The sequence below is a fragment of the Clupea harengus genome, chromosome 21 (genome assembly GCF_900700415.2).
Source record: "Clupea harengus chromosome 21, Ch_v2.0.2, whole genome shotgun sequence".
Lineage (NCBI taxonomy): Eukaryota > Metazoa > Chordata > Actinopteri > Clupeiformes > Clupeidae > Clupea > Clupea harengus.
In genome coordinates this window covers 8,334,927-8,406,822 of record NC_045172.1, presented here as the reverse complement: position 1 = coordinate 8,406,822, position 71,896 = coordinate 8,334,927, and the positions used below count along the sequence as shown (strand labels likewise).

At 42.9% G+C, this 71,896-nt stretch overlaps 3 protein-coding genes across 4 annotated transcripts; 2 read left to right on the top strand and 1 right to left on the bottom strand.

The window, feature by feature from the left end:
• Positions 1-35,110: 35,110 nt before the first annotated feature.
• lancl1 (LanC antibiotic synthetase component C-like 1 (bacterial)) lies at positions 35,111-52,434 on the top strand. 2 transcript variants are annotated; one of them, XM_031558748.2, is made up of 10 exons: positions 35,111-35,201; positions 38,306-38,405; positions 38,698-38,815; positions 39,787-39,991; positions 40,513-40,660; positions 40,964-41,110; positions 42,170-42,352; positions 47,535-47,711; positions 48,723-48,795; positions 50,295-52,434. In XM_031558748.2, the coding sequence occupies exons 2-10, from the start codon at positions 38,328-38,330 to the stop codon at positions 50,369-50,371; spliced, it is 1,206 nt and encodes a 401-aa protein (XP_031414608.1). In that variant the 5' UTR covers positions 35,111-35,201; positions 38,306-38,327; the 3' UTR covers positions 50,372-52,434. The 2 variants fall into 2 exon arrangements, with proteins under 2 accessions (XP_031414608.1, XP_012678866.1); XM_012823412.3 differs by lacking the exon at positions 35,111-35,201 and adding an exon at positions 37,563-37,917.
• A 1,840-nt stretch (positions 52,435-54,274) lies between these two features.
• Positions 54,275-58,539, top strand: mylz3 (myosin, light polypeptide 3, skeletal muscle). The gene is made up of 6 exons (XM_031558827.1): positions 54,275-54,375; positions 54,813-54,903; positions 56,887-57,030; positions 57,385-57,555; positions 57,680-57,757; positions 58,023-58,539. Exons 1-6 carry the CDS (start codon positions 54,304-54,306, stop codon positions 58,049-58,051), a joined length of 585 nt encoding a protein of 194 aa, XP_031414687.1. The 5' UTR covers positions 54,275-54,303; the 3' UTR covers positions 58,052-58,539.
• A 4,287-nt stretch (positions 58,540-62,826) lies between these two features.
• cnppd1 (cyclin Pas1/PHO80 domain containing 1) lies at positions 62,827-68,929 on the bottom strand. The gene is made up of 8 exons (XM_012823437.3): positions 68,698-68,929; positions 67,882-67,984; positions 67,489-67,570; positions 67,167-67,287; positions 66,575-66,703; positions 65,819-65,880; positions 65,008-65,125; positions 62,827-64,890 (listed from the first exon to the last, which is right to left on the bottom strand). The coding sequence occupies exons 1-8, from the start codon at positions 68,758-68,760 to the stop codon at positions 64,270-64,272; spliced, it is 1,299 nt and encodes a 432-aa protein (XP_012678891.1). The 5' UTR covers positions 68,761-68,929; the 3' UTR covers positions 62,827-64,269.
• Between the last annotated feature and the right edge of the window lie 2,967 nt (positions 68,930-71,896).

Genomic DNA, 71,896 nt, shown 5'->3' with positions numbered 1-71,896 from the left:
ACCATTTCTTCTTTGTGTCATGACAGCCTTTGTGTGGTTTTTAATTTTTAATTTAATTTTAATTTTTCATTTATTTACGCTGATGTCTTTTTTTAATGTCAGTACATTTCAATGTTAACTTTCTGTCTCTGTTTTGGCATGAAAGGGGGGTGGCAAGAAATACATGACTTGTACAGATCCAGTGGGCAACACACCTCTGAACATCTCTGAAAACAAGAAGGAGAGAAAATCTGACAGAAGTCATGCAGTTCAAACCACCATACCTGGCCAAACTGGACACTTAAAGATGATTGAGTACTGGCAATGGTCATGTACTGGATGTGTGCATAATACTCAACTATCTCATATGAGAAAATTACTATTCTTCAATGTTATGTCTCTTTATTATGACGATGTAGCTTTATGAGTGGTTTTACTAGCCAGGCTTGCAAATTACATATGCTCCACTAGTTGTTCTCAAGACAACTTTATCAACAGTGCAGCTGCGGAACCCATTCACAAGTGAGCCAGCACTACAATTTCCCACCACCCACATCCATTGTTCAGCTCATGCCTCCAGCAAGATGGGCTCTTCACACTCCAGCTTTGGGCACCAGATCCTCCTCTGTGAGCATTGTGATGTCTGTACCATGTAATTCCACTCTCGTCCCTCTTACACTTTAGGGATTCAGGGAGAGGAGGAGGAAGGTGGAGAGGGTGGTGGTGGTTGAGAGGATGAGGGGTGGGGGTGGGGGTGGTTGTGAGCCCTGACAGGAAATCCTGAATCAGTTCCGCACAGATTAGCCTGCCCCTTCACGCCAGAGCGTGGCCAATGTCACACAGGAGGCAAAGTAATTCTTTCTAATAGCAAGACAACCCCGGGACCCGTTGGCTGTAATGACTACACCGTGCGTGCCAGGGGCAAGCAGTCGTGACCGGCTTGCCAAAAAGGCTGGAAAAGTGGGAGGGTGGCACTAGCGAAATGGAGTCACATCCCTGCCACACTGTCAGACTCTTTGTTGTTTCTGTTTTGTTGGTTAGCCTTACTGTGTACTGCCTTTGTGCTAATTCTCCCCTCATCTTTGTGTCTCAGCTGTGCCTCTGTGTGTTGTAATGTGATAGAGATGTGTGGATGTTTGTGGAGATGTCCTGCTCATGCTCATATGCCTTCCAGTAGGTGGTACAACAGCATAGCAAAGCACGTCAGCAAGCGACAAACAGACAAACCTGAGATCTAGCAATGCTAGGAAACCAAGGTGAGAAGGTTTATATAAATGATAGCGTCACCATAGTGTACCACATTTGGCAGGGTTTATATAAATGATAGCGTCACCATAGGGTACTACATTTGGCAGGGTTTAAAATCTTCGTCAGGCCTGGATCCATTCTCAGTCTGCCCCTCTCAAGAAATAGGACTACTGACCCAGAATATTAGAAAGATATCTGTGTTTGCACAAAGACATTTTTAAGGCATACATGTATAGTCCTCTAATATCTTGACAATGACTATGGTTAAATACCGTTAGAGAACTGTTATTTGTTTATATTGTTACAAACCTATTTGTCAGATGTAACTTAGATCAGTATTCCTTTACTGTCTTCAATTTGTGTGTGTGTAGTGACTGCTGTCTATTACTTGGCCGTTAACTGGAATCTGTCACAGAGGATGAAAGAGGTTAATCGGCCAAGTGTCCCACTGACTGCAACGCATGATGGCAGCACTACAAAGCCCTCAAATCATGCAGCAAATAGCAATTGTATCCAATGATTGTCAGCTCATAACATGTCTTCAAAGGCTCTGCAGATCAAATGGCTGATAAAGTGTGCCACACAAACAAACTATTTCTTCATTCAGTTTTGTGCCAAAGTAAATTGAGCCTGGAAAAGCTCCAGGGCACCATCTGACTTCAGAGACTGACTGTACTTGCATATCCAATCTACCGTTTACCTAATTCTTCCTACTGTCTAGTCGCATGCTATTTAGTGCGTCATATATCTCATTTTCTCTTTTTTTTCTTGTGTTTGTTGTGTGTACACCATGTTTGACCCCCATCAATACTAGCAACCGCTCAACTATAATAATATGATAAATAGAAAATCTTGGCTTTGCCTCAGAAACACAGTTTGGTTAATTTGGCTCTTAAACATAGGGGTTCCCTACTCTTCATTTTACTCCGTATAAAATTAAATGTCTTATTGAAATAAAAGTTAGTAATTTTGCAATTATTACAAACCTCTCAAGGTAAAAGTTGAGGTTAAACATAGCCCCTCTAAAACACGCTGTTAGCATCTGACTTTCACATGGTGTTCGTAACTATGGAGTGGAGCATCACCAGTGCCTCCACACCGCTCGTCCTGTTGTCAAGACTCTTTCCAATTACAGCTAAATTCAGCAGAGCTGGCGACATACACTCTCTCACACCCTTTTCCCCAGCATGCATCACGCTTTCACTTGGACTCCCGTGTGCCTGTTATTATCTGCTTGATACAATTTCAGTTGGACAGAGAGTAATCAATATCTGATGTGGTAAAAGCCTAAATTGTGTTTATTATCACAATGGTGAAAACAAATGTACTTTTCCAGACCAGAACTGCGAGGTGGCAAGGCCTAATAGAGTGAAAGGTACGATAAGACACGCACATGGACGAGTGTACACCAGGGTGCATAATAGATATCTTACACCCAGGCAAGACCCAGCTGAAGTATTTTTTAAGTTTTTGTGTACTTAAATATTAAAGAAATATAATAACGATGAGATCCATAATGTTTTTTCATTGGTTTACCAATGTCATCTTTCTATGTGTACTCTAAATCTATTACTACTGTGCATCATATGTAAAAATGTGAAATGAAGAGGGAAATATCATATATTTTGTTTCAATATAGATCATTTCACTGCTACCAGCATTTCTTTTGGAATTTCAGAATGACACTTCAGACCCTACAGCCTATTACACAGCACATAACTATAAAATGCATGGCTTAACAAGGGCGGCTTGAGAATCATTTATCAAGTCGCATGTTGTATCATTACATTGTTACTCGCATGTACTTGTGTGTTTTTGTATGTACTCACCATGATTCCCATAGAAATCCACTTTTTATTTTATTTGGATTATACTGGATTTTCTTCTAACAGGTTGAATATCATATGCAACCCTCGGTCTAACGCAACATGACATAGTTTGTTTTTAACACCCCATGAGAAGAATTTCCTCTCCAAATATCAACTTGGAGAACCTGCAAGGCTGACGCTTTTATTTCAATTACTGTGCTCTGTGTAATATTAGAGGGCTGAGCATCCAGAGCTGAGAGGGAAGATATAAGGGAATTATGGTAATGCAGACATTCTCAGCGAGGAATTCACAGCCTCAAGCAAGGAAATTACACTGCGACAAAATAATTAAAATCTGTGTCTAATTTAAATACTCGCCCCAGTTCTCCAAAATATCCGTGAAAGCCGTGAGCCTGGAAAACACCACTTCCATAGGTTTTGCATTTACCTGAGGGTGTCTCTGATAATGTGCAACAAATTTGCCTGAAAGTTGAACAATTTTCTAACAAAGACACTTTGTTCTTGAGCATCAGTGCTTTCCTCAGTTAGAGGTATGACATTCACACCTTTCATAATTTCTTCGCAGCAATTTCATAATTGTTTTTTTTTCTCTACCTGATGAAGGTACTTATGTAAATTTGAATAGCCAGGAGGCTTGGGCCTTTGCGTAATTTAAGAAATCACGAATGTGACACACAAGAAAGCAATTTTTTCACTCATATCAAACCTTTCTTCTCTGTGGTTCATGAATAAACCATCTCTGATTGTACATTTTTCAAGGATTTTCATTGATTAGAAAATAATGACCCTGAGCTATGCATACACAAAGCATCCTAAATATCAAACGTTTGTTTAAAGACATATGGACTTTGGTTTATGATGGTAACCTCACTGTGTTTTAGATTGTTAGTCTAGTCAAGTCCATCTTCCTTCAATGTGTGGTTGTCCTTATCACACCTTCCAAATTACGTTTTACACTTGACATGTTCCATACATTTCAGGATCCACACACACCCAGGACTCTGTACCTTAACTGATCAATTTGACAGCCAAGCAAATATGAGGCACTAATGGAGAGTCACTGTCATTCATTTACATTTACATTTAGTCATTTAGCAGACGCTTTTGTCCAAAGCGACGTACAAGGGAGAGAATATTCAAGCTACGAGCAATAGAACCTGGTGTAACAATAAATAAATACCACTTTACATAAGAAATATAACAAAATGAAATAAAAAAAGAAAGAAGGAAGTGCAGAAATGTAACTGCTGTAATTGCAAGTTACGCACTAGTCGAAGTGCCAGTTAGGACGGGAAGTGCTCTCTGAAGAGTTGGGTCTTCAAAAGCTTCTTAAAGGTAGAGAGGGACGCCCCTGCTCTGGTAGTGCTGGGCAGCTCATTCCACCAACGTGGAACTACAAATGAGAATAGTCTGGACTGCCGTGCTTGCACAGACGGCAGTGCCAAACGACGCTCACTAGAAGAGCGCAGCATCCTGGGTGTAACATTTGCCCTTACAAGAGCATTTAGGTAGGTGGGAGCAGAACCATCAAGCACTCTGTAGGCAAGCATAAGTGACTTGAACTTAATGCGAGCAGCTACAGGCAGCCAGTTGAGGTCAATGAGTAGCGGGGTGACGTGTGCCCTCTTCGGTTGGTTGAACACCAGACGCGCCGCCACGTTCTGGATCATTTGTAGTGGTTTCACCACGCAAGCCGGCAGGCCCGTTAGGAGGGCGTTGCAGTAATCAAGGCGGGAATTCACCAAGGTTTGCACCAGTAGCTGGGTGGCATACTGGGTTAGGTACGGCCTGATTTTGCGGATGTTGAATAGCGCAAAGCGGCAGGACCTAGAGACAGAGGCAATGTGGTCCGTGAAAGTCAGTTGGTCATCAATAATGACCCCGAGGTTTCTTGCTGTTTTGGATGGAACAAGAGACAAGGAGTCAATATTGATGCTGATGTTGTGATGGATGGCCTGTTTGGCTGGAAAGACCATCAGTTCCGTTTTGGCCAGGTTCAGCTGAAGGTGGTGGTTTTTCATCCATGTGGATATATCAGCAAGACAGTCCGAGATCCGCGCCGAGACAGTGGTGTCCTCAGGAGGGAAAGACAGAAACAGCATAGCAATGATAGGAAAAACCATGCGAGCGGATGATAGGGCCCAGCGAAGTGGTGTAAATGGCAAAGAGAAGTGGTCCCATCACCGAGCCTTGGGGCACCCCTGTGGTAAGGTGGTGAGGTACAGACAGCTGACCTTGCCATGACACATTGAACGAGCGCCCAGTGAGGTACGATTCAAACCAGGAGTGCGCCTTGCCAGAAATGCCCATACTTGACAGTATGGACAGAAGGATGCGGTGGTTGACTGTATCAAACGCAGCTGATAAATCAAGCAGGACGAGAGCTGAGGATTGAGCTGCTGCTCTAGCTGTTTTCAAGGCCTCTGTCACAGACAACAGGGCTGTTTTGGTGGAGTGACCACTTTTGAATCCAGACTGGTTTGGATCGAGGAGATTGTTCCTTGATAGGAACTCTGTGACCTGTTTGGAAGCTGCCCTCTCAATGGTTTTTGATAGGAGCGTGAGAAGTGAGACCGGTCGATAGTTTTCCACCTGAGTGGGATCGAGAGACGGCTTCTTGAGCAGCGGTGTTACCCGAGCCACTTTAAATGAAGAAGGAAATGTTCCAGAATTAAATGAAGCATTAATCACCTGTGTTATTGCCAGTAAGACGGCAGGCGATATGGCTTGAAGGATATTGGATGGGATGGGGTCCAGCGGGCATATAGTTGGACTGCTACCTTTTAGGATTTTGGAGACCTCACTCTCGCTGAGAGGGGTGAAAGAAGGAAATGATAAGCCATTGACGGTTGCGCCCTTAGGGGGGGGAGACAGTTGGTCGAACTGTTTCCCGATGGCTGCCACTTTCTGTGTGAAAAAGGAAGCAAAGTTATCAGCAGTGAGGTTAGTAGCTGGGGGGGAGGAGGAGGGTAGAGCAGAGTTTTGAAGGTGGAGAATAGTTTCCGAGCGTCAGTTGCACCGTTGATCTTGTCGTTGAAAAAAGTCTTCTTAGCAGCAGTGATGCTGGATGAGAAGGAGGCCAGCAGTGTCTGGTAGCTTGCAAGATCGTCCAGTGCTGCAGATTTGTGCCACTTTCTCTCAGCCACTCTGAGATTGGAGCGCTGCGTTCGGAGGGTATCACTCAGCCACGAATGAGACTGGGTAGAACGAGCGGGTCTGGTGGAAAGTGGACACAAAGTGTCCAAGCATGAGCTCAGAGTGGAGCAGAGTGATTCTGTGGCATCATCGACACCTAGTGAGGAGAAAGTGGATAAAGGTGGAAGAGCAGAAGAAACCAGAGAGGAAAAGTGGGTGGGAGAGAGGTTGCGGAGGTTGCGCCGGAACGAGACCATCGGAGGGGGGACAGAGGGTTGCTCAATGAGCCGAACATCGAAGCGAATGAAGAAGTGGTCCGAGCGATGCAGAGGGGTTACCGTTAGGTTGTCAGTGGTGCAGTTCCGAGCAAGGATGAGGTCAAGCTCTTTTCCTGCTTTGTGAGTTGGAGGAGTGGGGACCTGTTGTAGGTCGAACGAGTGAACCAGGGTTCGAAAGTCAGCTGAGTTGGGATTGTCTAGGTGGATGTTCATGTCGCCAAGGATGAGTGTTGGACACTCCTGCTCAGGGATGGATGACAGCAGGGTGTCCAGCTCATGGACGAAATCACCCTGTTGTCCTGGTGGACGGTAGATAACAATCACATAAGTTTTAACAGGAGCAGTTACCATAACTGCATGATATTCAAAGGAGGCATACCTGTTTGAAGGCAGCAGTGGAGTGAATTTCCAGTTGTCTGAAATCAGCAGCCCCGTCCCACCTCCACGACCAGATGGTCGGGGGGTATGGGAGAAGGCATAGTTGGTGGAGAGTGCTGCCGGGATAGCAGTGTTTTCAGGTTTGATCCATGTCTCTGTGAGAGCTAAGAGCCCTAGGGAGAGGTGGTTGGCATAACCTGAGATGAAATCAGCTTTTTTGACTGCAGACTGACAGTTCCACAGGCCAACAGAGAAAGAGGTTACAGCAGAAGAGGTTTGTTGAAGTGAGCGGAGGTTACCCAGGTTGCGCTGCCGTCTGCTGCGCTGTGATCTTTTTTGACAACCAGTGACAACAGAGATGCTACTGTGACACATGGCTATGGCAGAATCAAAGTGAAAAAGTTTACCTTGTTTGTGAGCCTTGTTTCGGTGGACTTGTGCAGATAGACTTGCACGTCTTTACCCAAAAAGGTCTTCACAAGGGCTGACACTTCCGCTGACGCTTCAGCAACAGCCCTATGGAAGTAGCATGCTCACTGATTGCACCCGGCTGAAGGCCCTCCCAGTTTCTGCCTTGCCAAAGTGCCTTGATTGCTGTGGGAGTGTCTTTCAACTGCAACCCAGCAATTAGTAGCCTTTCTTGATTTGAGTGAAACCAACTGAAGCCAATGGTGGTGGCAAGTTGGAACAGTTTCAGAGTAGCCTTCAAATACTTAAAATACAATCTAAGAGTAAAGCAGTACAGTTATATATAATTACACACACAGTCTAGTAGCCCTGTAGCTCCTCATTCATAGTGTCCTTCTCGTGAAACAGCCTTGGGTTCCATCTTTGTGTGCTCCATTCAGTTCCCTCCCTCAGCAGCTTCCCATTTCAAAGCCAGGGCCATTTGATAAAACCAACTTCTTTAGAACTTCCAGTGGCCCGCATTTCCAGTCCAAGGCCTCTAAATCATTAAACCATCCGCTCAATAACATCAGCTTAACATGATAAATCATGGTGTGATGCATAAAAAACGTGTGTGTGTGAGTGCGTGCGTGCGTGCAAGAGAGATTGTGTGGGTGTGTGTGTGAGAGAGAGATTGTGTGTGCATGTGTGTGTGCGTGTGTGTGTGCGTGTGTAACGGTGCGGCTGCCCGTTACCACAGCGGTAATGCATTCCACGGTGAAAACAAACACACTAGACAACACAGCTACGAGCACACAGTTTATTTACACACGAACACAACACGCAGATTTCCCCGCGATTAGGACGGCATCCGTGAAGACACACACCGCAGACATACGGTGATTGAAGAGCAGTCCCTTCGGCGCGTGGCAGGCGTTGTACGGGGCTGGACAGTAACGGAGTGCGTTCTCTGCGGTGGATCATTGACTTCCTTAGGCAGGACACAAAGGGACGACCCGATCGGAAGTCAGGAAGGACCTTTCAACTCTAGGGCCGTCAGACGTGCCCACGCCAAGGGAGTGGGATAAGAGGGGTGTGTGTAATGTGTGATAACTATTGCGCTAAATAGTGTGCTATGTATTTATATAATATGATTGTCTATGGGGTAACCCGGCTATGTATGTGATTGAGAGTAAGTCGGAATATGGATATGGTTTAGTAATTGATTTCCGTGATATGTGCAATGGTTCAGGCCGGCTAAATAAAATGCCAGCGCAGAACAGGTGTCGAGAGATGAGTCTGAGGGGAAACAACTTCCCACCCCTTTTGACGTCGAAGGTAACTGGTTTAGTTTGGAGAGCGACCAAGTGCTAAAGTTGACTCACGATTGTTGAGAGTTACTATGCAGGTTTGGAGCTGAATTGTTAGGGACCTATTTATTTGTTAAGAATTATTGTGTGGAGTTTTTGTTTCTTTTGTTTTTCTCCATTCTGGCGTGTTTGCCTATACTACCGGACATTAAACATTGGCCATTGGTCTACAAACCATCCGAGACACTGCCTCCACTTCTTTTCCATCGCCGCGAGGCCGTCCCGGCTACAGCGTGTGTGTGTGTGACAGTGTGCACGTGTGTGCGCATGTGTGTGTGTGCGTGCATGTGTGTGTGTGTGAGAGAGAGATTGTGTGTGTGTGTGTGTGTGCCTGTGTGCATGTGTGTGTGTGTGTGTGAGAGAGATTGTGTGTGTGTGTGTGTGTGTGTGTGTGTGTGCCTGTGTGCATGTGTGTGTGTGAGAGAGAGAGAGAGAGAGAGATTGTTTGTGTGTATCCTTACAGCAGTGGCTCCCAAAGTGTGTGGGGTGGCGGAGTCATGGCCAGGGGGGCACTACTGTTCAAATTAAGTGTGGCAGTGCTCTTACAGCATAGTACCGGTAATTAATCTGTTTGGTGATGAGTTTATAGCCTACTTTGTACTTATGTTATATGGTCATGGCCCACTGTTTAGCCTATATGTCTGAGGGGACAGCTAGCCTAATTATTAATACAACAGACATGTGCCTAACATGAACCTATCCAAAGATATATAGCCCCATAGAACCAGATCTCTGATCAAATAAAATAAATGCTTAACTGATAAGGTTAGTTAAGCCTTTGTATTCCTCTCGGAACATAGGCCATTGATGAATTGTTTCCACCCTCGTCTGTCCAGAGCCATCCTCTCCAGCTGTTTCCACGTCAGCCCCTTCTTCTTGAATTCCTGCTCTGTGCTCCTTCTCCAGGTGTTTTTGGGTCGTCCTCTACCCCGTTTGCCTTGTGGGTTCCATGTCAGTGCCTGTTTTGTTATTGCTGTTGTGTTTCTTCGTAGTGTGTGTCCAATCCAGCTCCATTTTCTCCTTAACAGCTGTATATCTACTGTTTCTTGTTTTGTGCATTCCCATAGGTTGATGTTGCTTATTGTGTTTGGCCAGAAGACTCCAAGGATGCGTCTTAGACAGTGGTTTATGAAGGTTTGTAGTTTGTTTGTGATGTTGGTGGTAGTTCTCCAGGTTTCGGAGCCATAGAGCAGCACGGTTTTGATGTTGGAGTTGAAGATTTGAAGCTTCGTCTTGAGGGAGATGTTTTTACTTTTCCAAATTTTGTTTAAGATGTTAAATGCTGTTCTTGCTTTCCCAATTCTTGTCTTCACGTCATCCTCTGTCCCACCATCAACAGCTATCACACTTCCCAGGTAGGTGAATTTGTCGACATCTTCCAGCGTCTGGTCCCCGATGGTTATTGGGTCCGTGTTCTTGGTGTTTATCCGCATTACTTTGGTTTTTGGACCATTTATTTTGAGTCCAAGTCCAGCTGCTGTTTTTTCTAGCAGTTCGGATTTGTCCTGCATCTGTTGGTGGCTATGGGAGAGTAGTGCGATGTCATCCGCAAAGTCGAGGTCCTCCAGATGTTCTGTTAGACTCCACTGGATGCCAGTCTTTTTATTGTGGGTTGATTGTACCATGATCCAGTCAATGCACAGAAGGAAGAGGAAAGGGGAAAGCAGGCAGCCCTGTTTCACGCCAGTGAGTACTTTGAATTTTTCTTGTGCGCATCCCTGGAAGAGTACGTTGCATTGCATGTCCCAGTACATGTTCTTGATGATGTTGGTATACTTTGTGGGGATTCCATAGTGTGCCATGAGTTTCCATAGCATTTCACGGTCTACACTGTCAAATGCCTTTGCAAAGTCTATGAAATTGACATGAACAGGTGTTCGCCATTCTATAGACTGCTCAATGATGATCCTGAGGCTAGCAATTTGGTCGGTGCACGATCTTTTGTTCCTGAAACCAGCTTGGTTTTCTCTCAGTTCATCATCAACCCCCTTACGAAGTCTCTCCAAGATGATGCGGCTGAACACTTTGCCTGGTGTTGATAGCAACATGATCCCTCGGTAGCTGTTGCAATCCCTGAGGTTTCCTTTCTTTGGTATGACAGCAATGAGCCCGTCCTTCCAGTCTGTTGGTATGTTTCCTTCTTCCAACCATATGGTCTTTATTAGCTGGTGGAGCATGGTGGTTGAGGTGTCGAGATCTGCTTGTAGAGCCTCTGATGGGATGTCATCTGGCCCTGCTGCTTTGCCACGTCGCAATTTCTTGATGGCCTTCCTCACCTCAGATCTTGTTGGGGGGCCACAGTTGATGTCCAGCGTGTGTGTGGCTGGTGGGATCGCTACCTTTTGGGCAGGGGGCTGTCTGTTGAGCAGCTCCTTAAAGTGTTCTGTCCACCTTCGATGTTGTTCTTCTTTGGTGGTGAGAAGTCGTCCCTGTTTATCCCTGATCTGGGTGTTTGTCTGTCTAAACTTACCAGCTAGTTTCTTGGTGGTCATGTAGAGTTCTTTGATGTTGTTTTTTCCAGCTGCTTCCTCTGCTTCCCGTGCCAAATTCTCAATGTAATTCCGCTTGTCACATTTTGCACCTTTCTTCACTTCTTTATTTGCTGTTTCATATTCTTTGTGAGCTGCTGCCTTTTTTGCTCGGGTTTTGCTTTTGTTTAGTGTGTCTTTTTTTGTCCTCCTTTCTTCAATTTTCTTCAGTGTGTTTGTTGACAACCAAGGTTTATGGTTTGTTGCTTTTCTCCCCACTACTTCTAGGCACGCCTCTTTCCATATGTTTTTCAGGTTGCTCCAGTGCTCTTCCACTGATTTGTGTTGTTCTTCTTGCAGGGCTTGGAACCTGTTCTGTAAGGTGGTTTGGTACAGTTCAGTTGTTCCTATGTCCTGGAAGAGCTGGGTGTTGAACTTTGTTCTTGTGTTGGTGGGGTTGTTGCATCACTTCAGCTTGAGCTGGAGTTTTGCAGCCAGTAGGTGGTGGTCTGACCCAGCGTCTGCCCCCCTCTTCACACGGACATCTAGGAGAGAGCGCCTGAACTTCCTGTTTATGCATATGTGGTCGATTTGATTTTCGGTAGTGTGATCAGGTGACATCCAGGTGGCTTTGTGGATGGGTTTATGTGGAAAGACTGTCCCTCCTATGACCAGATTGTAGTCAGCACAGGTGTCTGCAAATCTCTCGCCGTTTTCATTCATGCAGCCGATTCCATGTTTCCCCATCACCAGTTGGTATCCACTGTTGTCGTTTCCCACCTTTGCGTTCATGTCGCCCATGAGTATAGTGATGTCTTTTTCTTTCCTGGCCTGGAGCAGCTGTTGTAGTTGGTTATAGAAAATGTCTTTCGTTTCCTCTTCGGTGTTGTTGGTGGGTGCATAACACTGTATGAGTTGTAGGTTGATTCTTTTATGGGTAGTTTTGAATCTTGCTGTAATAAGCCTGGAATTAATGGGTTCCCAGCTGATGAGGGCCCTCTGTGCTTCTTTGGAGAGCATAAAGGCCACTCCCTCTGTATGTGGTGCTTTATCATCCGGATGTCCAGAATAGAGTATGGACTCACCGCTGGCCAGTTTCACCTCTCCTGTCTGGAGCCATCTGGTTTCGCACAGACCGAGGATAGAGATCTTGTATCTCCTCATCTCACTTGCTATGACTGACGTTTTTCCTGCTGTGTACATGGTCCTGATGTTCCAGGTTGCAATGTTAGTGGGTTGCCTGGGAGATAGAAGATTCTGACGCACCCTCTCCGTGTGGTTTTCGAAATGCGTCTTCATTTCCTCTTCAGCCTGTATGGTTGGAGAGTCTTCATCTCCCAGGTTGCGGGGTTTCTTTTTCTTCATCAATGTTTCAGTAATCATTTTTATCCACTTCACAGGGGATTGGCCTATGAGCTTCACCAGTGCCCTATTGGCCAGCATTACCTGTTTCCACCTCTCACGACAAGGACGTTAGGGTTGGACTTTGAGAGGCGCTTAACTGATAAATATAAGTTTAATTGATGAAATTAAATTGAAAATGTTTGCTGTTCAAATCTAGAAACAATGTTTAAGAAAATATTATTATGCAACAGCCGATGGGCGTTTTTTTATTAGTATATATGAGCATCTCAAGCTTTGCACCATGGTGTTAGAATAGGGATCAGAGCCTGCCATGAAACATCTGGGAACCACTGCCTTACACTGCCTGCCTCGTAGAACTTGCAGATGTGCCACTGTGGTCAATTCTGTCTCTCCTCTCCATTCTCACCTCCAGCCCAGTCTGTAATACACCTTCTCTCCATTATTTAGGGTGACAAAAATTATGTTTTATGGTGTTAAAAACTAATTAGAGCCAGTCTATGTGGAGGTGCTTGGTCTTCCGACTTATACCATGCTGTACCCTTGGGGAGACCGGTAATGGTAATTAGTTTTATACCATATATTGAAGATTCAGTCTTAGGTTTGATCAGTCAGGATTCAGGTTTATTCTTGAAGAATGGCGGCCGACCACTTGTGAGACAGAGACTTTCAGATCCATCCTCCCTCACAGAACTTCACCTCAGCATATCTGACTTGTTCCTTGGGGAACAGTCTGTTAAATACACTGACATTAAGGGGTGTTACCGTCTATTCAAATGGGCCATGCATGCAGGGTTCTTTGTCTCGACCTGGGGGGGGAGGTGAGACTCCCCTGGTCAAAATCAAGTATATTCACCCTGGAACTGTTTACATGCTAGTTAAGTCCAAATAAAAGTAACAATTAGAACTAGGTATAATATCATTGACTTATTGACTATGGCATATTCTTATGACCTATGCTGGTCCCTTCACCGGTGGTCTGCTCCATCCTGGGATCGCTGCCTCCCTGCACCTCTGTCAAAGCATCTGAATGCCAAAGAATGTAATACTTTTGTTGAAGTACATGTATAATATAGTATAGCATGCAGGTGCACATCTGAGTGACACATGGTTACCTGACATCTCAGTCTGCCTTGACTCCTTCAGCCTATTCATAGAAGAGCTAGGGGCAACTAATAAATAAATAAATCAACCATACCAACAGTGATGTGCCCAAAGGCAAACCAAACACACACACACACACACACACACACACACAGATATATATATATTTATATATAATATAAAAGACTTCAAAAGCAGTCATAAATGCTTTCAAATGAGGTGCTTGGTATTATTTGAACTAATAATCCTATCAATAAAAACAACTTGTGTGATCTTTATGAACAATTCTTCCAAAATGAGTCACCATTAATAATGTCAGCATTATACAAGGCTTGGCATAATAGGATCATCTAAATAAAAAAAACACAGTAGCCTACTAGGCCTGTTGAGATTAATTATTTGCAAATATGTTAATGACATGGTCCAGGCATATGGGTGCAGTGGATGACTTAGAGGGAAACACCGGGATCTTTTAACCTGGGCCCTATTTTTGGGGGGTCAAAATATTTACTAGGGACAAAAACGACTGAAATTGGTCCAGTATTGAGTTACAACACTATAAGCAGCAATCGCAAAATAGCTAAATGCAATGTAATCCCAGGGGGCATGCATCCGCATCAAAGGAAAATGCGTTTTCCCGCCACTGATAATAATGTAATGTAATGTAAGTGTCTGACTACATGGAATGGATCTCTACAGAGATAGACTTGTGTCTGTTTACCTCAATCAATGTAATGAAACTAGAAAAAATGACTGTTTCATGTCATGTGGCATGTTTTCATTCACAGCACCTACTCTCTTAATAATCTCACTCAGAAGAAATGGGTAAAATAACTGGAGAGGCGGCCACCATTTTACATGCGGCTAGTAAATAGCTTCGGACAGAATAAATATATATATTTATATATAAATAAATATATATATATATATATATATAGGATGGGATCAGACCTCAAATCCCAATTCACATTCCAATCTTGGTACATAGAATCAAATGTAGTCCTCCAAATTTGCCCCTTGTATTTGTTACAAGACTAAGAATCAATGGAGGTATATGTCCTCCAATTACCATAATGCAAAAAAAATGCCTAATAAGAATAATTTGGGGCATGGAATTATTTGTAGAAGTCAGTTGGTACAATTCTTTTAAGTGGGCTCTGACCACAGTGCCGCCTGAAGAGTGGAATACGATCGGCCACGATTCTGCTTGTGGTTGGAGTGGTCTGGCCTACTGCTCAGACAGATGAGCGCTATCCAGTGGTGACTAAATCAGTTGAACAGACTGAAGGCCTGCTGATGCATCTTACCGCAGGAGGACCAATACGTATGCCAGCTTGATGTATTTGTGCACATACAGAGCTTCTGCCTGTTGTCCTGGTGACCACTAGAATTGAAGATGAGACCAACTGCATATAGACCAAAGGAAATGAAGCCTTAGAAGTCTATCAAACAGTAAATGAAAGCACACTATAGCCTTGATATACCTATTTGGATACATCATACATTTTCTTATGGAGCAATCGTGATTTGGATACATCATGCAATTTTGTATAGCTCCACTAAGAGTGGGGACTCCACATCAAATGCATACTCTCTTCATATAAATGCACACAATTGTCCAACATGACTGGTCTGCTCCAATGGGAGTAGTTCTAATACTATATTAACAGTGACACAGCATCGAATGAACGGCTGCACCTTATCAGAAAGAAGAGCTGCAGTGCCGTCCCTGTTGGCGCCACGTCATAAATCCTCCCCGGGTTGCGGGACAGGGGAGTCGTAATGTGCCGGATGAGGCATTTCTGGGAGCAGGACTGCGGGACACATAAGGGAATGTTCCCATCACAAACCAATGAACCAGGGCAAGACACCCATCCCGTGGCCCTGGCTGACAGGACTCTAATGTATGGGAGCCATGTGACGGGGACTAAGATTCAATTACACTGCCAGTCACAGCCAGACGGAGGCAGGGGGAGCGAGAGTGTGTCATAGGAGCAGAAAAGAGAATGACATCACATAACATCCCTGCTACCACTGCTGCTAGCGCAGAGTACAATAGACGAGTCACAAACGAGTTGCCAAGGCTTTGGAACCTCATACAGTACATCATGAAAAGATGTTCCAGGAACTTGAAAAGAACTGAAGAGGTCGCACATTAATGATTACTGTGATCAGTGTGCAACCCAGACAGAAACTGAGGGCTGAATACATTCTGCCCAGATCTGGCCCACATCTCCACCGAATCCGGACCGGATCCTTTCAGAACTCAGCTGCTGTCTGAATATACCCAAACAGACTGAAGCATCTTCCTTCATTAGTGGTTTGCGCCTTATTTACATCTTTCATTTCCTCACTGTCTGGAGGTCTTAATTGGAGACTTAATGGATGTGGAATATGCAAACGCACCCTCTGTCTGCCACTCTTTTCAGACACCGACATGTTTACCGGGGGGGAAAAAAGTTGTCATGGGAGATGGCTCAGGGGGGTGCTTCATTCCTTCCCCAGTTACAAACACACAAAGCCATTACAGTGTCAAGGTCAGACAAATCCTTTGTGGCCTTGTCAGAAAGAGGGAGAAAGAGAGGGAGGGAGAAAGAAAGAAAGCTAAGGAAACACAAAAGAATGGGCCATAAACATACCCCGAGGAGCAGTGTACACCAAGGACAACAGTGCTATGGCTACAGACATGAAGTGTTAAAACTCTGGTCTACTGCCCAATATCCCATCATATTCAGTAAGTGATAGGACGGAGCGTGCTTCTCCTTTTCCTGCTTATGAAGACATCTTTTTTGCGTTTTCATTTGTTCCGGGGGGGCAGATATGGAAGTGAGGCTGTCTGTCTTTCCAGAGACACCTCCCATCCTTCAGCTGAGATTGAATGCCACTATCCCTCAGGGTGTCTGAGTGAGTAAGAGAGGCTATATGCAGAGGTGACCTTTACATAGCAGACAGGTATGCAGCTCTATGTCAACAGATCATCATCACTCATGTCTCATGTCTGCAATGCATGATCATAGACTCTTAGTGTTGAGATAAAAAACACATACACAATAACCAAATGTGCACGTGTAATAAACCAATACATACTACACAGACATTGTAATGCTATCCATGCTCAAATGTTAATCACGGTTGATATGTGATACTCTCCTTTCTCCAGACCTTATTTATATAAAAAAAGGTAGTTCCTCCCATTAAAGTTTGTTGATGAATGAAATGATAAGCTGAAGGAGAGGGGACCACTGGATCAACACAAACTATTGTCAGGACCTCTGCAGAGTAAACACAGACAGCATAAACGCATAGTGTGATTCTGTGTGCCGTCTCTGTCTCCCTTCCCTCATTACAGCCAATTGGAGACAGGGTAGGAGGGGGGGGTTGTGGGGTTTTAGGAGAACTGCAGGTGGTGACCAGCGGGGAGTCATCAGAACTCGAGATGGCCGAGACTTGTCAGGCTCCTCAGAGAGCGGAGGACAACAGCTGGAGCGCAAGGCAATCAGGGGCCCATCAGTCCCAGTGAAAGCTGACCACTCTCCTGTCCCGACCAGCCCAGAGAGCAGCCAATCAGTGTGCCAAAAGACAAGCAAACACTGAGAGGTGACAAGGCTGTGGGCAAGGAGTCCAGCATGATTGAATCCTGTCAAACACTGTCAAGTTGCTGGAGTTTTATAATTGTTGCACTTTTCCCCAACTTGAAAAAGAGACTGAATCATCTACATGGAGGTTTAGGTTAACTGGATTCCACTCAAATGACTGAATAACTGAGTCCCAGGCTGTAGTTACGTTTCCACTTTTTCTTTTCTTTTCTTTTTCTTTTCAGATAAGCAGCCTTAGCAGCATTTGTTCATCAGTTCAATAGCAATTAGTTCATCAGCAATTAGCCAATAGTTCATCAGGCCATTAGGTAAAAAACCTTCAAAGACAAACAGAAACATAGAACACACATCCAGCAATACAAAATGCTGAATTCAATGAGTTCACTGATGAGCCCAAATATAAATTACTGTAGAAAAATATACTTTGGAATGTTAAAAGTTTAGTTTTTGACCAGCTTAAGTGTACACAAATTAAAGTGCAAATTCGTACAAGCAAGCCGCAGCAATTACATTTTACAAATGTTTGCAGTATTAAAATGCATAAACTAGTGATGTTACAAATGACACGGAGCTTCGAAGCGTGTGTCGCGAAAGTGAAGCATTTCCAGACGGAGCGCGTATCGAGGCTTGTATCGTTTTGCCGAAATGACGTCACTGGTGACATCCGAAGCCTCACTTGAATCAAGTGCTTCACCAAGTGGTTCGTTGGTTCACTTCTGGCGGGAAGCTTTGATTATAAAACGTCCCATCTCGTATTCGTGGTTGTTGTCAGTGGTTGGAGACGTAGCGATAGTTGGAGATTTAGTGATAGTTGGAGATTTAGTGATAGTTGGAGATTTTGTGATAGTTGGAGATTTAGCAGTAGTTGGAGATTTAGCGATAGTTGGAGATTTAGTGATAGTTGGAGATTTAGCGGTAGTTGGAGATTAGCGATAGTTGGAGATTTAGTGATAGTTGGAGTGACTTGATAAAATGAAGACTGACTAGATTAAAAAAAAAAAAAAAGAGCTTTACACACAACAAATATGGCATGAGTAATATTCACTCTCAAGGATTAGCACTTAGCAGTTAATCTCAAGAGGACTGAATTAAGGAACAGGTAAATAATCAAACTAAGTTGCTTTAAGAGGCCATCAAGGTCTTTGCTGTTATAATATGACTGTTATAAAACAGGATATCTTCTTAAGTATTCTAGAAGCGGTGCATTTTCTGACTGTTTTGCCAAATGAGAACTCAGTTTAGCATGAAAGACTCCAACATTCAGATTCTTTCCACTATGCCTAATTGCATCTTTTTCCTGCCAAACAGGGGAATTGATCAGATAAGCATGTTTTTGTTATGCTAATTATCAAACATATCATTTTAGGCCAATTTGTGTCTACTTAAAATGAGAGCCACATTTAAAAAGCGAGATGACTAAGTGTATTTTGTAAATGCCAGTGTGGGGCAGACCTAATTAACGTGAAAACACAAGAGAAAAGTGCAGAATCAAACAGTGAATTATATCCAAACAATGATTTCTTGGAATGGAAAATCAGTGACAGGAACTAAAAGAAACCTAATTAAACATAATTTTCGTGCTGAATGTTTTTTGTCATCAGATGTTGTTTCACAAAATAAAAAAAAATATATTGTCCAGTCGTCCTATTGAAAGGATGGATGCATCCCTCCAAACAAGTGTCCTTTCCGAGGAATACATATGATGTATGAAAGTATGAATATATGAATACAGTAGATGTACATTATGTGCAAATTTATGAGAGCTCTCTCTGTCTTTATGTGTGAGTTTCAATGTGTGTGTATGTTTGTACACATAACCCTGGGAACCTGCTACATCCCCTGGGCTTATGTGATTCAAATCCTACTCCATGGAAGACTATCCATACAAGCCCTACAGATAGCCTTTAATATGCATCAGGGTTTCCGTTAGCCTGTAATCACCTGTTTTTTTCCTGGTAACATATCTAAACAAAAACAAAAAAACAATAATTTAAAAACTTGACGGTCAAAACGTCAAAGTGTAATAATACTCTATTATTATATGGCAACGACAGTACGAGCATTCTGATTGGCTAATGGGTAGTCATGCCAGCCGCGTATTGACCTCCTCGCCGGTCTGCCGGTCTGATAAGTATTCTTATTACCCTCCTCTGACGTCATCTTAAAAATTAGCGATATTGATAGACATAAAAAAAAATAAAAAAAGCCAAAGGAAATTCAGAAGCAGCGAAAATGTGCCAAAGGGGAAAAAACAAACAAAAAAAAAAACATCAAAAGCCATGAGGAAATTCAGAAGCAGCGAAAATGTGTTATTGAAAGTGATGATGAAGACTAGACTACTATAGTTTGAATCACTTGTGTTGTTACTTTACTGTAAATAGGGGTTAAGCGCAACATTCTTCCTCTAGACTCTTCTTCTTAAAAAGCCATTTTAGCTGAACCGTTTTCTATTTATCATTGTAACTTGAAGTTAGCAAGTAATTGGTTGCTAGGCAACGCCTGAAACAAACTGCGTCGTGAGAAGACTTGAGAGCTGAACAAAACGACATGTTTTCTATTTACAATTACCATTTCTTTTCATTTAGAAAATGAAAGGAGCTAAAAATGCCATATAATAAACAACTTACTAACCTCGACCGTTCGGTCATGCCGGGAAATATCAGACTTCGGCTTTGCCGTATCAACCTCGCTATCGCTCGGTCGATACGTTAAAGCCTCAGTCTGATATTTCCCGGCATGACCTCACTCTCGGTTAGTAAGTAGTTATTATTATACGGCTCTTCAGAATGTTCCAAAAAGTTCTGTTGATTTGAATGGGCCATCCCAACGTTCACCGGTGAATATTTAAGCAATATAGTACGAGTGCGAGTGGGGTAGGTAAGGGATATTCCCACGGGTGGTGTTCGGCCGTAGCCACGAGGCCGGAGGCCGAGTGGCCGAGTGGCGCAGGCAACAACACCCGTGGGAATATCCCTTACCTACCCCACTCGCACGAGTACTATATTGCTTTTATAAAACAATTTTATAGTCAACCAATTAACATTTAAACACGAAGTTATTGATTCAAAAATGTTTATTTTGCCATTGTTTCTCCGCAACAAAAAAATAGTTCCATTGTCAACGTCTTTTGGAATTATAAGAACTTTGAATTAACGGTTATCGCTTAATTGTATCAACGTGCTATAGAATGTTTCATCGCGGAGTGATTTATTATTAGCTGTGAAAAGTCCGAGTTGGGATGTCCTGGGATATAGACCTAATCAGAATGTTGGTAAACAAAGGTTGCCAAGGTACTTCCGGGTGGCTAAATGGCATCCTGTCAACAGCTGTTAGTATAGTAGCATAGTAGCATAACATAGTAGTTTATAGTTGTTCTGCCTCCAGGCATTTAATTTGAATTGTCGAATTTGTAAAAAAATTCAGTTTCATCCAGACTTTGATTTTGACGTTGTAATTTTGAGCTGTGCAGGAAGTAGGCAGGTGTCGCTACACGATGGTAGTCCTTTGGGGGATAGTAGTCCCTCACATTGCGCATGCGTCATTTTGCGACACTGTCGAGTGCTGTTGACAGCGAAGCCGCGCGCGCATGCGTCACAACGACAAGCCCCATATGTTGACGTTTAAACCGTTTACAACATTATTAAATATTACGTTAAATAAACCTACATTATGCGTTAAGACAAGCCAGATATGTTGATGTTGATGTTGAGCCTTATGCCGTAAACCATTTGTGTCTGAGTATGCGCAATGTGAGGGACTACTATCCCCCAAAGGACTACCATCGTGTAGCGACAGCAGGTCAAATTGTTCACAATAATTTAGAAACGGCAGGCTGAAGGTCATTTCGCCGGAGAGATTCCTTCTTACAGGTTGATTCCCCAGCAGAGGCATCGCTTTATCTTGTTATAACTAAGTTAATTTCATTGTTTAAAAACGTAGTTATAATGCTAAAAAGGCAATGTTAAAACGTGGATGTTATTAGGAAATGTTAACAGTTAGCTTAACATGTGCTTTCTTTACTTCATGGAACTAGGTGACTTGGCTAATTTCAACATTTTGCTTTTTCTGTTCGTTTCACTCTCTTTCACCCTTTGATCACTGAATTTATTGTCGTGGATTCAGTACAATTGATAAATCTGCAAACAAGAATACAAGACATTGTTCATCTTTATGAATATAAGAGAGTTTAGCTCGCTGTCTAGTTGAAGTTATCACACCTCAACGAGGACAGTACAATAGTTAATTTACGAATCGATTAACGTCATGCCGAAAACGTGTTGTGTTTGGGGTTGTAATACCAGATGTACCAAGGAATGTAAAGGATTAGGTTTAGGCTTTTTCCGTTTTCCCACGGTAAAATCTAAATCGACCCAACGGAACCTCTAGATACAGAGACTGAGACGGGTGGATAACGCTAGCACAGATCCAGCCTTAGTACGTTTACCGGGCGGTCTCGTTGCATCTAACAGTACCAAACTGTGGACAGGCTGGCAACCAACCACTCATGACCGGATTTGCGGAAGACATTTTCTCACAGGTCATTTATAAAATGTTTTTGTTGGGTTGCATAACGGTAGCATAACGTTGGGTAGCATATCGTGCAAGCTTGCTAGCGTGAGAATGCTAGTCCCGTTGTTGTAAATAAACAAACCACACACTGTGGCGTGATCTGGCTTGGCTATGATACGGTTACTTAATCTTTCTTTATAATGCAGGTCGGCCAAACCCTGATGCTGACCACACTGATTTTGCCCAATAACAACACCTGGGACCTGAGTTAGCTAACTCCAGTCCAACCACATCTGCTAAGAGAGCACAAATCCACAAAACTGCTCATCTACAATACAATGACAAAGTTTTCAATACTGTCAATAAGATAGATAGATAGGTACTTTATTAATATCTGTATGGAAAAAGGCTTGTGTCCAGACAGATAGCTGGAAAGCTACAAACAGTCCTGAAAATCGTTCATCGTTAAGTTGGATATTGTAGCGATCTCAGTCACTACGAGTTTGATACAATAAACCGTTACAATATGACCGTTACTCGCTAACAAATATCAACAGCAACGACATCGGGAACGTCTCGTTTTTCAGTTCACAAGATCATACTCATAAAATGTGTTGTTATCATATTCACAATTATGATTAAACGTGTTCGTACCTTGGTTAAATTACATGGAAAATCCTGTTGGTTTGTTAAGGTTTACTATTGGCAGGGGCGACGTTAGCCACCCGGAAGTAAGTTATTTGTTGTTGTGACGTCACGGTGAATTGTCGTATTCCAACTCATGGAACATATCTCGTCCAATCAGAAACAGCTAAATAATTCAATAGAACATAGTTTTATAATTCCTGATATTCACCGCTGCGAAAAGATATTGACCGCTGTCATTGGCAACGGGTTTTGTGCTTCTAATTCACATCTTTCATATCATTCAGCAAGTAGTCCGGTCATTTAACGTAACAGACTCATTGTAATTTGAAGTCAGCAAGTAATGGGTTGCTACGCAACACCTGAAACTTAAAAGTTCTATTTGCTTGAAGAGCTATTTTTTCTTGGCAGAAATCATGAAACGGCAACTAAATCATTAAAAAGAGGTATTTTTGAGGAATGTCTTCTATCGTTTTTGGCAAGTAACCGTATAATAAGCGGAATAATGTATTGTTCGTCGGTCATTTAACTTAACAGGACTCTGCGCATCGGGGTGCTGTTCGCCCCGTCGGGATTTATTTTTGGATAATGACCTCCGGACAATACATTATCCCTTACATAATACGGAACTATATTTAATTTTTTACTATCTTATTTTATTGATTAATGCAATTACTCCATTAGACAGCATTAGGAGAAAACAGATTTTATCCAATCATATTTCATTCTGAGCTCTGCCTTCCGAAGCGAATCAAATTGTTCAATTTCTATGAGGAGAGCGTAATCTATCGGAAACATCATCAGTTCTCTGGGTTTGTTTGATAGCCGATAATGTGACGGAAAATGCCAGGAGCTTTAAGAAGGCTTACCCTTAGGCTTAGAAACTTCACTGGGTCAGTTCTGTTCAAAACACTTTTTTCTGATTATGACAAACGATTTGTAGGATTTCTCTCATCTCATAGTGCCCTTGCTTTGATAATACTCTTGTGTAGTTGTAGGTTATAACTTTCATCATAGGTTATGCAAGAAATTTGGTTTCACAAAATTCATAATGACCTAGCTAACTAAGAAAGCATTGCATTTCGGTAGTCCTTTTCAACTTACAATGCTTGAAAAGTGTACATTTAAAAGGTACACTTTAGTTTCTACGTCTTTAGTTTTTTCAGTTTCATGGCTACATTATACTTGTCTTGCTGGACAACAGGCACCTAGCGGAAACCTTGGTGTGTATGTGTATTTATTTTATGAATGATCTACATAATATATGAGTAGTGCACAGATACTCGGATTGCATTTTATCTGCAGCTATTTCCGTTTATTTGCAAACTGTTGCAGTGAGTGCTACTAACTAGTTGTTTTTCAGTGATCAATAACAGAACTGTGAAAATAAGCAGATACTGTATATATTCATGTTAGACATTCCCCTCTACAGTTAAGGAGTTTCTTAGCACTATTACAATTAACACTGCTCTTGCAGTTGTAGTTGTAGCTCTTGTGGTTTTATATTTCTGTGAAATGTCTTAAAACAGTGCTTATGGTTGACAGTGGTAATTAATAAAATGGCAGCAAAACTGTATTGAATTGCATTGAATTAACCAAAAAGTCCATCCAAAAATAATTTCTTTCCTCTAGAGGGCCATTGAAAGAGCATGTCCCCTGTTACCAAGACACGACTACCTTCTGTAACTTCAACCAACACCAATACTAAGCCATCTATTACATTATCTTTGCTCTGCACAGACAGAGAGAGAGAGAGAGCTTTTGAGTTGCCTGAAAAATTCATGTTTGCTTGAGGCAAACTCGTTTGAGCGGGATGCAGGCTTCCTCCTGGCTGCAGGCAGAATATGTAGAGTGATCATTTGCAACACAGCTACACAGACGACTTCCCTCGTTTCCCTAGCAAAGAAATTAAGACTAGCTCCAGATGTCTAAACCAAATGATTGTTGCTCTGTGTTGAGAGGGTCTTTTGAAGCTAAGCTCTAAAAGATAGCTCTACATCCCCTATGAAGAGAGATCTTAAAGGTGCTATATGTAAGAATGTTAGTTTAAAACGTTCAAAAATGATCTAGAAATAGCGACAGAATGTGAAGAAGTAACCATTTTGATGTTGTCAACACAGTGTGCACTGTGTTGCTAACCATCTGGAGCTGCTCCGGCCTCTCTCATGAGACAACTTTTTACCTCAGGAGGCACTAGTGAGTCAAAAGCTTGAGTGCTTAAATGAAGACCTACAGGGCACTGTTTGCCTCGACTAAGTTAATGTAATGTCAGGTAATTAATGTAATGTAATGTTGTAGCATGCGAGTGAGGTTGGGCGTTCTGGGTACGCTTCCTGATTATGTGTAGTTCCCATAATTCTGTGTGTTCTCTGTTGATGTTTGTGATTAATGTTCAAATTTCGAATGTATTTGTGCTCCGTTTTGTGTTAATATCGCTGTGTAGAGTTGGCGATTAGAGTCAGTTCTTCAGCCTCCGCCACCTTGGCCAAACCTTTTGGTTACTTCTGTGAAGGGAGAAGAGGTAGGTCATATGTAGTAATATGAAATTATTTAGTTTGCTAGCCGATAGCTAGCCAGTCTTACATATAGTTCATATAAAGAAGAGGGAAGCCATTTATTTTAGGCACTTTCACCAGAACTGAGGCTTCAGCTTTTACTGTAACTGTAATATGTATGTGGCTTGTGAGTTGTCGATGTATCTATTCGTATTTGTGTTTGTATCTGATCTCAGCAAGTTGGCTGGTCTGTCACTTCATCTGCTATGCTTTCTCAAGTGTCCCATGAGCCTACTGACTGGGCTCTACCCCACTCCCTCCCTCACACACACAGACACACACCACTACGTCTCAATACAACATTGCAAGGACACACTAATGTGAAGAGGCTGTACAGCTGTTTCATGCGGTATGTTTTTTTTTTTAATGAATGCTGCTTTTGTGCCTTGAACTCAGTTGTGTTTATCAGAAATGTAATCATAGACTGTATTCAAGTGACGATAATGATCCTCACATCTAGAAAATCATACTGTTTCGCATAGTGTTCATGAACATTACTAGGACTGGCATGTTCTAATGTGTGCTGAAATTGCTCAAAGTGATATCAGGGTGTTAATTAGGTTTCCCCTCGTCACTTTGTTCTCATCTGAACATTTCTGGTGAAGAGAGAGAACACCTGCTGTTGGCATTTTTCCCAGGCATTTTGACTCACTGTTCCCCCAACAAAAGAATCACTGTATGGGCAGAGGCCTTTGCAACACTCCCATTAGAATGAGAAACATTGAATTCCACATGAAGAAAAAAGACATAAAAACTCTCGATTGCAGAAACGAATCCATCTCTACTAAAAGAACAGCTCCTCTCTCTCAACTCGAATTCCCCACAGGGAAGCAACGCAATAACCCCCGCTATAATAATGGAGAATACGCTGATCCAAGATTCCATCTCATTTAGCCCTCTAATAATTCCTGCAAGCACATCAGATCGGGAGAGGACCAGGGCACCGGTGTCTACGTGTCTGACTAATTTTATTTCTGCGCTCGTGATGCCAATTCTGAACATTTGCTGTGAGCAAGACTTAAGCTGTGTTTTTTTTTCTGTTTCTGTTGATAAACGACACACTGTCATCAGAAATTTGTCACATAGCTGACTAAATAAAATGAACCTGTTTTCCTCACACCATCTCTGAGAGAGACCGTTTTATTGAAGGGACAAAAACACCATATGCTCTCCCTGTGCCTCAGTCACGCTCTCCTTCCCCCCTCGTCCAATCTGGCCCACCTGAGCCCAAGGCTGCATCGTCAGGCGAGTTCCACAGCGCATGCGCCACACTTACGGGGGCTGCTGATGCTGAAGGCAGGGGACCTCAGGGGGGGGGAGCACCATGCTTCCCGGCCTTGGTGAAGCTCCCAGGCCCCCCGACCGTGCCAAACCCTCTCTCTCTCGTTCGCCCGCGCTCTCCCCATTATTACTCCTCATCAGCCAAACCCACGGCTGGGCACGCAGCACCACAGCACACCGGCAGCGACGCGAAGTCGTGTTCTGCTCTAGCAAATTCCCAGCACCCTATGTGGAGGAGGCGAGGAGTGAGGAGAGGCGAGACTGCACATAAATTGACCAGGGGAAAAAAAGGGAAAAAGGGAAAAAAAGAAATAGTGAAATAAACACGAACACATAGGGCTGAAGAACCAGGCAGAGAGGAGAGACAGATAGGTGAGTGAGTGTGCGCCAGACTTCGTCTTGACAAAATGATTCTGTAGTTGAGCTGGACCTGTTGATGACGAGCCGTGAATAACAAGATCACTTTCTCACAGGCTGGGTTCAGGTGAGGGGAACCCCCACCTGCGGTGCACAGACTCACAGCACGCATGGCAGGGGGACCTGCAAATTGGAGGCTTTCATCAAAAGCCAATGTTTCCTGCTGCCTTGCTGATTCACTGATGGTCGTGGGATCGGCCAATCAGAGCAAATTTAATCATAGCTACCTGGGAAGAAGCACTACGCTGAATTCAGTGCACAGTAGAGGTGTAATCTCAGGTAAAGTTAAAGTCAAAGTAAAAACTCTTTTTCCCCTCAGCCAAAGACATTGCAAACTTGTTATTTATCTTAATAAAGATGATTGCTGTAAATGATGTGAAATCACATATTGTATAAACTGTATATCGTTATACAATTAGATTAAATGTTTTTGCAAGGCTGAATTACAAAAACAGTGACAGACACAACCAAATAATTTAATAGTCATGCACTGATCTGCACTTAATGGCTTTGATTACATAATCATCTCCGCTAGGTCTGATACCCCTTTCTTAGATTGCTGATGCCGCATTTACTCTTCAAAAACGTACATATATGGGATCTCTGAACTTCAGAGTCTAAAGGTTTGACCACTACTGAGGAGAGGTTTGAAGCAAAACCCTTTTGATAATCAGCTATGTAGACAACAATCCTTGAAAACCTGTACCCTGAATCACAAGACTGTGTCATACATGTCACTTCAAATGCCATATCCTGTAGTAGTGTAGTGTTGTAGTGTCAGTTAACGTATTACCATGCCACATGTCAGTTAACATGCTACCATGCTAAAAGTTAGCCCTAACCCTGATAGTTGTTATGACTGCACTCATGCTTTATATGATCTTTTTTTTTTTATAGCTATGCGAATGCTATACAAATTGTATCATACCCCATCACAACCTATGTTATTATCACATGACAATGTTTTAATCTGTTATGAAACCTTGTGGTTAGCTATGGTAGATTGCGTACAGGAGTGTTCAATAGTTCTCCTATGAGATCTTGCCAAAGAACAATATAGTGTGACAACAATATCAAGTGTCACTCAGAACTCTAAAAGAATGGAGAATTGAGATGATTCTCCTCTACACTGACTCACCTGAAAAGCCTGTCCAGGGGACACCATCATGGTGGCGATAAAATGGAGGAAGTGCATCAGCATTCGCCAGACGAGAGGACACCAAACTCATGGCTCCCTCTGCTCTCCTCTCTCTGTCCCTGAATGCACTGTGCTGAGTGAATTGAAGCCACTGAGCAAACTCTAATGTGAGTTGTCAAGCTCCTAAAGAATGGCAGGTTTATTGTGGAGCTCTGGCCATGGATCAGGCCTCCTGAGGTGAAAACTTGGCTACCTTTCCAAATTTTAACACAGGCCTGCATAATGTACTTCTCACCAAGAGCAGGCAACAGAGCCCTGCGGCTCCCACTGAATATGGTGTCTTCCCATTAGGTCTGAGTTGATCACGAGAGTTCAGTGTGTGTGCAGCTCAACATTGAGTCTTTTCCCATGGGTAAGGTAGTAAATAAGAGACAAAAGTAAAACGAATACTGCACTATAATGGTTTGCTGTTTTGTGAGAAGCTGAAATATGAGATATGATGGATTCCAAGTCCCTGGGTCATGCATTAAAGTGTGTTGCTATTTTACAACAAACAAATTATCCATTATGATAACCTTGGCCTATGGTGATTTTCAGGTATGTTCGACAAGACCCCAAAACCTTTTTTTGTGGACAATCCAAGACATGAAACAAATGGCAGCCACAAAGACGGCAATACAATTATTAAAATAAAATTTTGTGTGAAGTTTCTTTCACTGTTTTGGCAAGTAACCGTAACATTAATCATGTATAGTCCACCACATCGATTATGATTGGCAGACTATACATTATCCCTTACATGCTAATGCTAAAGTGTGTCATTAGATTAATGGATGGTAACATGGCATTATGCTTTGAAGGCCAGGTGAGGATGACCTTTTGCAGGACTTTTGAAAGTGAAAGAATGGAAGGGATTCTTTGATGCAGTTTGACGTATAACTGTCACAAACAGTAATCCATCTTCGTCATTGTCTCCTCACCTGTGTCTTCCTCCCACTCCCTGTCTTTCTCTCTCCGTCTCTCCATCTGTTCAGCCACACCACTGCATGTCCTCCATATGATGTAATTGTAGTAAAGGGCCTCTTGTCCCCTCTGGCGAGCACAACTGATGTGACTCAAGCTGTCATCGGGCCATACTGTTCAGCAAGGAGCAGGTCAGAGGAGACGACACACACACACACACACACACACATGCGCAAAACAAAATCAAGTGACCACCAGCCCGGTCTGGGATGGTGTGGAAGCTTCAGTGGGCCATCGGGGGCCCCAGCGCAGCCTCAGGACTGACGAGCCGGACGGAGAGCTCCGCAATCTGTCGGCCCGCCGCTACCACCACTCTCGTTGGGTAAATATTTATAATACTCATTTTCTTCCTTCCTAATCCCCGGAGCTCATGAAAGTATGCACATCGTAGCAGACAGCAGCCTGAAAAAGAGAGTCCTCAGGCAAATTCATATTCCCCTCCTCTTCCTCCACCACCACCATCACCCCCCCCCCCCCCACCCCTCTCCTTCTTTTTTTCCAATGCTCCGGCAAGGGCCTGATTGATTCGATCATCCACACAATTACACATTTTCCCCTCCAAAGGAGCCGTGTTTAAAATTGCGCATTTGGCCCAGCAATTCTTCACAATGGTTGGGATTGTGCGGAAATTGTTTAAATGCGTGCGGATAATTGGATAGTTAGAGCAAACCATCCAGCACAACCACTGAGCCCACAGAGGGCTGGCCTGGGGCATGCATGCCACTGGGGTTAGTGTAACATGAGAATCATGATTCGTTTAGATCAACTGAAATATCCAACTGTTTGAGGTCAAGCATAGACAACTCTCAGTTGACTCAGTTGACGGGGAGAAGTGTACACTTGTAGTTATTTAGACTTTTTAGACTGATTTAGACTAGATTTATATTTACTGGAAGTCACTCACCTGACTGCAAATCCACAATTCCAACAAACGCCCCTACGGGTACATTAAAAGCAGGATCAGCTAGTCATATTTCCCCCTCATTTGTGCTCAACCCATGAAAGTTCCTTATCTTTCTGTCTCTTTAGTTAGGAGTAGATATGCCTGGAACACGAGCAATTCGTCAAATTCACATGAACAGATTCCAATACACACAAGATAATGCACAAAACAGGTATATCGCAATAACAGGTACCCAATTTCAGAAAAAAAATACCACCCCATCCCTTTGTACTCCATTGTCCATTGTAATTTGATACGTCTTTCTTTTCTGATGATAGTAGGGGGGCTTTGAACAGACGAGTAATTCAACAAACACAAGGCTACCCACCACACAGGCGCATTAAACTCACAGCCACCCAAAACCAACCCTCTCCTCCTTCTTTGAACTCAAACCAATCGCAGCACCATACCTCTCCCATACCACTTCTGCTGTGCAGTAGGGGGGCTTTGAACAGATGAGGGCCCACCACCAGGCACCCCTTCATGCTGGCTTGGCTCTCCTGAAGCCTCCTGGGGGGGTTCTTCCACTGCACTACTCACGCAGGCAGCGCCGACGGGGATGAGGCCTGACAGTATTGGCAGGTGCCCAGATCGGCTGGCAGTCTGGCTCGCTCAGGTTCGCGCGCTGTGCTTCATTATGGCGACTATATAGTTCTATCAAAGGAGTATTGAGTGCTTGTGACACATGAAACTGCCATGCTATGATGAGAGATAACCGCTGTCAGCTTCCATCTGTGCTTCAAAAGATTTAGGACTCCAGATAGTGAGATTGAGCGGGAGACTGAAGATGTGCTGGAGAGGGCGAGAGAAAAAGAGAGAGAGAGAGAGAGAGAGAGAGAGGTTAAGAGAACTGTGTGTTAGAGGACAACACTCACACACACACATACAAACACACACACACATACACACATTCTCAGGGTGAGGAAAAAAATGCTCAACGGATGAATATGCAGCCACAAACGCCTCGTAAAAGTTGCTGACAGAGGATCTATTTATATTTTGGCAACTGTATTGATGCCCCTGTATTAGCTTGGGTTAGGGCTAAGGCCTAGAGATTGGTTTGCAGCACAATACCCAGGCTGCAAACAAGTCTTTTTTTCCCTCCTTCAATCGCACCCTGTAGGAATCGAACCCTCCTGAGAAGGTTAGGGGGTGAGGCAGTAGCTCGTGGCACCAATTTTAAAGATTCGACTTGTATGTTGTTTGTGCTTTAGACACGGGAAGTAACTGGAATGTGAGTTTTGTGAAGCGTTTTCTAAGACCTTCAGAGGAAGGGTCACTGAAGTTTGTGGTATCATCCCAAATGACCCGTCTCTGTGGTCAAAGTCATTCAGTGCTGGCGTCTCACAAACTGTAATAATCGTAAATCGTTTGTCATCGTGTGTGTGTGTGTGTGTGTGTGTGTGTGTGTGTGTGTGTGTGTGTGTGTGTGTGAGTGAAATTGTGTGTGTGTCTTTTAATCTTGTCATCCTTTCTCCGTCTCTTTGATCAATAGCCTGTTTCTGTATCACTCCTCTAAGTGTAACTGTCAGTACACACACAAACACAACCACACACGCACCCCCTCTCTCTATTTGACATACAAACATACACAATCACATTCCCTCTCGCTCTCTGTGACACAACTCACACACACAGGCAGGCACACACACGCACGCACACACACTGCCCCCCCTCCCCCTCTCTCTCGAGTCGGATGCAGGTGTACTGCACGGAACAATGAATGTGGCTTTAGACCTGATTAAGGCTTTTCCCCACGAGGGCACACAGAGGGGGAGGCCCGGGCCCCCACGCAATTAAATCAAGGCCTCTTTTAATGAGGAGTGTGTTTATTAAGTCCATTCAGGGAGCCGCCTGCCGAGGCTGTTAGCGCCCACTCCCAGATAAGGCGCAGCTAAGTAGTCGGCATGGCAAGGGAGGTGGGAGTGAGACAGGTTGTTGTTTGTGTTGTGGTTGGGTAGACTGCTAATACATCATGGGTGAATCACACACATACAAGCATATTCTAGCTATGAGATGGACAGACGGGAGAAGGTGGTTATACATGCACAGCACATATTATGCACCACTTGAGCAGAGAGACACCAAGAGACAGGCCAACCGAGAGAGAAAGAGTCAGTGAGTGTCTGTGAGAGAGGCCAAAGAGGCATTGCATAATATTGCAGGTGCTGTTTTTTAGTGAAGGGAAAACTTTATGAGTCAGAGACCTTGATAGAAAATGGAGCGACAAGGCAAACACGATCGCTCTGAGGAGTTGTGCCCGGTGAGTGCTCACTGCAATACTGACACCTAGAGACTTACTGTGGGTATAGCCACCTCAAGCCAGAAAGCGTATGGAGATCGCAGAAGGTTCGTGATATGGAGAAACTAGTCATAGCTTTCTATGACACGTGGCTTGCCTCTGATCATTGATAATTATATGTCCCTTTCATTTAATAAAAAGAAATGTTGATAGTAGCCTATATAATGGTAAATATACATGCATACATTTTATGAATTTAATTTTACATAACTTCATATTGATAAGCCTGGTGTGAGTAACTATAGATGTTGAAAAACGTGGCAGCTGCATGCCCACACCTCCAAAACCGGAATAATGGCCTGAGCTCAAAATACGTTTTAAAATTCAAAGATTTTGGCAAGCCTGAGATAGACGGGCCTGAGAGAATGAGAGAGACGGAGAGGGAGGGAGTGAAAATGCAATTCTCATTTCCCCTGGCCAGTACTCCTTTCACAGGTCTTCAAATTCAGAAAGGCCCACTTGGCATTCAACACAATACTTAATATTCATCTCTACCACCGCTTGGATATTAAAACTTCTCCAAGAGGCGGGAGGCAGGGATTATACCTGTGCAATTACTTCTCAGACTCCATCATTGTTCCCCATAGCCTTGATAATTATACAGACAATTGGTGTGTGTGCGAGAGAGGTATTGTTCAAGCAGCCCCAGTCCGCGTGCTCCCTATCACATACGTGCAGCAGAGCTCGGTTATTCAGAAAGAAAACCAACCGTAATCACACGCATCCAAAACATAATGACCACCTACATCCCGACCCCTCGCGACCGTGCAACAATCAGCAACAAGTTTAACACACTCCTTTGTTGTAAGCCGCGCGCCCTCATGACAAATAAAAAAAAATTGCTCGGATAAGCGGTTTGGGAAGAGGTGCCATATACGCACAGGTTAGCGAAAAAGCGAAACCTCGCACTTCACTTGAAGAATAGAAAGAGATTAGTATTCCGTTTCTCCTCTGCGTCCATTCAAAAAAGAAAAATGCCGTCCTGATTATTCTCACCTTTCTCACTACGTTAAGTGGGGAAGAGGCACAGAGAACTGGCGGTATGTTTTTTTTTGTATTTACATCCTGATCAAATTTTCACAACTCAATTTGGTGGGATGCTAGTGAGACTTAGGTGTGACTCACCTTTTATCGTCCTTCTCCTGACCCTTCCCCTATCCGGCCTCCTTTACCTGGCATGACTCCATTTGGCAACATGTCATGGTTCTGCGTTCTGTGGAAGGATTCAGGTGATGTTCTTCACACAGATCAACACAGAGTGTTTGTAGGACACATGACTTGGAACAACATTGGTGATTTTGATTATGTGTTTTCTCTTTTTAAATGAAAACAATGGATTGACAACAGTACTAGTTACATTTGAAAAAGCACTAACATCTTTAGTGGCTCTCAATACCTCAGGCTCATGGTGTTTAACTCAACAACCTGTCCTTTTATGAAAATCATAACACTGCGTACAACTCAACATTCCCACTTTCTGCCCTGCAAGCCTGACAAAACTTCAGCAATTTTTTTTATTTCTTTGAATCTATGTTTGCCTTTAAAAAAAAGACTGAGATGTTGAAACACTTTCTTTCAATGGTCTGTTCCAGAAATGTCATAACAAATACGTTGTACAAAAAGATAAACCAAGAGTGAGATCAAGTTGAGTTTTACGGTGTGCTGAAGCCACCACCGAGTGAAAATAGGCAAAACTCCCAGGAGTCTAAACTGTGTTATAGTATATAGAATGTGTTATAGTCATCAGTGGTCAAAATAAGAAACCAAAAAAAGATCTGTTTCCCTTTCAATCTGACAGGCAATCTCGCACTCCAAGCACACTTCAGTAATACTCCCATTGTGACTCCAAAGTGACCTGCCTTGCGTTTCCCTCTTGGCCTAATGGTAGAGATGTGAGCTGGCTGGGGATTTCTACATGCGGTCCAACAGGCACTGCTCCAGCTCGACGACACAAGTCCCCCAACTCCCACCCCCCGCCCTGTTTCTATTTTCAGACATTTCACGTCTAGAACCAGGGCTGTGTGTCAGGGACCGGAATGTTCCTTATCTCATCTGTCAGGCCTCAGCGCTGACTATTACAGATCCGCTTTCCGGCCAGGGTGGCTGCGCTGGTCATTTGCATGGACATAAACAGCTCTACGGGTCGTGAATGGTTAATGTGTCCAAGTATTTTAGTCCTGTAATGCCTGAAACAGCATCCCTATCATTTTTTCACATGAAGCAATGCACAATATGCCTACATTACATATATTTTGGTGGGATACTAGTCTAAAACATGCCCTGGTATAACACTTTTATATTGACATTTTAGGTCAATATACATTTAGAATCAACATATCAATTTAGAATCATTCATTATCTAAATAAAGATCAAGTGTCATACCAAATTAGGGGTTATCTATATGTATTTTCATCTGGAAAGTTAAAGAATGTTCTAGAAAGACATTCCACTGGGTCACATGGCTCATTTAATCCTACTTCAAATGCAGTACATTGAAAAATCTGACAAACAGCTCTGTGACATACACAGTTTGAATGTTAACATCCACTTTACAGCTCTCAGCTGTCATCGTGAAAACACACGCATGCAATCATACTGCCTCAGAGCACAACAGTGACTCCAGCTCGGCACAATGAGATTCCGAGACCACCTCTCTGCTGCTGATTCTTCTAAATTCATAGATCTCCCAGAAACAGCCCAGGAATATGCCTTTTCCGCTTCATATTTTCATTCTTCTACTTTTTCATCTCTTATTCAGTCTTAAAGGTCCTTTTGAGGTGGTTTTTAAACTCTTCGATGGGATCTGTGGGACTGAACGCTCTGAGCAAGCATGTTACTCCTTGGGGCTTGTTGTATCAAATTACTGAGGGAGAAGACAGCCAGAGCTGAAGAATTATAATTAATGCCTCAGAAATACTCTCTGAGAATGTCGGCCTATGCATATTTCACTGTGTGTGTGTGTGTGTGTGTGTGTGTGTGTGTGTGTGTGTGAGAGAGAGAGAGAGAGAGAGAGAGAGTGTGAGAGAGAGAGAGCGAGGACAGTGTTGGGAAGCTACAGGCTTCATTAACAAGTGAAGTTCACTGAGGTGGTGCAAATGGCAGATCTTCGGCTCAGCCAGGGTGCCGTGTCAAAGATGGATCCAAGAAGTGTCTGTCATGATTTGTCACCGGAGTCTCACAACACTGTCAGACCACCGTGCTTCTTACTTGGACAGCTTGAATGCATGCATTGAATGTATGTGTCTGGAAGAAGGTAGTTATCTTGTCCTAGTTTTCAGAATTTCTCTCTCTATCTCTATCTCTCTCTTTCTCTCTCTCTCGGACAGCATCTCCAGGATGCAGCTGTATGAGTCCCTGCAGGTTGCTGGAGGGCTGTTAGGAGGTTGTGTCAATTACGACATGTTTATGTGCATGGCACCAACTAGAATTGTGGCAACAAAACAAATCATTAGAAATTGGAAGGACATGGTCTTGGTCATGTCTGTACGCCAGCTATGCTAATACAATGTAGACCCTGTGGCCTCTAGTACACGAGGAAACTGTGACACAAAATTAATATTTATCATAGGAAAAACAAAGTAATGTATGCAATGCTGACACTGTTCCAATGACAGACATATGCCTCTTCACAATACATAATATAGCCAAGAACCATACCCAGAAGTAACATATTAAATATGTATGGTATGTACAATCATGTAACGTGACTTTCAGGATACTAGATATTGCGTTCAATTATTGTCTCAGATATTGTGTGAGAGAAATACATGAGTGTGAGAGAAACTAGCATCAGCTGATTCAGAGAGAGTTCCTTTTTATATACTTGATTGTCACTCCTCCATCTGGGCCAGATATGTTCGCAGAGGCAAGTTGATGGAAGCACATTTGGGAATTCTCACATCGCCATGGCAGCAGCATGTCCGAACCCTTCAGTGCTCTCCAAGCTCCGACTCCCATAGCTATCCCCGTGATCGCTAATCCGTCCGAGATGCGGACGCCTACAGCTCACCTTATCAGGCACCCCTGAGTGGCACTGACAGATCAGCTGGAGCACTGACTCACTTCATGATGAGGGATTAACGTGACATATGGGAGAGCACACAAAAGCACTTAGTCATCACACAATTACACAGTGATCCTGCACATCAGGCGAATAATGACAGTGGCTAATGAAGCTTGACTGCAAAGAGGGATTTCAATTTCCATTCAACAATGGAGCTTCCAGCAGGTGATTTAATCTGGAGGTATAACACTGAAAAGATGGCAATGTTTTAGTACCTGTAACACTTGGATGTCTGTGTGTTGTACATGATAATGCATTGTACACGATGTGTGGTAGGAGCCAGGAATCTACCATGAAGAAGTCTGCTCAGTGGATACGAGATAGAATGAAAAACAGCCAATGTCCCTCAAAGATCTGGTTTCTCTTGCAGGATGCATTGCTGTATGGTCCGAGACGGCCAAAAAAATTGTCGACTATGATGAGTGCATTGCCTTGCAACCTAGGCAATAGTTTCACAGATTGTCTAAATATTATGTTGCCAATGAATGTATTTTTTCAGGTGAAGGATTCAGGCTTCTGACACACAGTTCTCTATTAATTGTAGTTGAACAATATTTGGATCCCCAACATACCTCAATTGTTGTGTGAATAGGATTGGAACAAAAAAATATGACGGTTCATCTTTCTTTTAAGCTCAATCTTCAAAACTTTTTTGGTGCTAGTTTTGTTGTGCATCTACAATTGGTGTAACATTAAGAAGGTACGTTTTAGAGGAAGAAGATGCTACCCATAACTTTCATTTCCTGAGATTATGCAAATAATTAAAGATGCAGTCTGTCATATGGGGGAAAAGTTGTTGACATTTGAGCTCAACAGCCAATTAAATGACATCCATTCCTTTTGTCCTGTTTTAACACGTGGGATTGGCTGGGATTGTTGATGGCTCGGTCCGAGCCACTTTGTTTGTGTCCCACATACAGACCCGAGACTGTGTCTGAACACCGGAGTGTACTGAACGGAAAGCTAGGCAGCAGTGAAGAGAAATTTGCTCAATTTGACAAAAAGTGTATTGGACTAAAATTGCGGACTGCGCCTTTAAATCTTATTTTGATGTGGGAGTGCAAGTGGGGAGGGCTGAATTACATTCTTGTTTTAAGTAGAACTTCTCTGGGTTCTTTCAGGATATCAATACAAAGAACCCAGAGAGCACATCTTTTTTCACACAATTACTTCAGCTGCTCGAGCACGCCATGCTGTTTGCCCAGTGTGTAATCCTGTTCCTCCACAGGATTCAGAAGACAGCAGTGCAAATGCTCTTCAGCCGGATGTTTACAATTCAGGCAGCTTTCTTTTCACTGCCCAAGTTGTTGTCACTCTGCAACTTAGATTTATGTTCCTTCTCTCTATAGTCTTTATTTGATGCATTTTATGCAGTTTGGAAGTGTGTCTTGTGGATTTAAAGGTAGTGCCAACACTATGCTCACTGAATTGAGTTTGTTGCATACTAGTTCTAAAATCTCTAAGCATGTGAAATGGGACACCACTCTGAAATTGGATTAGCCCACTCTTTGAGCTGAAAAATGATATCGCTTATTTCCTAATTTTTCTTTATCAACCCTGTTGTCATTCCCCACTGGTACAATACATATTTAGCTGATCTTAGGTGTGTAGGTTAGTTAGTTCCTCAATTTGTAACGAAGTAGGGCCTATAGAAATGAATGAATACTTTCATATTTATATCAAAGTATTCATTTCATTTATAAATGAAAATGGACGGTCTGCCTCAGGTCAGAGGGACACTTGACTCAAATTAATTGCGCCGATTAGGGAACCAGCCTTGCTCTCTTTGCACCTCCCGACCACTGGATGTCACTAATACACATATCGTAGAACATTTTGGATAGCTGTAAAACACACGAAGAAAGAGCAGATTCAACAACAGTGCGGCAGGTAGCACCAAGCATTGGTATGTTTGCTTTAAATATTCCTTAATGTTTAAATATATTTAGCATATAGGGTAAGTTTAAACGTGGAATTGTTCCAGTGAATGCTCAAATGTTGAAATCAGCGACCCGGTGTTTGCAGAAAGAGCCCCTGTAGCTTCAATAGCTAAGGGGGGCGTTTCAATGGATCCATTTTTGACAGACTTGCCAGCTTGCTAACTTGATCACGTTTGCCACTTGGCAGCTAGCTTGCTAATACTGCCGTAAATCATGTAGCATCGGCTAGTTGTTGACGTCTGCGTGTTGTCTTATTCAGTAAATTAGACTTTTCGAATGACACTTGAGCATCCAGATGCTGAGCATCCTGCATTGTGCATCATCATTTGTCTGTCTCCTGTCTCGATTCTCCAGAGTCTGACCCAGAAACTAGAAAATGCCTGACGAGCGCGCTTTGAAGAACCCATACAAAGATTACGATGGCACCCAAACCTTGTTTGACGCTCAAGGAAACGTAAGTACCGTAACGTCATTGTTCTCCTCCAGGGGCAACAAAGTGACTGCAAATTTGCCATCATCTGATCTGTCAACGTGCTTGTGACAAAGTGTAAGCCTCTTCAGAAAATGCAAGATAGATCATCAACATTTCTTCCTTTTCCTGTAAGAGCCCTTCATCCACATCCAGGTCATATCATATGTCATCCACTAAACAATTCAAAAGAGTTCAGAAACACCTAGGTGGCGCACACTGTGCTGTGTAACATAAAATGTTTGTGCTTTCTTCCTAACCGTTTTCATCTCTTCAGCTGACTGCATCCTTTGCTGGCCGGATCACCCATAAGATCAATGACCTTCTGACGGCCATGGAGAAGGGCCTAAAGTCGGCCGACCCCAGGGACTGCACAGGCTACACAGGATGGGCCGGTAAGGCCAGCTCTCACAGTTCCTTTTTTCAAGTCTTTCAACTCTGTGCCCGTTACTGACTATGCTAAATTCAAATCAATTATGTTGTAAAATACCAGCTGTTTTATCATTGTGATGTGAAGAGTTGTTGATGATTATTTGTGTCACTTGAACTATTCATACTATGACATAATGTAGTATACATACATTTCAATATTTTCATAAACCATATATGATGTAGGCCTGGGTACTAGGAAACATAAAATTGTACATCCAATTCTGACAATTCTTCACAAATAATCAGTCAAATAGTTTGATCAACTACTTTGTTAATACAATTGGTTTTTAACTTTCTTTGTTTAATAATTACTTTTCAAATAGGTTTTCTGGTCCTTATTGATTTTTTTTACTCTACCCACTTGACAATTAACGGTAGGGTAGGTTTACTGAACTTTCAAGCTGGGCTTCTGGACCCTTTCGTCTTTATCTCCTTTGCTGCCCACGGACTTCTCTGGCTGAGTGGTCGGTTGACCGTCAACCAGACTGAGAGGAGGAGGCATGTTGGGTGGCTGTGTCTGTGCAACTCCCATAGCCCTCTTATTGGGCTGTCCTTCTAAGTTTGTGTCACAGAGTTTGTGTTTGTTCACCATGGAGGCCTTTTCGGCACACAGCCCTTGAATTTTTTGCGGTTCTCTTGCTTTATCCTACCTCTTTTTGGTTGAGCCTTTTCTACTTCTGTAGAAAGCTTTTTTTCTTTTTATTATCAGAGCATTTTTATTTACTCATGGCTGTCAGGATGTTTCAAGAAATATAACAAACAATACTTCTAAAATAAGTTGCCTACCCTATCTTTAATATCTCTCTTTTGTCCTAAGTGTTTACTAACTTATAAAATACAGTATACAGCTTCTTAATATGTGGTATGTAATTACACTCCCACTTGTAACTTGAAACTTTCTGCTCTCTCCTGACACACACGCACACACACACAGGCATCGCGCTGCTCTATCTGCACCTGCATGGCGTATTTGGCGAGCCCTCCTACCTGCAGAGGGCGCTGGACTATGTGAGCCGCAGTCTAAGCCTGACGGGCCGCTGGATCACCTTCCTGTGCGGCGACGCCGGGCCGCTGGCCATCGCTGCTGTGGTCTACCACCGCCTGCAGAGGAACCAGGAGGCCGACGAGTGTGTCAACAGGTGATTCACATCTCTGCCTCCCTACCGCTTAGGGAGACATTGATCCCAGTTGATATTGTGGTCATTTGGCCATGAAATTCTATAGGGGATTAATCATCTGTACGATTCATTTTATGCAAGTCTCAAACACTGAATTGACCTCATCTATTTTAACACCTAGCAGATTTCCCAGGTGCTTCATCAGATTAATTATCGCCTGCCAATAACGCGCTAAAGCAGGCCCCTGGAAGAACAGTAGAAATCTGATTTGTGAGTCCCATGCAATAGATAATGTGGAACTAGTCAGTTGTACCTTGCAAAACAAGGTCATTAGGTCCCTGAAGAAAAGTGTGTCCTTGTCACTGAGTTTAGCCCATGGCCTCAGAGAGAAGAAATTGGTTTTCAGTGTGTGTGTGTGTGCGTGTGTGTGTGTGTGTGTGTGTGTGTGTGTGTGTGTGTGTGTGTGTGGTGTGCGTGCGTGCGTGCGTGGGTGCGTGTGCGTGCGTGTGTGTGTGTGCATGCATGCATGTGTTTGTGTGCAGGTTGCTGCAGCTGCACCAAAGCGTGGTAAAGGGAGTTGGGAACCTGCCTGATGAGCTGCTGTATGGCCGTGTGGGGTACCTGTATTCACTGGTCTTCATCAACCAGCAGTTTGGCCAGGAGAAGATCCCCATGCAGTACATCCAACAGGTGAGCCTAGGAGATACGAATCAACCATTATGGTTGCCTACTCGGCAGGCTTACTTTGCAGTGCTGTTTTGTGCCAGTTAGCATTGTCCTCTTGTTACCCTTCTGTTAGACAAAAGATAACCAAGATGGGGCATGACTTTGTAATTCAAGAAATATTCTCAGTTCTCAATTCAAATCACAATTCCAGGCAGACAGTGTACATGAAAACATGTTGTAGAGGAAGACGAGAAAATTAAAGTTAACCCTCTTCCTCCTGGCTCTGTGTGTTTGTGTGTTGGTTTGTGTGATATGTCTTTGGATCAGATCTGCGACGCGGTACTGGCCTCAGGCGAGAGCTTAGCCAAGCGCAACCGCACCCAGGAGCAAAGTCCACTCATGTACGAGTGGTACCAGGAGCAGTACGTCGGCGCCGCCCATGGCCTGGCTGGCATCTACTACTTCCTCATGCAGGTACCATTTGATTGGCTCAGCAGCGTGGCTGTGTCCTGATGTGTGCAGTACTTTATTGGCTCTGCAACAACTTTACTATATAATTAAGACAAATCAACGAAGCAAAACAAGTCATACAGTAGCTGTCAGTGGATGAGAACAATGGCTCACTTGCCACTGACAACATAAGCTGACACTGTCAACTTAGTGGTCTTTTAGCTGCAAAGGCTGCATGCTAAGTTAATGAGTCAATGAAGAAGTCTATTTTTCATACCTCATGTCATCAAATCTAATCGAACGTTATCCGCTCCCAAATATGCAGTTTGTTATGCACTAAGGGACATAACAAAGATAGAAAGAGTAGCCCAACCAAAAAAAGCCCAAAAATGTGGACGTGTCCTTCAAATTCGTGAGCAGAGGACCAGCTGCCCGTGTGAGTTGCGTGTCGTATCCTATTTGCGTGTGAAAGTGCCCTTTAACCAGACGCTGAACCTCTAGCTGTTCCCGGTGGGAAGGGTGTAGAGCCTTACATGGCAGCTCCCGGCGTGGTAAACAGTATGAGTCACAAACCTGTGAAGTACTTTGGGTGCTTTTAGTAGAGTAGGAGAAGCACTCTGGAGACCGCACCAATGCAGTCATGTTCAGGGGGACCTCACCGAGTTTGGCCACAGTAAATAGACACTCATGGGGAAAAAAAGACCCATCATAGCAGTGAATGGGATGCCTGAGCAAAAAAAGAACTAATTTAGGACACATGAGCACTTAAAAGGGGGAAAGGTAGTCATTTTCAGTTGCCACCTTCGCATCTAAAACATGACTTTTTTTTTCGAAGACAGCTTCAGAGCATGGGCCTCCTATTGGTTCAGGCCTTTTAAAGTCCTCTTGAGGTGCTTTTGAAGGCGCTTCTACATAGCTCTGAAGAATGTCAAAAACGTTTTCCCATCGACTACACTCACCTTCCAACCCTCAACCCACTCCACAAACAAATGCACTGTGACAGCAACGCCAAGAGCCAAACCTTGTGTGTGTGTGTGTGTGTGTGTGTGTGTGTGTGTGTGTGTGTGCGCGTGCGCGCTGCAGCCGGGCTTCGTGGTGGGCCAGGAGAGACTGACGACGCTGGTCAAGCCCAGCGTGGACTTTGTGTGCCAGCTGAAGTTCCCGTCGGGCAACTACCCGCCGTGCGTAGGGGACGAGCGTGACCTGCTGGTGCACTGGTGCCACGGCTCCCCGGGGGTCATGTACATGCTGCTACAGGCCTACAAGGTGAGTTGAGAACTCGTATTTATTTTTATTTTATTTTTGAAAGATTGCAAGGTAGGGGTTGTGCAGCCTGTGATATGCATGCCATACTTAGATGTGTCCTGTGGTTGGATTAGATTGCAGCTGTTTTGTTAGCATAAGACGTTTTATATATCATGTATTTAGAAAACAACACCAAACCTAACAATGACACAGAATAATGAAAAGATATCACACATTTGGCACGAGGCATCGTTTGGCATCGTTCACGAGATTGGTATCGTTTCTCACATATCCAGTGGTGGCTATGACTGTAGCTTCAAGTACCAATGCTATTTGGAGGCAGTGTGTGGCTTTTTGATGAGTTTGGTTTTTGAAAAAACAGGGGGAACAGTACAACAGGATGGGTTGAATTCTGCTTTTATAAAGCAACAGCAACAGAGCTCTGAGTTAATGTAATACTTCGCTGGGAGCGTTTGTGGATGGCGGTGATGTGTTCTTTGAAACTAAGCTATTGTCTATGATGAGTCCAAGATATTTGAGACTGCTGACCTGTTCAACTGACTGTCCATGCATGGAGGTCTGTCCATGGTGGGATGTGTTTGATGTGTAAATAACCGGATCCTTTGATTTTATTTTTCTTCATATTCAGTTGGAGATAGTTGTCAGAGTACCACCGTGAGAAGTGTGAATTTGAGAGTATATGTGCTGCACTAGAGTTATTGTTGTTGAGTCCCAGTATGGCAGTGTCATCAACGTATTTGTTTTACTAAAGAATCAACAGGTTTGGTCTACCAAACTTCCATAAGCTGTTGCAGGCACTAGAGAAGAGTATGATACTGTCATGATACTGTCATGGCTGCCATGCCTATAAATGAGTTTCAGGTAGATGCCCAGAGATGGAAAAAAACGTATCAAGCTTAAACTCTGAGTCTTTGTTTTTTCAGAGGGCAGATACAGTAGCTTGCAAAAGTATTTGACCCCCCCTGAAAATGATCACCATTTTCACAATTACAAAAAAATACACTTACACTGAATTTCACAATTTGTATTTTTATTGTTAACATTTATGTTCTAGTATATTTTCAAAGGCAAAATAAGTAATGTCTCTGCTAATGTTAAAAATAAATACATTAAAAACTATACTACCATCATTGTCCACACATCACCCCAAAAAATCTATAAAGTTTAGTGGCTAAAATTGGGGTGCTGGTGTAGGATTCCGCAATCTTAAGAGGTATCTATAAACCTGGACTCTATTGGAGGGTGGCATAAAAACATTGTCATAGAAGATCCACATTTAAAGCATGTTTGGAGACATGGGGAAAGGTTTTTATGAACAGATGCGACCAAAATAAAGCTTTTCGGCCAATCCTCAAAGCACCATATGCGGCATAAATCTAACACTGCCAATGCCTCAAGAAACACCATTCCAATCGTGAGATATGGCAGTGGTAACATCATGCTGTGGGGATATTTTTCTCGACTGCAGGAACTTTTATTAATTGAAAGGAGGATGAATTGAAAACCTGTTGCCGTCTGTTGTAAAGCCTTGGAAGAGGGATGTTCCTACCAGTAGGACAATTGCCCAAGGCACAAGGCTAAAGCAACACTGGAGTGACTCAACAACAGTTAAGTGAACATTCTAGAATGTCTCAGTCAAAGCCCGGGTCAAAATCCCACTGAGAATCTGTGGCACTACAGACCAGAACTGCAGCCATCAACATAGATGTTCAACATAAATTCTACCATAAATAATGGGGTAAAACACAACAGAACAATGTGCAAAGCTGGTACTGTCTCACTTAAGTCTGACTTGAGGCTATTATTGTAGCAAAGGACCTCTTTACCAAGTATTAATTTGTAGGGCAAAATATGTGTAAAGTGTCTTTTGTACAACAGAAAATGGTGATGACCTTCAGGGGAGTTGAGTTGCAAGCCACAGTATAAACTGGTTCTCAAAACCATACTCAACCAATAAAAGCCTGATTGTAGGTGGTGAACAGAGATAGCACATGTCTTTTCAGTTTGGCTTTGGCATCCTCTGTCACAAACATAATCTAGCCACCAGAGAACCCCACCCCCCCCCCCCCCCCCCCCCCAAAAAAAGAAAGAAAGAAAAGAAACTTGATGATGACTTAAATGTGTAGTCTAGGTCAGCTAAACTCGGCCTGTTTAATTGTTACATAATTTTTATTTCACCCAATTATTGCTCATGCACTTCACCAGCCTTTATTGCCTTTTTATCATTTACGTTGATTTCCCAGTGTCACAGTCAGACAAAGACAAATCACTTGGGAATAGGTGAAAGAAAAGACATTTAATTCATATTTACCCAATTATTTCTACTCTCACCTCTATCAATGGGTAATCATTTAAAAACTCTCATTTTAATTGTTCCATTTAGACTGAAATAGATACTTCTGTCAGAATTAATTATACGTTTCTGGTGAGCTACTTCGGTAACTCCTAGAGATGGTAAGGCCATAGTTGGAAAAGGTTTCCTATAGGTTACAGACTTAAACTTTAAACATTCCTGCACCCTAGCAAGATTTGAGCTAACTGAAATTCAGTCAGTAATGTAGGATTGGAGAACAGAACAATCCTAGCAACACTGATCATTTTTCTAACTTCTTATCCAGTGGGTGAACGACCCAGCACCAGCTGCCAGTGTCTGCTAGTATTTCTCATTCCAGCTCAACACCGTATCTCTGGGGAACATGGTCCCCATGTTGTGTCACAAATCTTTGTTCTTCACATGCTCGGCTGAACTCCTCTTATTAGGTTGTCAGTAAGCAGAACTGATTCAGGAGCCACTCAGCTGATGAAGAGCAGATAAAGGCCCCTAGCACATAACACTGGTGCTATCTAGCAAGTGGGCTGTGAATTTGAGGTCTGTAAAAAGGCACTCCATCTGCGGTCTTAATTTAGTGGTCTTGTCTCCAATGGGTATTTTATACCCACTTTGATTGAGCCATTTGGTTGAAATGGACTGCAATCGATTTGACCCTCCCCTTCCCTTGCTGCCCTGTGCTTGGAACTTTGAGGTTTCCATCCAACTTTTGAATGCTAATTTTAACCATTCCGAATAGGAAATCCTGAGTTGAAATGCTTGAAAATCACGAAATATTTTCTAAATTGACAAAAAATGTATTCTCTGGAAGGGGGTGAGTTAACTTCTAAAAAGTGACTAAGGTTGATGGGAACAAGTTTATTCGCATTCGATGCAATTTTATTTGGTGATTTCCGGTGAATTTGGCCTGACAACCTGAGGTTTTGAACCCACAGCTGTTCACAACTCCTCTCTTGATTAGGAATATCTAACTGAATTTTCATGAGAATTTATGATAATGGATTGGATGGAAACCCAGCTATTGCTACCAATGGACATTTGCGTCAAAGCATTGCTGCCACCTGGTGGCTATCTCTGAGAACTGTAATTCATAATAATGTGACTGTAATGTGATGCAGATGGTGGAAAGTGGAGTATGTAGTATTTCTGCTGTAGAGAAAGAAAATACTGCCAGATCTAATGACGATTGTGTAATGAAAGGACTGTGTTTTCTAAGATTTCATGTGCAGTCAGTTCTTCTTGTTTTATTGGTCTTGGATGGTTTTGCGGTGTGTGTGTACACTGTCGTTCAAAAGTTTGGGGTCACTTAGAAATGTCCTTGTTTTCATGACACTATACATTAAATTAGTTTCAATAGGACATATAGCTAAATTAATGGGAAATACAGTCATTGACATGGTTAGAAATAATGATTTTTAATTGAAATAATAATTGTGTCCTTCAAACTTTGCTTTCGTCAAAGAATCCACCATTTGCAGCATTTACAGCCTTGAAGACCATTGGCATTCCAGTTGTCAGTTTGTTGAGGTTATCTGAAGAGATTTCACCCCATGCTTCCCCCCAAGTTGGATTGGTTTGATGGGCACTTCTTACGTACCATATGGTCAAGCCGCTCCCACAACCGCTCAATAGGGTTGAGATCCAGTGACTGCTGCCCACTCCATTATAGACAGAATACCAGCTGACTGCATCTTCCCTAAATAGTTAAAATACTTGCATGGTTTGAAGCTGTGCTTTGGCTCACTGTCCTGTTGTAGGAGGACACTGGCTCCAATCAAGTGCCATCCACAGGGTATGAAATGGCGTTGCAAAATGGAGCGATAGCTTTCCTTTTTTAAGTCAAGATCTCTTTTACCCCGTACAAATCTCCCACTTTTCCCCCCACCAAAGCAGCCCCAGACCATCTCGTTGCCTCCACCATGCTTGACAGATGGCGTCAAGCACTCCTCCAGCATCTTCTCATTTGGTCAGAGTCTCACAAATGGTCTTCTTTGTGATCTGAACACCTCAAACTCAGATTAGTCTGTCCATAACTCTTTTTTTTGTATCCAATCTTCCTCTGTCCAGTGTCTGTGTTCTTTTGCCCATCTTCATTTTTTTCTTTTTATTGGCCAGTCTGAGATATAGCTTCTTTTTTTTTTGTAACCCTGCCTACGAGCCAGCTTCCCGGAGTGGCCTCTTCAGTGTTGATGTTGAGGCTGGTGTGGTGCGGGCACTACTTAATGAAGCTGCCTGTCGAGGACCTGTGAGGCATCTGTTTCTTAAACTAGACACTCTAATGTATTTGTCCTCTGGCTCCGTTGTACACCGGGGCCTCCCACTCCTCTTTCTAGTCTGGTTAGAGCCAGTTTGTGCTGCTCTGTGAAGGGAGTTGTACACCGCGTTGTTTCTGGATTTTCAGTTTCTTGGCAATTACTCGCATGGAAAAGCCTCCTTTTCTCAGAACAAGAATAGACTGACAAGCTCCAGAAGAACGTTGTTTGTTTCTGGTCACTTTGAGTCTGTAATCAAACCCACAGTTGCTGATGCTTCAGACGCTCAACTAGTCTAAAGAAGGCCAGTGTTATTGCTTCATTAATCAGCACTAATGTTTCAGCTGTGCTACCAAGTGGAAAAGGACATTTTTAAGTGACCCTAAAATTTTGACCGGTGTTGTATGTATGTATTTGTGTGTGCGTGCGTGCGTGCGTGTGTGTGCCAATTACCTCATCACAAACATGAAGGGAAAGTTGCAGGTTTATATGCAGTCGCTGCCAGGTTTATTTTTTTTTTGTCTGAGTCAATCATTACCCTCACTCTCTCCCTCTCTTTCTCTCTCTTCATCTCTTTCTCTCTCTTCTCTTTCTTCTGCAGGTGTTCGGGGTGAAGCAGTACCTGGAGGACGCTTCCCAGTGCGCAGAGGTGCTGTGGCAGCGTGGCCTGCTCAAGAAGGGCTACGGCCTGTGCCACGGCGCCGCCGGCAACGCCTACGGCTTCCTGGCACTCTTCAAGGTCACTCGCGAGGCTAAGCACCTCTATCGCGCCTGCATGGTAAGAGGGGAAGGGAGACCCACAGGTGAAAATGGCGGCAATTGTTTTTTCTACTCATGCAAAAGTGGTGAGTTGGATGGAGAGCTATATTTTGAAGGTAACTGTAAGGTACCCCATGGCTCTCCTTTTTAGACAAACTGACTCGGGTACCAGGTGAAGGTGCACTATGCAGTGCATTACTGTTTATTGGCTTATGCTTGCAGTCCTACCAAGGAATGGTTCCATACTAGTCTCAAATGAATTGGAGGGGGGGGGGGGGTTGTTGTTTTGTTGTTCCAGAAGGTGTTGGCCAGTATCCTAGACAGGTCCATGGTGATTGCTGAGAGAAGCGCATTGGCATTCTCGAGGGCACACACACACACACACACACACACACACATACACTGCTGTTTGCTGTGCAGCCAAGCGTTGCCTCCTGCAGCCTCTGGCAGACGTCCAAGTGTAAATGGAAAATTATACCACAATTTGAATTATTCTGAATCCGCTGGAATGCCCACATCTTTTTTACATGGGCGATTGGTAGGCTGCTGTCACTGGCATCAGTGGAGGGGGCCAGCACAAGGCCGTGGGGGTCCTCTAAGTGGCCGGCGCCCTCAAGGGTAGTTTCATCAGGTGGAGAGTATTTATATCCGTCCCGAAAATAGGCACTGGCCAAGGTTCCATACACATTCACACCCAGCTTTGTTTTTCACTGGGATTGTGTGTTGTGTGTGCCTGTGTGTGTGTTGGGGGGCTGGGTTTTGAGCAGCAGAGTGTGTGTGATATATGAAATCGAATGGACCCTTGAATGCGATTGGTGGTTACAGTAACACAACATTTATACTACAGTGTGTAGGTGGGTGATGCTCTTTCATTCATCCGGAATCCACATCCGGAAATGTACTTCAGCTGTGTGTTTGTTACTTACAAAGAATCTGACACCGTTGTTGATTGCTTTAGTGGAGAGGGACAATTCCCTCAAGGTTGTTGGAAAGTTGTCCGATGACTAATGTTGTCTGTCTCTTCTTGTAGTTCGCAGACTGGTGCATGAATTATGGCAAACATGGCTGCCGAACTCCAGACACTCCATTTTCTCTGTTTGAAGGTAACGCAGAGAGAAAATCCATGCCAATTCATTAACTTGATGATGCCTCATTATAATCTACAATTTTTTTTATAAATGTGCCTCCCTTGCTAATTATGGGTAATTAAACTTTGGTGCCTCCTAATTAGTGTTTTTTTATTGTTCATCACCCTAATTTTGATTTACTCAGGTCATAGATTAGCTTAGCACTTAGGCTACTGGCAGGAGTGTTTGCAATTAGTGAGCAATTACACACAAGCTTGCAGAAAGGAGATTGTGGGCTACTGAGGACTAGGCCTTAATTGCCTGTATTACCCTGCTTACTTTAAGTCCTCTCAGCCCGCTGATCAGCATCAGTGTAAAAAGAAAGGCATAATGAAGGAACTGTTCTCAGGTCAGTTCAATGTTTACTTCTTTTATTTGAGACCAGTGTGTAGTCTTGAGAAGGTATGTTCTAGATCAGTGTGTTTATGTTATGGGGAGCTCCTTAAAGGTGCAGTCCAGGATTCTAGTCCGATATACTTTTTGTCAAATTCAGCAAATTGCTCCTGGCGGTCCTCTAGCTGTCTGTTTAGCTTGTGTGCCAAAAAAAAGCTCTGGTGTCCTGGGGCCTCATTTATAAAAATGTTGCATAGAGAGTGTCCCTGATTTGATCTAAGATCTTTGAATGAAAACACCATGCGTATGCCACTCCCCCAGAGGTGACATCTCTAAATAAAAAATGTCATGAAGTTGTGGTTGAAGGCATATTGGAAAGGGATCTCTATGCATCCATGCAATTGTCTTCTGCTTGCAGTGTTGTGTAGAGCCAGAATTATATTTGGCAAGGTTGTATGTAGGTTTACTCTGGAAGTTAGTATGGGAATAGTAATGGGTGGTGACCCACTCCCCTAAAAACATCCTTGTTCTCCACACTAAAAGCTAAGCCTGTGATATGTTCTGGGATGTTTCTGTCAGGTAGCTGCACTCTAAACAGTCTAGTGTATATAGTTCACCGGCCAGTCTTCATTCATTCTGCACGTCAGGGTTTAGGCTACTGATCATCCCGTCGCTATTGACTTCCTTATGAATGACCAGCCGTCTGAACATTATACTTTACTTGATGGCCTCACCAAGCTTCTTCCTCATGCATTCTCAGTATATGATCCTACCCAGGCACCGCAACGGTCCCTAACGCAGGCCAGTCGTAAAATATATATTAACTAAATACCAGTAAGGATTTGTTAATTAAGAATTTAGGGTTTAGTTTTTTTTTATATAATAAAATATTATAAAATAAGTAGGCCTATAGGGCTATTATATCTTAATTATGTTCTTCTCATACTGCAAACCATGAAAACATTAAGCAGTGTGTGTGTGTGCAGTCTTAAGTACAACAACTTTAAGATGAGTTCTAGATCGGTGCCTGTTTCGTTTGGGGGGGGGGGGTGTTAAGGTGTCACTGATTCTTTGAGTGTAGCTTGTTCCAAGGCTTTTGCTACCAGTGTGGTTTATGCTAAAGTTTTTTTTTTCCTTCACAGGCATGGCGGGCACCATCTACTTCCTGGCTGACCTGCTTCAGCCTATGAGGTCAAAGTTCCCAGCCTTTGAGATATAAAGGTATCCATGGCAACCTTTATGGAGTCCAAGGCTACTTCAACTATGTTCTGGAAGGCTCTTTCACGTCTCTCTCTCTCTTTCTGTTTGCACATGAGAACTCTAAAGTCATGATACACATTTATTGTCGTGGCTACATGCTTTGAATTTTTTTCTTATCAAAAAAAAAAAGTTGGCATGAAACACAGAGATGACAAAACAACTTCACATTACTACACACATTCTGTGACCACACACGGTAAAGTGACGTGCAAGTCAGTGTGAACCCACAGAAGTCTCGTTATATATGTACAAGTCCTGGTATAATTCTGTTCGGTCTGGTCCTGAGCTCAAGCCTATTGCCCATACGTGTATGAATATTCATTGGGTCGCTCCAAAACTTCCAAGGAAGTGAGTTTAAGAGAACAGTGATCTGTAGGCAAACACTCTTTGCACTTGCCGTGTTGGTTTGCATGCTAAGAGCTTGTATGTGTCCGCCGGCATCATGGGTTTCACAGAAAAGAAAATTGCTCTGAATTAAGAGTTGTCTTAAGGAAATGTGTGTGGGTGTGTGTGTGTGTGTGTGTGTGGGTGTGTGTGTCTGTATGCGTGTGTATGTGCGTGGGGTAGGGGGGTGGGGGTGTTGCAATGCTGTCTGCTTGCCATCAAGGAGTGACTGATCAAAGGCATACAAGTCGTGCTGATAGGAATCAAATTCATGTATGGTACCTAGTTGTGTGCATCAAATGTGCAGCCCATTCATTTTTTACATGTATGTTGCTTACAAGCAAAAAAAAATGTTTCAGTGTCAGTATTGTATGTGGATATAGCCAGTGTGATTGAAAGTCACGTCTGCTTTATCATAAGGATTCTGGGGGGTATTTTTCTTCTTTTTTTTTTCTAAGTCCTTTAATCACTTAGCATGGCTATACATATATATTATTTTTTATTTGAATTTGTCATGCCTGCTATTTATGCAGGCAGTTTCTTTTTTATGGCATTAATATGGCTCTGTAAATAAGTACTAAACAGTGTAACTGCAAGCCTCTTCACTGAGCTAGTCCATGTAGATGCAACATTGCTTGATCTTTGTTTCTTACATCTCCATTAGCTCAATAATAAAATAATATTTTTACGTCTGTCCATCTGGTTTGCACTCTTTATGCACCGGTGAGTGTGTTTACCTGATCTCGTAGCAGCTGTAAACTATTTTGGCCAATTGAAAAACACAATCATCTTGTATGGGTTCAAATCACCTTTACCAAGTATATATGCTGTCACTGGCCAGGTTTGGAAGACTGCATCTTTAAGTAAGCTCAAGTTGTTAACTCGAGAAGGTATTTTATAGATAAGTGTGTGTTTGGTTTGTGTGTGTATGTGTGTGTGTGTGTGTGTGTGTGGGGCGGGGGGGGTCTGTAAGGTTGTTGGACTTTCACATTAACAAAACTGATTTAAAATAACATGGACCGCATTTAAATCTAAAATGTGAGAAACCCTGTATACGCTGTGTGATGAAAGTAAGGAGCTCTACCTTTTGGGTCAGTTCAAGTGACATAAGCTTGTAGTAGCATCGTTTTTCCACAAAGTGGCACTAAAGACTTATTTGTACTTAAGAGGCAGAGCTGGCACTTTGTATGAGATGTGATCCATAACTCTTATGAGGGGCTGAGACTAGGAAGCCTCAGGAGTTTCTCTGCACATCTTGTGGGGATGTTTTGATGTCTGGTCTATTGTTCTACTTGCGTCCAGCTGAGTGAACGAGATATGTCTGACATGAAATTTTTATATAAAATTGATTTTAAGTTAACACCTATAAAGACTGCCCTAATCCCGTGAGATGTAACTCGTTTGATGACAGAATTGTCCCCAGTCTGTACATTCCCATGTTTTACACAGTTCATGTAATTCTATAACAATCTTAACCGTAATCTTTTGAGAGATGTTGTTCCACTAGAAATATGCTGTATTCAGTGATGGCAATGCCAATTTGGGAACATTTTTAATGCTCACTTACTCCCTATATTTATCAAAGATGGCTGACTGAAGCTATGACACTTTAAATAAAATGTTATGACATCTCATTAAGAACCTGTGTCCTCTGAAATTTGTAATAGTTCATTTTTAATTTGTAATAGTTATTAAACGCCTTTTGTGACCTTCATAAATGAAGTGTTTGTTGTGTTTTGATTAGGGAGAGGAGAGCCAACTGCATATCTCTGTGTGTGTGCGCGCGTGCCTGCATGCTTCTGTGTCAGGATAGGGTAAGGGGTTGATGTTGGGGTGGAGTGACAGGCATATTGTCGATCCCTTGAGAAGCTAGCGAATTCGCCCAGAGAATACCTTTGAAGAAACGCGACACGGCCGAAGACGGAGGCCCTAAATATAGGGCTCATCTGCTCTGGGGCGCGGCCCCAGCAGCACTTCTTCCAGAGAAGCCAGGCTTTGCTCCACTGTGCTCTTATCCGTCGTTGCATTGCTTCTACGTGATGGCTAATTAATGTACTCAGTACTCCCACTGTTGCAAGTAACTTCAGGCCTGCTAAATCCATCGGCAGAAGAGCGTTGAAGATGTACCGTATATGCGCATGTATGAGTGTTTTTGGGCATGCACTCATAGAAATTAATTCGGCGCCTGTTATTGGGTAGCTTTAATATTCTTTGAAACATTGGAAGTCCGTCTTAAAAAACATTTAGACCATGCAGGTGGGGCCACATCTCCTAGCTAATAAACCACACAGGTTTATTAAAACATGAAAAGATACCAATCAAAACACATCTTCCCATTTTCCACAGGTCAGCAGTTGCCTTTGCGTAAACTAGACTCGTTTTTACTGAGAGTGTTTTGTATGTTTATTTGTTTTTTACATATTTCTATATTAATATTAAATATAGGAGTATCATATACTCCAATGACTGTTCCCATCGATAAACACTATTAAAGTAGGACCATAGGGCTAATGTGTATTTTAGGCTAGGCTATATCTAAAACTGTATCAGTGCAAAGGGCGGAAATATTACGTTGCCTAGAGGTGACAGTGTCACCATTCTACAATACAACACTACTTTGGTCATTATCGCCTTTACTTCAACGCAGGCCTGGTCATCTTCGATGCATTAAAGAGGCTGCCTGACTTTGTGTCACTTACATAATTATGCAATAGGCGCCGCGATACTTAACAGTGTCCACTGTCGATGTCGTTATATTTATTTTCCTATTTGATGTGGTGCATTTCCGCAACATCAGACACTGTTGCATTCAGACACCAACATGTGGGTTCCATCAGTACCACGGATAGCTCCAAAATCGTCACAATTTACTAGTAGCTGTTGATCTGAGCCCTGATCTTGTGACACATATTTGAGACAGTTGAAGTTGTTTAACTCCAGACCAATTCAGCTGTGACTATAGAAAGCTGCATCCAAAGCCCAGCACATGAGATGGAATTTCAGACTACTCTCATAATGCAATACTTGTAAAGACGAGAAGAAAGTCAGAGGAAAATAGTCCAGCTTTTCACTAGCTTTTTACTGCACCCACGATCCAACCATAAGAGGATGCGTCAACCGTCTTGCGGGTTAAAAATATCACGCCATGTAAACGAGATGCTTTTTGGGCCATTGGTTGGAAGTGATGAATAATTACGAACAATTCCAACAAGACTGAATAACACATTTCACGTGTCAGCTGTGTTCAACCCTAGTGCCAATCTCATTTGCACACAAGAGTGACTCGTTATTCAGATTTAAGTAATTAAATTGCTGAGCCAAGCCAAACCGTCCTTGAGTGTGTTCTAAATATACCGCCCTCCCCTTCTAGAGCCGTGCCCGCTCCCCAAGCCAAGGCCGCCGTTCCCCTTCCTCGTTTGCCCTAAGAAAGTTAAAGAACATCCAAAGGGACACTCGATCCGACATGTGACATCACGGTCTGAACTTAAATAAGAAGGGCCTACGCTCATGCTTCAGGACCACTCTCCTGGGACTCCGACTTCTGTTGACTTCTACCTTACCGTTCCTCCGTCTACAATGGTGTGTACTATGGATATTTGCATTATTCTGGCGATGATGTTTCTCTCTCTCTCTGGATCTTTGGCTGCCAACACATCTTGCGAATATAGGATATGTTTTTAACCGAACCTGTCAAGACTTGTTATCCAACTCTGCACTTGACTCTGAGTAACAGATGCTGGACATATGCAGCAATGATTTCATAAAATACAATATAATAATACAATCAAAAAGAATAGAAAACACTTCTCTCTATCTCAGAAAAAGATTATGCAGAGTAAAAACAAAAAAATGAAGACATTCCTGTTCCTACACTACCATGAGTAACTTCTAGATGGACATACATTGTTCGAAGGAGAGAGATGTGTCGGTCTATGTCTACGTCTGTGTGTGTGTGTGGGTGGGTGTGTTGTGGTATTGATGATGATCCTGACAAAACTAATGTTGTGTTTGTGTAGGCTGAACCTGCACCTGCACCTGCTGAGGCACCCGCCGCTGAGGCACCCGCCGCTCCCGCTGCCGCAGACTTCACAGCGGACCAGCTTGAGGGTAAGTCTCTTGCTTTTAACAACACTTAAACTGTGTAAAACCTTGTGTAAAACCTTGTGTCAAACGTGCATCTTTTAAGGGCACAGCATAGTGTACTCGTAGTACAGTTTGGTGTACTTGGTGTACATCAGTTAGTTTTACTGTTTGGGAAAACTAGGCAGGCTGAATATATCAATTAACAACTTCATTGTGTGCCCTCTCTGGGAAAAATGTTGTAGGCTTTCTTGTTTAAGTGCTCAGGGCATGTTTGAGGGCTACCTAAGCGTTGAAGTATATATATATATATATGTATATATATATATACAGGATGAAGGATGGGTTGTCACATCTGTTGATGGATGTCACAACCACAGTTGACCTCTGTCTCTCGTTTCCTTGTCGTAGATGTGATGATTGTCATATGACATAGCTTTCAGGAAAAGGAAGAAATTCAATCTTAAACACATTTTTATACCCAGAATTATTGTTGAGCGTGAACAAAATCTCAGAAAGAAGAGTTTTGGTTCTGATTGCACCGGTTCCTTTATACCCAGAGCAACTGGATACGTTTTGTTTTTTGGTAGAGGAAATTCAAAACAAAATCTTGTTCTGACACATTTCTTCTCAGAAGGAGGAAGAGATTTTTTTTATTATGGTGCCCTGTGTCTTAAAGTTCAAAATGTCCATGAACACCTTCTCGTTTGAAAATATGGTAGCAACACAAGGTGTCGGAAAATGTTTCTCAGCTGTTGAGGCCATTCTTATCGACTCTATTCGCAGTGGTGGTCACACAGGCTTCGGTTGCACATTGGTCCTTGGACTTTGTGCTAATCTCCAGCTAAAAGCTGAAGACACAAAGATGGTGTAGGGTCAGTTTTCAAAAGGCATTTGCACTGTACCGACCCCCCCCCCCCCCCCCCCCTCTCCTGCCCCTTCAAGCTTTTGTCATTCACTGAGCGTCACAGCTCTTGCTAAGATGTCCTTTATGAAGGCATCCATGTTTGATCTTTCAGAAAGCCAACATGATGCTTGATGCTTAACACACATACATCTCTCAAATATATTTAAGTCAATTTAAGGTAGTGTGGGGCAAATATAATTTGGGAGTGAGCTTTTGGTAATATCTACATGTTCTCTAGTTTCAAGAAAGTTTTTGTAAAACAACTTCTCCTGAAAGTTGATGTTAGTAAAATCTCATCCATGGATTAATTAGTCCTTTGGCTTTAAATTTGGGTACAGCTGTCAATAAAATTGGTGTGTGGCTATGAGTTGTAGCTTCCTCAGCTAGAGCCCATGCTGATGGGTGTTGATTACGCTGCTGTCAGCATTCTTGTGCGCAACTTGGGTTGCGGTGAGACCTCTGCTGGCCTTTTACGGCCAGGGTTGGTTTCTTAGGGCGTATCGATTGCCAGAGCACTCCGTTAAATGCCACCTTAACATGATCTGGCTAGCAGCAGCTGTGGCTGCACAAAATCATGCATGGACATTAATCTGTCAGCAGAACCCTGTCAATCCCACAACCCCTGTGGATCCCATACAAATTGCAATCTCTTGTTTTTCCCACCTACTGTCGTGTACTATGTACTACCTTCCGCTGGGTATTGTATACCCAGCTGTCCAGTTCAATTAGTGGAGGACAGAGAGAGGGAGAGTAATGGAGAAATGCCTTTGATCTCCCTGTAGAACAGGTGGCAAGAAAGAATGCGACCCAAACATGTGACCAATGTGTGGCATCAAGTATGACAAGAGTGGGCACCATGAAGTCTAAATTACCACGTATCTGGAAATGCAAAGAACATTTTTTTAAGTGTTTGTTATGTAATGTTATGAGATAATTTCTGTCGCAGTAATGTTACTAAGCAATGTGTACTTCGAATCCTAAGTAGTAGTAATAGTACTGTGTACTAAGAGTAGAAGATAGTAGGAGTAGTGTGTAGCAGGAGTAAAACGACCCAGGTGTTTTCTATCTAATCACCAACATCACCTCTCTCTCCCATTCTCCAGACTTCAAGGAAGCCTTCGGTCTGTTCGACAGAGTTGGCGATTCCCAGGTTGGATTCAACCAGGTGGCCGACATCATGCGTGCCCTGGGCCAGAACCCCACCAACGGAGAAGTGAAGAAACTTCTGGGCAGCCCATCCCCCGAGGGTAAGCATGTTCTGAAGAATGTTTGACCGTTGAATATATTGTATGCACACATTGTGAACGCCAAGGCAAATGACCCTGTCATATGTTGCAGTAAATACTGGGTATATGCATGTTTCTTATTGTACAGAGTAGTAATTGTTTTACTATATATAGACACACTTACGCTTCATTTTTGTATCATTTAGTGCATTTAGTCCCAGCTTCGTTTTTATTATACAGCAATCTATGGGCTTTCAACAGTGTAGTATTCATTGAAAAGGGGATTGAAAAAGAAAAGCTTGCGAGGCCTGTGTTGTGTGTCTGTGTATGCCAGACATTAAAAACGCTGTTCTGTCTGTGTGTTTTTCTGAGCAGATATGGAGAACAAGAGGATGGCCTTCGACGCTTTCCTGCCCCTGCTCAAAGTTCAGGACTCCGTCGTGAAGGGTACCTATGATGACTACGTTGAGGGTCTCCGCGTCTTTGACAAGGAGGGTAACGGCACAGTCTTGGGCGCTGAGCTGCGTATCGTGTTGGGCACAATGGGTGAGTGACACACCAGAGAACCATGGGCGATGTAATCTATTTTTAAACTACCAAGTATAGACTTAGGACTACATGTACCGGCATTCCCAGGGATCACAGCCTGTTTTCCTTCTGATATCCACAGGTGAGAAGATGAAGGAGGCCGAGATTGATGCCCTCATGCAAGGTCAGGAAGACGACAATGGCGCAATCAACTACGAGGGTAAGTCTAGTACCATATTTTTATTAGCGGACTTCTTATCTTTCAGACATTTTACATGCCCCTTACCTCAGTATATTTTAATGTCCGGACGCATGGTTAGCTTACTGCTGTCGTAAGCCATTCCAGCGGCTGACTTGTTTATTTACAGAGATGTCCTTAAACGGTATATGGTGAGACGCTCTAAATGTTTCCTCCCCCACCCCCCACCCCCCTCCTTCTTTACCCACCCCCCCCCCCCTCCTTCTCCTCCTCCTCCCACCCACAGCTTTCGTCAAGCACGTCATGTCCGTGTAAGAGGCCCCCAAGTGGGAGTGGTGAAGAAGTCGATCTGTAAACCCCTCAGGGTGTCAGGACATCCAACTCTGTTTCTAAGACCAACCAAAGGGAATAAAAAAAAGGACTATGGGATGTCACCATTGAAGAAAAAACACATTTGTACTTTTTTTTTTTTTTTTTTGTCCTTTCCATCCATATCTCCTTTTCTCCGCTCATCCTCTTTCTGGACGTTACCGTCTCTCTTTTTTTTTCCTCTGCTGCCCCCCCCTACCCCTAGGGTGGTGGTCCCTGGTCTGGCAGGAAACGGGGGAGGAAGGGTGGGCCACTCATGAAGTGGGGGTATCCCCTGCCTTGCTCTGACTTGCCCTGGTCACTTCACCACCAGCCAGACGTGTTGAAGGCACCTGGCACACCTGTGGACCGATCGCCGAAACTCTCCCCCCTCTCCCTTCCCCACAGAAAGTCGTCTTTTATTTTCACTCAGAATAAAACCTTTTCCAAAAGTACACACCCAAGTTGTTTGGTTCTTGACCTTTACCACTAACTTGCTTCTATTATTGCTCTGCTACTGTTACATTGATATATGTATATAAATATAGATTTCATTCCTAAATGTAGCATCAAAGTGTATATATATACTTCCTATGAAGAGAGATTTGACAATATGTTCTCCTTCACTTTCCGTGCAAAGCAGTTATATGTGGTATTAATCTGATCTGAAGGTTTAGAATTTACATACTACACTACAAATGACATTACCATTCTGCAAAGTTCTCATTAAAACACGTTTATCCTTCATCTCTTAACTTGTATACAGATGGAAATGTCAATGCCTGTGCCAATCACACAGTTATCCATTTCATTTGGTGTAAGTACAGATCATAAAATACTTAAAATAATGATTGTATGCCATGGGTAAATACAGATGCAAGTACAGTACAGGTACATAACAGCTTTATCCAATATCCAATCCCTTATAGTAGTCTAAATAATTGATCAGATATTAGAGATCTGTATTTCAGGGATAAATGCTACCGCATGTTGCCTTAAAGCAGCAATACGGAGTTCTGTTCCAAAACTAATAAGCTAACTACCTAAAAGGCATGCAAAAACCTTGGAAACACCACCAACAGCCCAGCTGACACTGATGGAAGCTTGCAACACACTAACTGGTGTCTTTTGGAAGTATAGCTGCCAATGTCATGCGAAAAAAGCTTTTCTTCCATTTTTGCAGGGCGTTTCAGCCCGGTACATACAGTGCCCTCCACAATTATTGGCACCCCTAGTGAATATGAGCAAAACAGGCTATGAAAAAATATGTCTTTGCTGTTTATCCTCTTGGTCTTTCACTCAAAATATTCACAAAACTTTTACCTTTTCATTGAAGTAAAATTATTGAAATAAAAAAAAACTGTTGACATTAAATAAATATTTTCCCCCAAAACATGTGTGCCACAATTATTGGCACCCCTTAATTTAATGTTTTGTGCAGCCTCCCTTTGCCAAGATAACAGCTCTGAGTCTTCTCCTATAATGCATGGATGAGGTTGGTGAACACATGGCACGGGATCTGAGACCATTCCTACATGCAGTATCGCTCCAGATCCTTCAGATTCTGAGGTCAACGTTTGTAGACTCGGCTTCAGCTCTTTCTACAGATTTTCTATGGGGTTTAGGTCGGGGGACTGTGATGGCCATGGCAAAACCTTTATTCTGCAGTCGGTGAACCATTTTTGTGTTGATTTTGAGGTGTGCTTCGGATCATTGTCCTGCTGGAAGGTCCAACCACGGCCCATTTTAAGCTTACTGGAGGGGGCTGTTAGGTTTTCATTTAATATCTGCTGGTATTTGATGGAGTCCATGATACCATGTATCCTAACAACATGTCCAGGGCCTTTGGAAGACCACCATACTTCACATTGGGTATGAGGTGCTTTTCTGTATTGCTATCTTTCTGTCTACGCCAAACCCACCTTTGATGCTTGTTGCCAAAAAGCTTTATTTTTGTCTCATCTGACCATATAACTCGGTCCCATTGAAAGTCTGACTTACATTTGGCAAACTGTAGGCACTTTAGTTTGTTGTTGTTTGAGGCTTTTTTCTGGCAACCCTCCAAAACATCTTGTGGTGATGTAGGTGGCGTCTGATGGGAGTTTTGGAGACTTTCTGACCCCAAGACTCAACTAACCTCTACAATTTTCCAGCTGTGATCCTTGGAGATTCTTTTGCCAGTCGAACCATCCTCCTCACGGTGCGTGGGGTCAATGTACACACACGTCCTCTTCCAGGATGATTCTTAACATCTCCTGTCGCTTTAAACTTCTTAATTATTTCCATGATAGTGGAAATAAGTATTTTCAACTGTTTAGAGATTTTCTTGTGTCCATTTCTTGATTTGTGCAGCTCAACAACTTTTCGTCGCACATCGTCACTGTGTTCTTGGGTCTTTCCCATAGTGATGAATGACTAATGGAATTTGGCCTGTGTCACCTCATATTTGTACGCCAGTGGAACACCTCTTAAGAGTTCAAACAGGTGAACTTAAAAATGTAAAACATGATTGGAAATATACTTCAGTTAGATTTTAATAACAAGATTTTTCTAGGGGTGCCAATAATTGTGGCACACATGTTTGGGGAAAAATATTTATTTAATCTCAACAGTTTTGTTTTTTTTTTACAGCAAAGACATATTTTTTTATAGCCTGTTTTGCTCATTTTCACTAGGGGTGCCAATAATTGTGGAGGGCACTGTAGAACTACATAGGGCATATCCTGGATTGCTAGTGGGGAAGAAACAGGTGTGTATCTGTCCTTCACATGACCATATGCTATCAAAATTAATTTGAGGATGGTCCCAAAGCTAGTTGCCTATAAAACCATACCTCAAAAAGTGTAAAATTGTTGCATAGTGTTACTTTAAAATCAAAGTCAATAACACGACTACATTTGACAGCACTGTGTTCCACCAGTTTAACTACAAGAACATTGTGTTCCATGTCCCATGACAGTTACTCAATAGGGAGGAGCATGGATTGGTGAAACTGAAGTGTTTGTCAACCCCTGAAGGAGAATCTTGATCTGTTGCATATTAAGGACATGATCTCATAAGCCTATTTCTGATTAAAAAAAGTATTTTAACACATTAAAACACCTAAACACACACCAAGCTGTTTTGTGGTAAATTACCATTGACATGCATTATGAAAGCTTCTGGAGTTTGCACTGATTGTTGCAGATGTGTGTTATAATAAGCATTGAGATGGGACTGCCTTTTCGTGGTTAAACAACAATTATACTCTTGAGTGCACACTACCTCAGTTCTGAATGAAAGTACCAAAATAATGTTTTATAGAAGTAGGCTTAATCATTTGGTTTCAGTGAGCAAATAGCACTTGTCAAAACATAGGGCAATAGCACCCTCTTGTGGTTCCAAAGACTTCTGCAAATTATGATAGATGTTTATGACTTTGCATTATTATGTAGACAAATATATTTATTCCTCTGGTTCCACTTCACTCTCAGTGAAACATATAAACTGGATGCCTATTTCAAGTAAACGTGATTAAACTTGATTGCCAAGAAATATGTCTAGCTCACTCCAACACAAAAGAGCAACCAAGACTTACGTTTTTTTTTAACTGATTTCTAACTTGGAGCCCTTATCTTATTATTCAGTTCTACAGAAGGCTCTAAATGATTGTTAATGGTTTCTTGTGCACTTAGTTGTCTTTGTAGAGGTGTACAGCTAACACCAAAGTGAATAATTGCTACGGTCTTAGAAATGACAAGGAAAGGCTGTGAACTTTGAAATTGCTGCTTTATTACACAAGGTTGAACACTTTTTACATGTTATCTACAGGACACTGTGCACCCTAGACCGAAGGCTGGTTTTACTTGCCAGCTTTGCCACAAACTATGGAATGGCACATGGCAACCAAGATGCTTCTTTGAACAGAACTTCAGGTTTGCAGAGGGAAACATTAAACCCAAGATATGGGTGTGTGTGTGTGAGGGGGGGGGGGGGGGGGGGGGGCGGGACGGGACTACATCTGTGTGTGGGTGAGTGTGTGTGTGTGTGTGTGTGTGTGTGTGTGTGTGTGTGTTGGGTCTCCAATCTCAGTATGAGGGAGCGGGATCTGCTGGCCTGGGCCACATCCCTATGCGGCAGTGTCTGCTGAGACAACAGCACTGGAGACGGTGAAACTAGTCGGGCCACATATCAGGACTGACTCATGGCCACGCCCCGTTTCACGCGACTCCACGCGGGAAAGAAGAAAACAAAAGCCTTCTCTTAAAAAAGTACAGCCTTGCAAGGTGTTCAAGGAAAGTAGCATTAGCAAGTACATGGTTGCCAATCATGAACAACTGGTCTGTATAAATGCACATGTTAAAACAACTTGTACTCAAATGTAACTTGTACTCAGAGGATCTATTGCAAGTTTTCAAAATTGTTACCAGATATCAGATCAGGTTATATCACATTTCGGAGAGGTCTACTGAGGTACGGTTTGACTGATAACACCCAAACAACCCATTAACATGAAAAAAAAAGCCATCTTCACAAATTTTAGTAGTTAGAAGGAAGTTAAAATTCAAAGATGTAAATGCAGGAAAAAAGACCAGACAGGCCATACCGAGGTACTTAGGATGCTAACAGACAACAGGAACATGGCCATTTTTGTTTCTCAGTTCAGTGCAGTGGTTGTCGGTTGGCAAAATGCTTAATGTAAAAAAAAAATGTATTCAAATTACATTAAAATTATGCATTATCCCATTGGTTGTGGATCTGTGAAAAATCATTAGAAAAAAAAAAAACTTTTTTGTAAACAAGTTATTCTCCCCTCCTGACCAATCTCAATAATGTTTTTTTTTGTCATGTCTATACATCCATTTTATGTGAAAAATGCAAGTTTGCAAGTCCTCCTGTTTGCCTCGGACACAGTTGAGAAAGAAGATTACTCACACATGAAAGGCCGACACAGTGGACTTAAGTTTGAACTTGTGAACCATCCACATTCATAAAATGACCTTCCAAGAAGATTTTTCGGGAAAGCTTAGCTACAGAATGAAGTGCTGACCAGACTCAACCACACAGTAGCACATCAGCACATTCTGAACTCTGCTCTGCATGCTACTTCCATGTAATTCTATTATTTTTTAAACGCACTCCACTCCGACTCTGACGCAGCAGTACTTCTCCTTTGACTTCACTTTCTATGAGACTGAGCAAAGTTGTCTTTCACGTTTCTAAGCAACCACACATACAAGTGCTTGCAAGTATATATGGAGGGTGACTGGAAAACAAAATGGTGACTCGTTTGAGCAGACTGTCTCTTTTGAGATCTTCTATTTTTTGTTTTTATCCTTTTGAACAAAGACTTTCAAAATAGCCTTTCACTGCAAACTCATTCACACACCATCCCTTCTGCAAAAGATTCAACTCCAATGCTAGCTTAATATAACTGAATATGCCACTAGCTTAACTGGGTTAAGGCAGACCTTGGCGAACACCTTAGATAAACTTATGCCCAATTTAATGAAAACTCTCTTAGCACTACCTGATCTCATTCATCACCATGACCAAACCAATGCTGAAAAAAAATAAACTTTTTTTTTTTTTTAATTACTAGTCACTCACACACACAAAGCCAAAGCCTTTCTCCGTGAAACTGGATTAATGAACAAAGACACTCTAAAGTAATGGCCAAGCACTCAAACACCTCATGTCCCTTCAGCTCAAACAACAAACCAAGCCTCAAGAAGCATACCAAACAATGCGAAGCGCACACACACACGACACAAGACACAAACAACCTCAGCAAAGCCACCATTGCTCCTTACGACACCGGAACAGACACTGGTCGACAGAGCCTTAGAGCTCTCTACCTCCTGCAGTATCTCTGAGCTGCAAAGCTTCTGGGTGAACTTGATTCAACATAATCAATTAGGACACTTGACATAATTTTGACAGGGGTTCTGACACGTGACTGGGCCTGTTGCCTTGCAGGCAAAAATGTTGAAAAGAATTCACTGAAAATTGTGGGCCACAACGTCTTGTGGGCCATTAACGTTTTATAAAAGGTGGGTTGTCTTTCACCTAAGTGCCGTAGATTGAAAAGGAGGTGTTATGGTTTAGAAGATAAGGAGCAGGGAGGGGAGAAATGCGGTTGCGCTGGTTTTTATTATGTGTAAAGCCTCTCCTCAGTAATGTGAAGAAGCTGCTCACGCCCCTGCCTAGCCAGGGACAAGCAGAGTCGGGACCTTCCCAAAGGGCAGTGAAGTTTGCAGGCAGCACCTGTGCCCCGACAGGGGAACCAATCTGCTTTGGTGGGGGTCCGGGACCAGAGGAGAGCCGCTGAGCAGGGCTGAAGGGGGAAGCCAGGGACCCCGGAGTGCAGAGGGGAGCCAGTGGCTGCAGTGGGCGAGGGAGGCGTTTTGACACGGAAGCGGGCTGTGCAGGTCGGTGCAGCCCACCTTGAGCAGAGATGAGGGGAACTCGACCTGGGGGTCTGGCAAGGGAGGTACAGTTGGATCGGAGAAGGCCAGAGAGGAGAGGAGCGAGTCCCAGAAACAGAGCGCCAAGTTCGGGGAAATAGCGTCGGTCGGGGCGGTCGTGTGGGAGACGATGGTGAAAGGCGAGGCAAAGGTGGAAGGGTCGAGGTGGTCCTGACTCTCGTTGTCCGGGACACAGCAGTTGGAGTGGCCTGTGGACGACGCAGGGACGAGGGGAGTGTCGGGGAGGTGGGCGGTGCGGGCGGTGCGGGCGGAGCTGGTGCTGAGCTGGTGGAGCACTGCAGAGAGGGCGATCAGACTGGCCATGCTGGTCAGGTACAGGAGACCCACCATGCAGGCAACCTGTGAGCAAGACAAGAGAGAAAGAATGTTATATCTACAGGGACACGCGCCTGGTGTCTCTGAAAGCAGAGTGTGTATGTGGGCGTGGGCGTGGGGGGGGGGGGCAGAGATGCTCACCTTGGTAAAGTGCTGGTACATGGCAATCAGAGCCTGTCGCCATGACGACTGCTCCAACAGCACGCACAGGTCTGTGTAGGTGAACCAGCCACGCTTTAAGCCTTGCCGCTCCGCAATACTGAGGTTGACAGAGAAATCAACAAAAATTACAAAAATGTCCCCTACTTACTTCCTTAGATTAATAATTATACAATATGACTAGGTCTTACGTATTTGTGGAAAATTAGGTGCCTTTTGCAAATAATCGACTGATTTTCAATCTGAAGACTGTATCCTTGTGAAAGCTCAAAAGATCCACACAAGGAAAGTAGGATGTTTTGGATATATGGCTTAAAGGAAGTCCAAAAGGTTGAAAGAGCCTTAAATGGGTCAATGTAAAAATGCTGAAACATGGAGTGGAGGCTCCGGCAACAGTGTGATAAAGAATAAACTAGGACACAACACACACACAGGTGAACACAGGTGAACAAATGAATAGAGGTCACAGAACGCAGTGCTTTTCTTTCATGGGCCTGTGTGTGGTGTGCCTTGTGAGTGTACCAGTACACTAGGAAAAAGTGTGTCTGTGTGCATTGTGTGTTTTCTTTGTCTGTTTAGACATGACGGCTCATGGGTGTGGACCATTGACCTTAGGAAAACAAACCCAGTCCCCTATTGCACAGGTTTTGAAACAAGCCACATAGTATGTTGGAACTCCAGACTAAGGAGCTAAAGAGGCAGAAATATCTGTACTGTGTGTATGTATGTTTGAGTATGTGTGTATGTATGCTTGTGTGTATGTTTGTGTGTGTGTGTACTGCGAGCCACTAACCTTGCTTCTAGTTGATTCAGGATGTCAAAGAACTCACTGGGTTCAGTGTACAGGCTCCACTCCTGAAATACAGCAGGCACAACCCTTACATTCTGTTATGTGTGCATTTTTACAGCTATGGCACACCTTCATAACAGACCTAATGGTTAACATCAAGCACGCTACGCACAACATTTACTACTTCCATTATGTTCCATTATGGGCTGCAAGGTTTAACATCACCAGTTAGTATGAAAAGGCTTTTACACTGGCAATAATACATTTGTGTCTAGTGAAAAGCACTGAGGAGAAGAATTCGTGTTTATTTTCAGGTGCCCGCAGACCACATACAGCCCACAATTTTCAGCGTCATTTCCTCCCGAGGTACACGGTTCGAAACACTCATAAGTATGACGTGATGTGACATCTACGATGCATTTATTTTTTGGGGGCATCGTGGTTAGCAGTGGTTAGCAGCGCCGCCACCCTGTCAGCAGACACTGCAGGTTCGTCCCCTAACTGTCACTAGGCGTTTCTAATTTGCTTTGGATAAAAGTGTCTGCTAAATACCTGACCTTTACGTTTGTCTTTTTCCCTGATCCAAAAAGTCATTAGACACACTTGTTTTGCCCTCAGGCATATGCTGCTCAAAGACACTTGTTTTTTTTACTAAAATCTTTTCTCTGGGATTTAAAAAAACAATAACATAATGTCAACATGTACTGAACTATGTAACTTGGACATGCTGTGTCATGTGAAGTGTGATCCCACGCTTACAATGGCGTTGAGGAAGTTCATCTCCAGGGTGTTGACAGTCTGCACGTCCAGCTTTCCAGCGGCTCCCCATTCGTCATTAAAAACCTCCTCCTCTTCACCTTCATCGTACAGGTACTTACTGGCCACCATCTGGATATGAGCAAAATTAACATTACAGTTTTCATCACTGACCATTCGCACCAATCAAGAAACATTTTTCTTTCCTGATTACTACAGAGAAAAGGGCCAAATGAGAATGAGCCATTTGACAGTTTGATCATTTTTATCTGGTTTATTACGTCACAATTATGGCATCAGCTGTTAACTGCCAGATAAGAAACAAAACTGCTAATGTATGGGAAACTAACACAAACAGCCTATTTTCTGCCAGCAATTCTCACACACAGAGATTGCTTTGTCATGAAGAAGTAGTCATGGGCAACGCAGACACACGCGCGCGCGCACGCACACACACACACACACACACACACACACACACACACACACACACACACACACACACACACACACACACACACACACACACACACACACACACACACACACACACACACACACACACACACACACACACACACACACACACACGTACCATGGATATCAGAAAGAGGTCTGAGGAGGATATCTGTTGCAGGTATTCAGGGTTTCTGTGTCGTAGTCTCTCAATGTACACCAGGGCCAGCATCATTGCACAGGGTGAGATGCAGGCTTCCCTGAGAGTGACAACAAAATACCATAGCTCAGTTTTTAAGACAAGAGCTGCAACAAACAGTTAGGATGGCAACATGAGACTGGTCTGCTTTCAGAGCTCAACTAACTTTAATTGAACACATTTCCATGAATCCTGTCTAACATAGTCATGACCTGACTCAAGTTTTAGAGTATACCTGGGCCCTTAGGCTAGAGAAACTCACCTGGCCACATGGGCAGCATATTTCTTCTGGAGTTTGCGGATTGGACTTGGTGCTGATTTTTGGAGCAGCTCCACAGCAATGTCTAGCGAATAGAGAAATGTGATTAATAAAGTGACCGACTTCACCAGAGGTCTACCATGATAAAACAACAAGCTCTTCTTTATTGACTCTACACAGCCATTTGATAAAGCTGTAGACCATACCTTCAGTTATTTGTCACTATACACAAGTAAACCATATCAAATGAATCTACAAAATATATTTAGATAACAGGCAACTTGAATGACATTCATTTAGTACAGTACCATGCAGCATAATCTAGAAGTTTCCTGCAAACCATTTTTTTCAGGGTGTTCTAAATATGATTTGTCATCTCAGTATAATGCAACTCACCTGTTACTGGGCACGACAGGGCATCCAACGAAGTATCCGGATCAAGGCCGTAGTATAAACGCTTACGAACACGGTCTGCCAGTTGTTGGTGTCCGGGTAGAAACTGCAACAAAACAATTAGCTAGATACACATCCATCTATCTGGTGATCCCAGACACAATAGGGAAACGGTACATCTGATAACGTAATTTAGTTAACCACTTCTAGCTCCACTTATTAGCGTGTTAGACAGTCTCGGTTATATGAGGAAATCAACATCTAACGTTATAAGGAAATATGGCGGAATACAGCGATGTTATCAACACATATAAAATTAACCGTTTTTAGACCATTAAAGTTGTTTCCAAGCTGTATTCCTAGGTCAAATCCTGTCAACGCTGAAACGGCCATATTAAACTTGCTTCAGCTATTGTAGCTAACACACTGAAGTTACAGCTACCTAGCTAGCTAGCATAGCAAGAACTTGAAGTCCTTATAGACTCTAATGCCAGTAGCTAGTCTGAAACATGCTAGCTAGCGATTTGCCCTGTCGTAGGACCAGCCAATGCTATTTCCGGAAATTATATAGCTGGCTTCAAACGTTGCTAGAAATACACTTAACACCCAGCTGCAGTCTTCACATTCGGTTAATGCAATGTTAGGTACTCTTTAAAGTTAGGTCTCTTACTACTCAGTTAGTATAAGCTAGGCATCGCCTTTGTTGATCACTTAGCTGGTAAAGCTCATTAGCTAATGTTAACGTTAAGGTGACAAGCAACCACTGCTACGAACTAGCTAGCTAGACAGCCATAAGCGACAGAATTGGTAGTCACATACCGTAAACTCCTGGAAGTCCGAAAATGAAAATGTTCGCTCATCAAATAGCTCACCAAAATCCATTTTATCCGAATAACATCAACATGTAAACATAAAAATCCTAAAAAGCACACAGCGCGGCACGAGGGCGTTCTCCTGCTCCTGAGCCCTCTGACGGTTCCCTCCTTTGGAACGTAACACGTTACGCAACAACAACACAGCGCGTACTGTAGCCTACATGACTGCACATCTTCATGTGTGCAAGTGATAGGACTCTGCTGTTTGACCGTATGGCGTAAAGATAAACCACTTTATTTCGCCAGAATTTCTCATTTAGTCTCATTTGCAGTGCAAAGTGTAACCTTTCGGACCAATAACTTTTAAAAATTCATTTTTCACGTGACATTTCAAATGACCTTTGAAATATACATGGAATTGCCCATGGTCACATAGAGAAGACTCTAGATTTTTTTCTCTAGATAAATAAATACAGTACATTATATTCATCAACTCTTGCACTATTTCACACATTTTAATTAATATAGAATATGGATGTCTACCTGTTAATCTTCAGCCAAGTTTGGTTGTCAGTGAAGCTTTGCAAGACTTTGATTAAGCTGTGCATAGTAACCTGAGATGCTGGTCGGTTGTGGGAAGTCGCAGAAGTCAGATGTTCTTTCTATTCTTCATGCAAATGCCAAGGTTTGCAGCAAGCTGACAAGAGAGGTTGGTTGAGATCACAAATCACAAACACACACACACAAATCATACAAATGCATTCCGACTTAGTGGGTGTTTTTGGTCTGTTTTCCAGTACTATCCATAGTGTCACCCTTGTGTATTGTGTGCATTGTATTATTAGTGGTAGTTGCTGTTGTTGCTTGGGCGGGGGGGGGTCTCCTATACAGATTTTACCCAGAATGAATCAGCAGTAAAAAATCTCTGAGTGCACAAAAGCTGATCATTGCATGTGATAAAGATTTCTTCCAAGGTAGTTCATAAAACCCCCACATAGGTGATCAGATTGATGCAAAGATACATTTATTTCACGTAGTATGGAGGGACACACAATAGTTATTAAAACCTTGAGAGACACTGTTGCACCAATACATGATCCAAGCGTATAACTATTCCTGAGGTTATTCAGTCATTACAAATAAGGCATGGCTCTCTTGTTTAGGGGTGACTTCTCAATTCCCACTTTTGCTGCATGTTTGCATAGAGTACATTTTGCAGTGTATGAAAAACTGAAAAAAAATCATGACTCAAGCTAATGCAACATCAATGCAATGTACCAGCAATAAATGAAGATCACATTGTTTTGATGCATACATACCGTATGTATGGTAACTGGAGGAAATGTGTTCTTTGCTAATATAACTATGTCCAAGATGTTCACTATATCTAACACTCTAAATCAGTCTCAAGTCTCATGTCATCCTTCTTGTTTTACTTGTCAGAACACAGACAACCATCCGCGCTTTAGTGCGTATGACCCTACAAATAATAAGTCGTTGTCCAAACAGCAACAGCAGGAAAAGCATTTCTTAGGGTGCGTCCACACTAGCCCGGGTAAATGTAGAAACGCATAAATATGTCTGCGTTTGCATTTACCGTCCACACTAATACGGCGTATTCGGAGACTGAAAACGGAGCTTTTCGAATACGCTCCCCTGGCCGGAGACATCTGAAAACGCTGCGTTCCAGTAGTAGTGGGGACGGGGTCCACGGAGCTTTTCAGATACGATGACGTTCGGTTGCCATGACACTGGGGGTAGCTTTGCGCTCCAGGGGCTATAACTTTAAAATACACATGGGAGGTCAAATGAATATGCTGCTCTGTCTCTACAATTTACTTAGTATAGTTAGTGAATGTTGTAATGGATCCCCGTATATGTAGTGGCAATGAAACGTTTACTGCTGGTGAAATTACTCTTTTTATTTTCTTCCTTTTCTAACAGTATATTCAATAAACAGGTAAAACACCACTGTAAGAGCTAGTCTCATACGGGTCCATTAAACTATACAATTACTCAATCGTATGCATATGCATCCGTCTTTAACGAGACCCATAGCATACAGACAAGTTCACACTCACACAGTGACAAACAATTTTGCGATACCTTTATCCTTATCAAAAAAAGTCCTATGTATCTATAAGAAAGAAGGTGGCATAAAGCCTCTATAAATTCCTTAAATAATGAATGATAATTTAGGCACATATCAAATTAGGCACAATAACCTAAATAATAATCCTTCTTTGGGGTTATTTACAATGTAGTAGAGTTAAAGGAAACGCGAACTTCGGAAGCCAGGTGAAGAGGCCGCGAAAGAACAGAGATAGGTCACGTATGTAAGACGAACTCAGAGTTGACAATAAAATAAGTAAATGATAACCAGTTTCTTTATTTGACAACACTTTTGTACAGAATCAGAGTCATAATTCTTTCAGGAAATGAACTTGGTGTGGTTGATGCACACGATATAAAACATATAAGCAAGAAAAATAAAAGATAAATGTTTTACAAAATAGAATAATATTGCCCGTGGAGTGGAGAGTTTCAGGTTGTCGAGAGGGAGCCTTTACAGATTGAGTGCAATCTTACGCCCTCATATTGAAGGCCAGACAACTCGAATGAGAGAGCCAGTGGAGGTGTTGAAAAACGTACGTTGTACTACCTCAGCAACGAAGGCAGGCTGTGCAAATCCGCTAACTCATTTGGCTTGGCCCGTGAAACGGTCTTAAAAACGGTCAGGTAGGTATTTACAGCTAACACCAATCACCTGGGTTCTGAGTAGGCTACATCACCCTGCCACTCACTGAGCCTGCAGTAGCAGCACTTACCAAAACTATGGTAAACATCAGTGCATAGGAGCTGTCGATGGCACACACAAATACTAATACTAGCTAGCAAGAACAAATACTGACTATAACTATAAAAACAGCTTCATTGATGTAGAAATGGCCCGGTAGTGTCCACGATGCTGGCGAATTCGAAGATTAACAAGCACCTGAAAGATGGCACGATTCCTCCTTTTCCCAAGGTAGTAGTGGACAGTCCACAATCGAAGCACACGATTTCTGCATTCATCACGCATCATGCTAGCCTGACGATGTCATACTCATAATTCTAGTCAGAATATGAGTCTGATATCGCTCCATTGGGCTGTGATTATGGGGCGTGTTTCAACCGAACCAGGAGAAAAAATGCCTCTTCGC

Coding starts and splice junctions, on each gene's coding strand:
- lancl1 (XM_031558748.2), top strand. CDS start 38,328: ATGCCTGACGAGCGCGCTTTGAAGAACCCATACAAAGATTACGATGGC. Junction 39,992..40,512: donor GCCGACGAGTGTGTCAACAG/GTGATTCACATC, acceptor GTTTGTGTGCAG/GTTGCTGCAGCTGCACCAAA. Junction 48,796..50,294: donor TCCATTTTCTCTGTTTGAAG/GTAACGCAGAGA, acceptor TTTCCTTCACAG/GCATGGCGGGCACCATCTAC.
- cnppd1 (XM_012823437.3), bottom strand. CDS start 68,760: ATGGATTTTGGTGAGCTATTTGATGAGCGAACATTTTCATTTTCGGAC. Junction 67,288..67,488: donor TATGCTGCCCATGTGGCCAG/GTGAGTTTCTCT, acceptor TGTCACTCTCAG/GGAAGCCTGCATCTCACCCT. Junction 65,126..65,818: donor CTGAATCAACTAGAAGCAAG/GTTAGTGGCTCG, acceptor TGTCAACCTCAG/TATTGCGGAGCGGCAAGGCT.
- mylz3 (XM_031558827.1), top strand. CDS start 54,304: ATGCTTCAGGACCACTCTCCTGGGACTCCGACTTCTGTTGACTTCTAC. Junction 54,904..56,886: donor CACAGCGGACCAGCTTGAGG/GTAAGTCTCTTG, acceptor CCCATTCTCCAG/ACTTCAAGGAAGCCTTCGGT. Junction 57,031..57,384: donor GGGCAGCCCATCCCCCGAGG/GTAAGCATGTTC, acceptor TTTTCTGAGCAG/ATATGGAGAACAAGAGGATG.